The 58,900-nt window shown below is 49.7% G+C and overlaps 2 protein-coding genes and 1 non-coding gene across 7 annotated transcripts; 1 reads left to right on the top strand and 2 right to left on the bottom strand.

The window, feature by feature from the left end:
• Positions 1–1,387: 1,387 nt before the first annotated feature.
• Mpp2 (membrane palmitoylated protein 2) lies at positions 1,388–33,436 on the top strand. 3 transcript variants are annotated; one of them, XM_041636044.1, is made up of 13 exons: positions 1,388–1,523; positions 4,217–4,280; positions 8,554–8,672; positions 26,976–27,128; positions 27,262–27,411; positions 27,721–27,948; positions 28,705–28,836; positions 28,948–29,053; positions 29,136–29,204; positions 29,428–29,589; positions 30,288–30,490; positions 30,786–30,914; positions 31,845–33,436. In XM_041636044.1, the coding sequence occupies exons 2-13, from the start codon at positions 4,250–4,252 to the stop codon at positions 32,019–32,021; spliced, it is 1,659 nt and encodes a 552-aa protein (XP_041491978.1). In that variant the 5' UTR covers positions 1,388–1,523; positions 4,217–4,249; the 3' UTR covers positions 32,022–33,436. The 3 variants fall into 3 exon arrangements, with proteins under 3 accessions (XP_041491978.1, XP_041491980.1, XP_041491979.1); XM_041636046.1 differs by lacking the exon at positions 1,388–1,523 and adding an exon at positions 1,787–1,805; XM_041636045.1 differs by lacking the exon at positions 1,388–1,523 and adding an exon at positions 1,999–2,017.
• A 4,173-nt stretch (positions 33,437–37,609) lies between these two features.
• Positions 37,610–50,664, bottom strand: Cd300lg (CD300 molecule like family member g). Of its 3 annotated transcripts, none has more exons than XM_041635916.1 (7): positions 50,545–50,664; positions 48,469–48,801; positions 44,953–45,277; positions 43,436–43,548; positions 41,599–41,651; positions 38,662–38,781; positions 37,610–38,216 (listed from the first exon to the last, which is right to left on the bottom strand). In XM_041635916.1, exons 1-7 carry the CDS (start codon positions 50,585–50,587, stop codon positions 38,100–38,102), a joined length of 1,104 nt encoding a protein of 367 aa, XP_041491850.1. In that variant the 5' UTR covers positions 50,588–50,664; the 3' UTR covers positions 37,610–38,099. The 3 variants fall into 3 exon arrangements, with proteins under 3 accessions (XP_041491850.1, XP_041491851.1, XP_041491853.1); XM_041635917.1 differs by having other exon boundaries at positions 44,953–45,253; XM_041635919.1 differs by having other exon boundaries at positions 44,953–45,028.
• A 5,577-nt stretch (positions 50,665–56,241) lies between these two features.
• Positions 56,242–56,423, bottom strand: LOC121436350. Its single transcript, XR_005972687.1, has one exon. It is a non-coding gene; the product is annotated as a U2 spliceosomal RNA (small nuclear RNA).
• Between the last annotated feature and the right edge of the window lie 2,477 nt (positions 56,424–58,900).

Here is a 58,900-nt window from a genome sequence, read left to right as displayed (position 1 = left end):
CTTCTAGTCTAACTACAAAAGTTTGGAGTGCTCTGGGAAGCATTTTTCCTCAGACAGAAGCCTGTAGTTCCAATCACTACCATCTGGGGTCGCCACAAAGCTTTCTTCTCCTTCCTTAGTAATATGGTCAGCTTCTGAACATGGCTTTTTAGTATTTTGACCGTCTCTGACTTTTCCTTGTATCTCTTCCCAACTTTTACTCTTTGTGAACAGAGTCTGCTCGGATCACGTCTAGGGATGGATGCTCAAGCTAACTCATTTTCGAGATTTCCAAGCAAGTTTCCAGGACGCAATCCATTTCTGATCTTAGGAGTCCAGTTAGCAAGGGAGAGAAACGGTTTGGTTGCCAACTTTGCACATATTCCAGAGGGCAGCAAGGGGGAGCGGGGGACTCCCAGTTTAGGGAAATACCCGGGTTGCACAGACTGAATGAATGCTGTTTTCTATACCGCAGCCACCAATAGTTAGAGGCTGTGCAGTATCTTTTATTAGCAGGTCTGGGTGGAGCCAGAAACTGAGAAAGGCGGGCTAGTGGGCTTAACCCTTTGTTTTCTTTTTTCTTTTCTTTTCTTTTTCCTTTTGGTGCCAGAGATAAAACCTAGGGCCTCCTGCACGCTCTACCCACCAATGGCGCCCCCAACAGCAACTTACACTTACGTGTTGAAAATGGGACTCAGCCGGGCGGTGGTGGCGCACGCCTTTAATCCCAGCACTCGGGAGGCAGAGGCAGGCGGATCTCTGGGAGTTCGAGGCCAGCCTGGTCTACAAGAGCTAGTTCCGAGACGGGCACCAAAGCTACAGAGAAACCCTGTCTCGAAAAACCAAAAAAAAAAAAAAAAAAAAAAAAAATGGGACTCAGGAAGAAGAGAGTGTTACTTTTGTCCTTCCACAGACAGAAGCATGGACCAACTCCATGCGTCAAGGCCTAAATTAGGGTCTTGGTCCCCTTCATGAAGACACAGCCCTTTTTTATTTTTTGGTCCAAATTTTCTTGGAAGCCCGGTATGCAGGTATTTGTCATCTGAATGTTTAACGCCATCCCCTGGATGAGCCCCGCTGGGAGTTAGTGTCCTAATGTCCCATTCCTTTTCCAAACTGAATCAGGAAAGCGTGCGTGGGACCAGAATTCTGGACCAAGCGAGTGTGTGTGTGTGTGTGTGTGTGTGTGTGTGTGTATGTGATGATCCCACCAGGCTCAGGTTTCCACCATTGCCCTTTTAAAGAATTCCTGGGCGCCAAGTGACACTCATTGGTGCTTCTCCGCGTTGGGGGGGGGGGGTGTCGTGGGCTTTGAGGTCTGCTAACCACTACCACCCCGCCCACCCGCCTGCTGCTGTGAGATTACTTTACAGTGGTCGGGAGGTTGCTGTGTCCCTTCCGCGTCCCAGCCTTCTTCTGTCTCCGCCCCTTCGCGCCTAGGCGGCCTCGCCGCTTTAAGAGCGCGGCTAGCGATTGACAAGCAATAACCGTGGAGCGCCCGGCTGCACGGAGTCGCCAGGAGCTAGGGGCTCCCCAAGACGCAGGTAGGTATCCCCAGGCCTCTCGGCCAGCATCCACCTCAGAATCCCTGCCTTCTTTTCGTCCTGGCACTGCACTTGGGGACCCAATTCTCTAGGTCCAAACTCCCGGGCCCCTTTCCCAAGCCGACCCCCTCCCTCTCCAGCCGCAGCCCCCGGTGCTCTCTTTTCTCAGGGATGCGGGCGAGGAGAACTGAATCCCTCATTCCAGGGATGCTGGTTTCCATCCCAGAGTAAGGGCTCCAGAGGGACACCGGGCGCAGGGGTGCTGAGCTGAGGGGAGCCCAGGTATTGGCTCGGGGTCTGTGCAGGGTTTGGGGGAGACTTCGGATCCCGGCATTACGTAAGAGCCGTGCTGCCGGCGCTTCCGGCCGTGGGGAAGCTAGACTGAGACTGTGCTGGGTCCCTTGGCACTCTGCACCCCAAGAGGCCAACATCTCGACCTTCCTGGGAGGGGGTCCTGGGAAGAGCTGCCCTGCTAACGCTGCAAGGAACAGGAGGTTGCCGGGTCTCGGGGGGCCAGGGTTTAATGCCTGGGGACTTCAGAGGGAATTCGTGCCAGAAGCGAGGAGCCAGGGTCAGAAAGTTAGGTCAACTAAGAGGCTGGTGGGGAAATGAAGACTGGGGGTGGGGAGTGGGGGTTGAGGGGCGGGGGAAGCAGTCATTCAGTGACCTCATCCCCTGGTCTCTACGGGCGCGCAAGCAAAGAGCCTTCTTTGATGGCTCGCATCACGCCCCCTCCTTCCTGGGTCCTAGCGCTCAGCGGCTTAGGACTGAATTGGAGGGGCGGGGGCGGTCTGATTGTGAGTGCGGGCACGTCCTCCTGCTCCCTAGACCCCAGCCTCCGCTCCTAGTTACGACCAGCCCTCCCCACAACCCTACCAGGCTCCAAAGTGCCTTTGTCAGGCGTTCCTCTTTCTCACCTCTCTGTGTCAGCACTGATGGAGGGGTGGGTGGGAGGCTGGAGGAAACCTCCCCCTTTGAAGCTGGCGGGCTTCACCTACAGCCAGACACCCTGGGGGTGGGGAAAGATGGATAGCTTGGTGGCGGTGGAGGTGGGAGTGGGAGGGTACCTGGGCTTAGGCTTTTGGATGCTGAGGTGCTGGGTCCGTGATGACTGGGCCTGGGGACCTTGGCATGGAACTAGGCTAGCTTGCCTGGCACTGCCGTTCTCCTGTGGGCACAGCCGGCCCCTCCCTCTCAGAGACTTGGGTGGGGGTGGGGCAGAGCGAGCCGACACCGTGGGAACCAACTCCTCAGGGAGCAAACCCGGGCTCACTGGGCAGGACTCCCGAGCCTAGGGTTTCAGACAGGCTCCTCCCTTGCTTCTTCCCTGTCTCCTGGCTCCGGGAAGAGTTACCCCGCAGCCAGCACCTTTACTAGGAAACACGGCCTGAGCTATGAGAGGGTGCCCCCTGCTCTCTAGGAAAGAGCAGGGGAGTTGGCACAAGGGACACTGGCTGGCACAGTGGAGCCTGGACATTTCCCCCAGTCAGTGGTGCTAGTGTGAGAGGAGTCCCCCCCCGCCCCCCCGCAAGTTCAATGCTTCTGGAGAAGATCCAGGAGGAAAAGGAACTAGTCTACTCACCTTTGTGGTTTCTGCCTCCAGAGCTGAGGTCATTAGTTTAGGCTTGCGAGGAGGAGCAGAGAGGTGGTTAGTAAAGTTAGTAACTGCTCCTCATTTTGGATTCTTGGGTGGAGATGGAGTGGTCCCGTGTCTCCCCTCCCCCCCTTGTAGGGGTGCAAAAGGCTTTAGTCTTAAAGTGGGCACTGCCAGCTGCTTCCCCCTACTCCCCCACCCTTGCTGTGAGCCACTGCCTCCTGTTGTCATGGCAACTAGGGAATTAGGGTTTTAGCCAGTAGCACATGCCCAGGAAGGCAAGGGGAGGAAGAGTGGTGGGTCACCCCATTATCCTTTCCAGGGAGGATGAAGGACCCACTCTCGGCTTGGGGAGACCCTGGATGGGTAGTGGGGTTGTAGACTTTATGCCTATTTATGGCTGCAGAACCCCCTCCCCACCCTGTCCCAATTCTGGACCTGTAGATGAGAAGGGGGAGAGAGAGAAGCCAGGACAGTGGGAAAGGAAATAGAATTTCTGTCAGCTGGACACCAGTGTTCATGGGACACCCAAAGGTTCTGGGCGTGGGGCCTAGCGGTGGGTAATGGAGTCCGTTCTCGTTCTCACGGAGCTCCCCTTCCGGGGACACTTCCCGCTTTTGCCTTCTATTCAGGACTCACACTTAATCTCCTTCCAGAACCAGAAAGAAATATTATATTTTGTTTGTTTGTTTTTGAGATGTTTCCCAGGCTGGCTCAGATCCCTGGGCTGAGGGGCCCTTCTGCATTGACCCGAGTGGCCGGCACTGAGTGGTGGGCATCGGCATGCCCAGTGAGAAATACTTTTTCCTTACGCGTCATAAAGCCTAGGTTTTCACTGTGGCTCTTCTACCAGCTGTGGGGCTTGGGAAAAACCGATTAGCCTTTGATACTTCCTGTCTCTCCCACCTTTGAGAAGGGGCGTGCTATCTGCTCTTCTTGCCTTCCAGGGCACTTGGGGTCACTCTGCTAATCCAACCCCCCATTTCTGGGCAATGCTCTCCTCCTCCTATGTGGCTTTTCCTGAAGAGGATGCCCTTCCTAGTATCTCATGTCCCTGGCTTTGCCCTGTACCTTCTCATCCTTCTCTCTCCCGCTCTAGGAGACTGATTCCAGAGTCCTCGCTGACCTCACCATGCCAGTTGCCGCCACGAACTCCGAGTCTGGTAAGAAGAGGGTGAAGCTGTCAGTCTACCTTAGTGGTTGGAGGGGTGCAGCAGTAGGAGCTGGGCACTTTGTACTCCTCCCCAGTCATACCACACGCAGACACTCAGTCCTTCATTCAGCTGCCTCCTCACTGGGATCAGAGAGAGCAGAGTTAGACCCTCGCTGGCTCCAGGTAGCGCTGGGTTACATAGCACAACTCACCTGCTGGAGGGCCGGGGTGCTCGCTCCAGAGATGGTGCACACTGCAGCTGGACAGGAATGGCAGGGAAGCGCCCAGGATGTGGGGAGGAATCTGGGATTTGGAGGATAGTACAGGTTGGAGGAACTGAGAAGTCCATAGCACATTCTGCCTACCCGGAGGCTAGAGGGCAGGACAACTATGGTAGGTGTAAATAGAGAGACAAAAACCCCAGGTAGGAATGCTTGCACAAAGTACAGCCCTTAGACTACAGAGGCTGCAAAACCCAGGAGCCGGCTGGGGACTGCCTAGCCTTCTGAAAGAGTTGAAGGGCTATGAGAGGGGAGAACTCATTGCTGCAGAGGTGGCTGGTTGTTACCCTGTCGTCAGCCGGCCACCTCTCTCGGAGGACTTGTTTCCTCTGAAACAGAGTGGTAGGATTGGACTGGTGGTTTTAATTTTGCTCCTAGATCTCCCAGACTCTTGATGATCGCAGTGGGCCCCACCCACCTGCATTCATGCCCCAAAGTCTACACCGCACCCCAGTGGTTCCTAGAGTGTTTTCTGAGACCCACCAAAATTAGACTCCTTGTCTAGAAAGCTCTGGCTACAGCTGTGAGATTCCCTGAGAAGGCCTGAATTCTTCACAGTGGATCCTGCTGCTCCTTCGGCAAAGCATGCAGGTCCCCACTTTGGATGGAACAAATCCTTGTTCCTACCCTCTGAGAAAATGAAAAATGCTGTCTGCCGGCTAGAACCTAAACTGTGACCCCTTTGCCGCATTCCCCCTGCCCCCAGGAAAGGCTCATTCTCCATACTATGGAATGTCCCCAGCTTCTTGGAGGGCTCATGTTTTTTCCTGCCCCCCCCCACCCTGTCTCTCCCCCTGCTCTAGTCACCAGCTAGCCCGCTCTAAAGCTGCTTAGGAGTGAATGAGACCCATCCCTGAGCCTGTGATTAAAGGCTTCTCATCTGGGGCTGCCAAGTAAACCTATTAGCAGTGACCCGGGGGGTTGCATAGGGCATAGGCTCCAGCTGCAGGACACTTGATGGGGGTACACAGGACGGGGAGCCCGTGCCTATGAGTGTGGCCTGAGTTTTCAGACACCCCCTGGTGTCCTGTTCTCCTAGATGGAGTGCTGTGAACTGTTCATTGCTTCTATATCCAAAGGAAGAAGTACAGTGTGCTCCCTTTCCCTAGCCGGCCCTCTGTGGATTTCTCAGCCTCAAAATCTAAGGGTGCATCCTGCCCCTTATCATTTGGTGGCTATTGTACTTCCCATGGGTCTGACAGAGACCCAGCTGTGCCCCTCATCTGAGGTCAGGCTCCTCCCCACCCCCCACCTCCCACCACACCACCTGCTTCCAGGGGGGCATCCCTGTTTTGGGCTCTGCAAAGGTAAAACTAGCAAAGTTCCTTCTCCATCCCTTCCCCATGGATCAAAATGGCCCTTGTTATTATGGAAGGGCTCACCCTTACTTTAGATAAGGAGAGTTTGGAAGCTGCATTGGTGGTAACACAGCATGGGAGTTTAGACATCCTGAGCTCACTTCCGGTCCCACTGTTTTTTCTTTCTTCACCAGGCTCACTCCTCTCCTTGAATCAAGGTGAGGATGTGGGCCCGCATTCAGATGAGGCTGTCCCTTTAAATATCTCTGCCATCCCTGGGTTACCGTCCTTGTGTGTTATCCTGCCTGCTGCCATGACAACCAGGGGTGCAAGGCGACCTGGTGCCAGTCCTCTGGGAATGGCTAACTGGAGGTGGCAGCAACAGCAACAGCAGTGCCCTCGTGGTGGCCTCACGGTACGCATGCGTTCACATGGAGTACAGGGTCGTCACTAAGCCCCTTGCTCTTGCCCACTTTTATTCTTCCTTCCCCCAGTTCTAAGGTGCCTGGCTTGCTCCAGGGCATCATGCTTCACCTGATGGATAATGATGGCAAAAGGGAGAAGCAACCACTAAGCTAGAGTTAAGGGGCGGGTCCTTTACTGCTCCGTGGGTACCACCATTCTGTCTCTCCCTCCACCCGCCGCCCACACCATGCCCTAGTGTATGATGGCATGTGAGGTTAAGACACTTGCCTCTTGTCAAATGGTATTACTGCCTTCCTGCACCTAGAGCTGTTCTTGAAGGCTTCCTTCGGTTGAGGGGGTTATTGTAAAGAAGCTAGCCTGGCGTGGGGGAGAGGGTGAAGGTCAGGAGCAGGTAGGAGTCAGCATCAGAAGTAGAGGAGGGACATCCATATGAGAGAGGTACGAAAGCAGACGGGAGTCAAGCTCTGCCGGGAATTTCTACACTGGCTGAAAGGGCCCAATCCTGAGGGACTTACCCCAGTCTCATCGCTACCTCCCTACCTGCACTGGTGACGGGGATCAGGCCAGTTTAGCATGACTCTCTCCTGCCACCTCCCTTCTCCCACCCATTACCGCCCCCCTCCTCACCAGCAGGCTTTTGGCCAATCAACAAGGCGGTCCAGGAGGCGGAGCCTTGCTATTGGCTGATCCTGCAGCACTCTGCGAGTCCCGCCTTCTTTAGCTCAGCCCGCGTCTGGCTGGGAAGGCGCCGGCCTCGCGGGAGACTGTTCCAGGATTGCCAAGGGGTCGCCATGGCCTGCAGCCCAGGCAGTGGGGCTTCCTTGGAGGGGATTTCCCTGGGCTCCTCTGAAGAGGCAGAGCTTCGCAGGGAAGGTAGGAAGAGGAGTGGGGAGAGGTCAGGGGAGGGGTACTTACCCTTTAACTGACCCTCTCATAGTGGTCTCTGGGGCACCTGGGCAGCAGTGCCCGTAGGGGAGATCTAGACGCCCACTGGCCAGAAGAGCTGATCTGGCAGAGGACATTACTCCCCCCTGCTCAGTCCCCCACCCTCAATAGCTGATTGTCTGGGCAGACAGTGAGCAGGCCCAGGGACTGTGGACGTTTGGCAGACTGGGAAGGGCTCTGACTTGCCTTCTTTGAGAGCTCTGGAAGGACCTTGTAAGTCTCTGGTCCTTGCGAGTCCGGACCTGGAAAGGAAGGGTCTGGAGGCAGACTGGGCTGTGGTTTATGGAGAAGATGGGGAAGAGGAGCGGGAAAGGAATGGGGTTCAGGAGCCCTAAACCATCCTCCCCAAGCTCCAGTCTTAGGGCCCCCTCCTGCCCACCCTCACTCTTTGGAGGAGGGGAGCTCTGACAGGATTGGGGAGAGGTGACAGGGAGCCTATTTCCCCACTCCCCCTCCTCCAGGGCTTGGATGCTGTTATGTAGAAGTAGGCGTGGGTGGCAGAGTAATGATACCCCCTGCCCATCTTTGCTCCCAGCTGGGCACACTGATTTTTTTCCTTCCTTCCACCCCCTGGAGCTCCCGCCCACCTTCCCCCCCCTCCCCCGGGGAGTGAAGGCAGTTTCTACCCCATTCTCGGAGACCAGTTTTAGGTGTACTGATGTCCTTGGCTGCATCTCATCCCAGGCTGATAGTGCTCAACCCTTGGGCGATGTGGTTTTTGACATCTATCCTTGGTACCCACAGCTATCCCTGGGTGCTTGTTTCTCCAGCCCCTGCTGTTATTCCAGGCTTCTGTTTTGACTTTTTTTAAATCATGCATTAATTTCTAAATAATGATGTCTCTTAGAGAATCGTGCTGTATCACACTAAGCTAGTGGTATGTAGCTTAGAATGGTGCTGCGTTGACCCTGGCCTTTGGCAATGCTGCTTGCTTGGGTATGCTTGGACTCCGGGACCCCCCTCTAAGCACTGTCTTACCCCTGGGCTGCCAGCTACAGGTGGTTGTGTCCTCATGCTTTGACCCAGCTAGAAGTTGAGTGGGATGTCTGAGTCTTTGGTGCTGGGCAGAATCTGGAAAAGGGACACCTGCCCCTGCTCCTTGGTCTGGTTCCTGCTGCTGGTAGCCTCCTACTTTCTCAGGCTGGCCTTGCTTAGGGTGGAAAAAAAGGTTAAGAAAACTGTTGCCTGTCCCCAGGATCTCTGCCTGGGAGTCTGTGAAAGGAGAGTAAGTGCTGCTGGGTGTCTTCTATGGGGCTGGATATGGGAGGGTTTGTGCTGAACTTTCATTTTCTGTGTCCAGCTGATACTCAGCATCTCACTGCCCCTCCCCCAGCCATGCAGCAAGTCTTGGACAACCTGGGATCCCTCCCCAACGCCACCGGAGCTGCAGAACTGGACCTGATCTTCCTTCGAGGCATTATGGAAAGTCCCATAGTCAGATCCCTGGCCAAGGTATGGTGTATCAGGAAAGTGGGTCTCGGGAACCCTAGGAATGGGGCACATGACGGAAGGAGCCACCTGAAAGGGTGTGGAAGGATATCATGCCTGGGTGAGGAACCTGAGGGTCCAGGTAGATGAGCTTCCGTGGCACCTGGCTGCACCTGGCTCTATGTGGCTGCACCTGGCTGGTGAGAGGTGGCAAGGGGAACATCTGACTGAGAGAAGAGCATGCATGGGTATTGGAATCTCCAGATTGGTCCTGCCCACTTCTCTGCCTTTGGGTGTTGGTGCATGTGTGCCAGGTGGGAGGCAGACTCAGGAAAAGAGACAATTAGGAGAATTTCGTCATGTCACGTTAGGAGCGGATGCGCACATGCTTGGAGGAGCATCGAGGACAGAACCTACCTGAGCCTCTGGGGGTAGAGGGGGCCAAGAGGGGGAGGGGCTAGCTGAGTATGGAGGACGCAGAAAGGGGCAGGAAGAGAGCTTGGGCAGAAGCATCAAAGTGAGAGGTATTTGGATGTGTGAAGCTGGGGCCTCAGGTGCCAGACAAGGACGGTGAGCTGTGAAGATGGTGGCAGATTGTGGAGGGCACTGAGGGTCATGCCTGGGGCCTCAGATATTGTTCCTCAAGTATCAAGCAAGCTTTGTACATTTTAGGCAAGAAGGGACAGTGACATAGGAGTTTGGGAGCCCCCCCCCCCCCCCAGCTCTGGCAGCCAAATGGAGGGTTTCAGAGACCAGTTAAAGATCACGTGGTAGTTAGAGCTAGGAGGAGCGTAGTGCTGAGATGGTATGAGATAGGACATAATGAGGAACCCAAGGTTCTGTTGTAAGTGGGGGAGGCTGGTGTTGACTTTAGTAGAGAGGGTGCAACAGTAAGAGAGGGAATCTTCTCCTGTGGTGAAGGAGGTGCTCCTGGGAGGGAAGGGGGTGCTCCTGGGGAAAGGGAAGTGATCCTGGGGGGAAGGGAGTGCTCCTTGGGGGAAGGGGGTGCTCCTGGGGGAAAGGAGGTGCTCCTGGGGAAAGGGAAGTGATCCTGGGGGGGAAGGGGGTGCTCCTGGGGAAAGGGAAGTGATCCTGGGGGGAAGGGAGTGCTCCTGGGGGAAGGAGGGTGCTCCTGGGCTGGGTTGGAGGCAAGGCTGGGCATGCTGGAAGTCAGGCTGATCACTGGGAAATCTGAGGAAAGGCAGGCATTCCTCTCCTGGGATTCAAGGGTCAAGGTCCAAGCAGGGGATCAGAAGCAAAGTTTGACCAGTCACTGAAGGGGAGAGGATCTAGTGAACAGGGACCCAGACAGTCAGCTCGTGATAGGCACTGACTTCCCTGGGTGGGATGACTCAATCCCTCCCCCAAGGGGAAGAAGAAGGTGGGCTTTTGATCCTTGGCTCAGAGGTAGGTGGAGACGTGAAAGAAGCCTGAGATTGAAAACATGACCTTGGGGCCCTGGCTGGGAGGAAACCCACCAGGAGGTTGGGAGTGGGGTCTGCCTGAGATTGCACCATAGCTGGGGAGTGGTGAGGGTGTAGAGATGGAAGAGAAGGCCAAGGCCAGAGAGGGAGGTAGGAAGTGGAATATTTCCAAGGAGGACATTCTGGGGGGATGGCATGACCATACACGGTGTGGCTGCTACAGATAAGTCTGTTGTTCAGGGGCATTAAAGAGATCCTGGAGGGAAAAAGCTGTAGTGAGGCGGGTGTGGCTACATGCACCTGGGAATCAGAGCCAATGGCAGGTGATGTGGGAATGAGACTCAGGCAGTCAGCTGGGCCTTCAGAAATGAATGATGGGGAGGGATTATAGGACAGAGAGGCAGTATAGAGGGCGGTAGGGTTTCTTTTGTCTTTTCTTTGTGTGCACATGTGTGCATATGTGTATGTGTGTGTGCACATGTGTGCATATGTTTATGTGGTGTGTATTAGGTCCTGCTGGAGGAAGGGACACATCTGGCATACGTTAATGCCCATGTACACGGGAAGCGGAGGCAGGAGACCTATGTGTTTGGTAGCTTGGGCAACATAGTAAAGCCCTGTAAAAAAAACCCACAAGAACCCAGCATAATGATTTATTTGTTTAATCCCAGCACTTGGGATGTAGAGGCGCGAGAAGCAAGGGAGTTGAAGGTCAGCCTCAGAGAGTTTGAGGTCCCTCTGGGCTTCCAGGAAATGCTGAATCCAGAAACCACAAAAAGTAAACATTCAAAGCGAACAAAAACAATCAAAACACAGAAAAGAGCAGATGATTAAAAAGTCTGAGAAATTCTGAGGAAGAGAAAAGATGATTGGAGGCTACAAGAGAAAGGGAGGTTGCTTTTTGCATTCTGTGGTCATTGAAGATAACTTTTCTTAAAAAAAAATTTAAAGCAAAAACTCACACGTGCCTGTGGTGCTAGCTACTGTGGAGACTGAGGCAGGAGGATTGCTTGAGCCCCGTGCAGGGCAAGTCTGGGCAACACAGTGAGACCCTGTCTCTTAGACGATGAGGGGGAATTATTTGTGTTCAAATGTTGAGCACTTGTGCTCCAGGCAGGCAGGAAGGTTTGTCTGTCTGGATGACCGCCGTGTCTTCAGAGCCTGAAACAGTGTTTGGCACATAATTGGCTTTTACTGAATATTTTTTGAGTGGATAAATAGAAAAGACTGAGAAAAACCAATGTAACCACTCCCCCAATACCCATCTCTGTAATATTAATACTGAGACTGTTATTTTTGGCTTTCTTTTTAAAGCCCTTTAAAAATACATGCATTTCTTTATGTGTATGTATGTTTGTGCATGGGTATCTCCAGAAGCCAGAAGAGGGCATTAGCTTGCCTGGTGCTGAAGTTGCAGGGGTTGTGAATCATTTGATGTAGGTGCTGGGAACCGAACTTGGGTCCCTCAGCAGAAGCAAGAAGTGCTCTTAACTGCCGAGCCCTCTCTCCAACTTTTACTCGTTCTGCTGAAGAAATACAAATGTTGTTTGTTAAATCCACTCCCCCCCCTTCCTCATTTCTACTGCTGTCCCTTCCCAAGGGTAAACACTGGTGATGTCATTTCCCAGAATGCTTGCTATCCTTATCTATATATGGGTTTAACCACTAATAATATGCCCTTGTTATCCATGCCTTTAAATTGCCCATAAATGGAATGATAGTATAATCTGCTTCTGTCTTTGAGATTTCTAGTTTATGTAGGGAGCAAAGTTCTTGATCTAAGTATAGGTAAAGATGGTGAGATTCATTGAACTATTGTGTTCCAATTGTGACATGTGTCGAGCGCCGAGTCTGGTGTCTCCCTTCTGGGAGATGAGGGTGGTGGTGCAGATTTTTCCCTGAAAAGGACAGCACTGATGAAAATGTCCTTATATCCTTGTGTTTATGCACAATGTGAGGATTTCTCTGGGGTGGACCTGGCAATGGAAGTGCTGAATGCATGAATTTTTGAGCCTCAACATCTGTAACCTTCCAAAGCTGGATTCAGGGTTGTATGGGTTAGGCCACATCTGTGGGTCACAGGGTCAGGGCTGGGTGGTATCCAGCTTCCTTCAGAGTGACTTCCCTCAGTAACACTCACTCCCTGATGGCCTTGCCCAAGCACTTGACAGATTTTCAGAGAGGGATTGCTGGTTCTGTCACCCATTCATTCCCTCACTCATTCATTCCCTCATTCATCATTCATTCATTCATTCTTTCGATCATCTATTCAACAGCTGTCTCCTGGATTCCCAGCATGATTAAAGATCCAGCTGCAGCCAGGCGGTGGTGGTGTACACCTTTAATCCCAGCGCTCAGGAAGCAGAGGCAGGCAGATCTTTGTGAGTTCGAGGCCAGCCTGGTCTACAAGAGCTAGTTCCAGGACAGGCTCCAAAGCTACAGAGAAACTCTGTCTTGAAAAATGAAAAAAAAAAAAAAAAAAGATCCAGCTGCAAAATCTTGGTACCTCAGAGCCCTCAAGGGATTCGGGTTAAACTCTTTGTAGTCGTTAGTAACCTACCTCCTTCCTTTGGCCTTTGAGGAGTTGGGCTTGACTTTTGTCTCTGAGAATATGAAAGGCATGTGGGGGGGTGTCCTGGGATGGGTAGAGCTAGGGCCAAGAATGGGATGCCTGAGGAAGCAAACCCAGGGAATTAAAGATTCTGAGGGCGAGCATGGCAGGCAGCTCCCAAGTCCAAGGGTTAGCTGTAGATAGCAGGTGCCTGGCATCTGGGAGGGCTGACATGGATCCAGCAACAGGTGCTTCAGAGGCAGCTAATACCAAGGTGAACAGTCCAAGGCGAGTGGCATTTAGGAACCGGTTAAGTTGCTAACAGCAGGCTCGCCTGCCTGCAGGAAAGCATGGGAAGACCATATTTGAACTAGGCCACATGATGAAGGGCAAAGAGCCATGGCTGAAGTCAGAGACCCCCCTGACTGACACTTGGGGTGTCCCTTATTCTGACTCACGGTTTCAGGGCAGTCTGTCCTGGCAGGGTTCCTGGGAGTAAGAGCATGCGATGGAGACTCAGCACGTCACTGTGGACCAGGAACCAGGGAACAGCTAGAACTACGGGCGGGGCTGTCACTTTATTGGACTGTTCCTAGTGACTTCTTTCTGCCAGATAGGTAGATCTAAAGGAACCTCCTAATGGCTCCACAGCCCTCTTAAGCAGTGCTACCAGCTAGGGAATAAGCTTTCAAAAACATGAACCCATGGGGGCGCATTTCAGGTTCAGACCCTGTGGGGCCGTAGTCTGTTGATCTGTGGGTATCAGTTGTTTCTTCTGAGAAGTGAGGAGAGGCACACCTGTCTGGTAAGAGAGTCAAACGGATGTAGTGGTGGCCATGGATGTGGCCGTGTCCCTGTGGTATAGTCTTCCATCAGCCTGAATTCCTCAGAAGGCTTTGTCCTGTGGTTAGGCTGCCTGGGATGAGCTGGCCGAGCAAGCCAGGGCTCTAGAACAATGAGGGGACAGGGAAGCCAATGAGATTGGCGCCTTGACAAGGGTGTGTGTGGTAAGGGGAAGGTGTGGCAGCGGGGAATTCCCTAAACCAGTGAGCTTTCGCTACACCCCAGACTCCCCGACGTGCTGTGCTTTAGTTCTTGTGGTTTTGTAGGCAGATTGGGTGGCTTCTCTGGGCTGGGCTTGCTCACCTGGGTGAGCTGGGTGGTCTAAGATGACCTTGCCCACGACTGCTGTCTCAGCTCAGAAGGCTGCAATGCCTGAGGTGACGGGGTCTCTCTCCATATAGTTTCTTAGCCTGTAGGAAGGTGGCCCTGTCTTCCCCACATGGTGCTTTCTCTGTCCAGGGAGAACAAATTCCAGGTCACAGACCCTGCCAAGCCTCTGCTGATGTCCCAGTAGCCAAAGTAAATCACTGCTGCTCAACCCTGATGAGAGAGTTCTGGAACACTGCTCTCTGGCACCTGCTTCAGTTCTTGAGTTTAATTATGAGCCAGAGGTCAAGGGAGAGTTCTGTTCTCTGCCAGGATCGGAACTCTGGGAACCAGAGGGTGAAGGAGTTTTGCAGAGAGATGCCTGTGGAGGCTCTACGGTTGAAGCCTGCTGTTGGCTCTGGCTCAGGAGTTGGCAGAACCAGGCTACTAGTATTTCCTCTACTGTCAACTGACCATGTCCCTGGCCCCAGTTCCTGGCCCCTGCATTGGGGGGGAGGGGTATGTGAGTCATAAAGCTTCCTGTAGCCTCGACTGGCCTTGACCTCACTATGTAGCTGAGGCTGACTTTGAGTTCCTGCTTCAGCCTTCCCAGTGCTGGGATTAGGGGTATACACAGCTGTGCTTGGTTACCATATGCTGGGGATCCCCACAACTTCCTTCATGCCAGGTCAGCACTCTACCAGCCGAGCTACACCACAGGCCATGTTGAGGATGGTTTGAGATCAAAACGGATACACGTGGTCACCATGGACATTCAAATTACTCTCCTGGGCCCAGCGCCTCTAATAATTGTGTTTACGTCAATTACGTCTACAGAAAATAAGAAAAAAAAATCTCTTGGGGGCTGGAGAGAGGGCTCAGCAGTTAAGAGCACCTGCCACTCTTGCAGAGGTCCCTGGTTTGGTTCCTAGAATCCATACGACTCCAGTTCCAGGCTACCTAAAACTTTAATCTGCCGTCTCAGGCACAAGGCACAAACATGGTACACATACATACGTGAAGGCAAATGCTAATACACAGTAAGTTTAAAAATCACTCCTAGTAAAATTAACAAAAAGTAGTAGATAAAATAGATTTTCACTCAGTAAGTAAATTTTCATAATAAATTGTAAACAAAATAAAACAAAACCCCAAACTAGGCACCTAGGATTTTACATATTTAGGATTTTAGCTCGACTCTCTTTTTTTTTTAAAGATAAAAATAGCTACAAATTATATTCCCTTTAGGACTGTGTAAAATCCATACAGAGAGGTAAACAGCCAGGGAATCATGAATGCAGGCAATGGATATGTGGTGGGTGGGACCTGTGGTTAGATCAAGAATATCGTCCAATAACTCCCAAGTCACTGGACATAAACCCATCATGAAAGCACATCATGAACTTAGCATTGTGAGCCAACTCTTGAGTTCCTAAGGCCCCCAGAGGTTGGCAGTTGTCATGGAGGCTGAGAGAGTTCAGCCCTGGTGAGGCAGATGTTTTTCAACCCTCCGAAATGTTAGCTCTATATTTAATGGGTCCATATTCAGAGTTTTCTCTGGGTCAGAGGTCACTGTGGTAGTCAGAGTTCTCAGGAACAAAACTGCCAAACTGGTAGAATGAATATATAAATAACACACACACACACACGGGATTTATTAGAAGGTCTTACAATGGCTGTCTCCTGAGGGAAAGCTAAAGAATCCCATAGTTCAGTCCATGAGACTGGCTCTCCAGTCCTTGCAGTTTGGTGCTGGAGTCCTCGGGAACTCCTAGAGCGCTGCTGGCCGTGGGTCTGCGTGGGGGTCCTGGAGAAGCAGAGTCTAACACCAGCGAGGGAATGCCTCAGCAACAGAGTGCATGGACCTGCCAGCAAGAGTGAGGGCAAGGAGACAAAAAGGTGAAGGCTTCTTTCTCCCGCATCCTTTTCCATGGGCTGCCACCAGGAGGTGTGGTCCAGATTTAGAGTGGGCCTTCCCACCTCAAATGATATAATTAAGAAAATCCCTCACAGCCATGCCCCACTACTTAATTTTGATTTGTTCTTGATGTAGTCAAGTTGCCAGCCAAGATTAGCTATCATTGTCATTATGTCCAAGGGGAGTTGCTGGGAGGTGCCTGACTCCTTTGCTGGTCAGGTTAGTCTCTTTAGCCTGCTTGGCTTGTCCTGATCTATCCATGTAGCAGAAGATGCTAAAACCCAAAGGAGCAACTTCTTTTTTTTTTAAAATTTATTTATTTATTAAGGATTTCTGCCTCCTCCCCGCCACCGCCTCCCATTCCCCCCCCCCCTCATCTGCTCAACGAGCAATCAGGGTTCCCTGACCTGTGGGAAGCCCAAGGACCGCCCACCTCTATCCAGGTCTAGTAAGGTGAGCATCCAAACTGCCTAGGCTCCCCGAAAGCCAGTATGTGCAGTAGGATTAAAAACCCACTGCGATTGTTCTTGAGTTCTCAGTATTCCTCATTGTCCATTATGTTCAGCTAGTCTGGATTTATCCCATGCTTTTTCAGACCCAGGCCAGCTGGCCTTGGTGAGTTCCCGATAGAACATCCCCATTGTCTCAGTGTGTGGGTGCACCCCTCGCGGTCCTGAGTTCCTTGCTCGTGCTCCCTCTCCTTTTGCTCCTGATTTGGACCTTGAGATTTCTGTCCGGTGCTCCAATGTGGGTCTCTGTCTTTGTCTCCTTTCATCGCCTGATGAAGGTTAATATTCAGGAGGATGCCTATGTGTTTGTCTTTGGATTCACCTTCTTATTTAGCTTCTCTAGGAACATGAATTATAAGCTCAATGTCCTTTATTTATGGCTAGAAACCAAATATGAGTGAGTACATCCCATGTTCCTTTTTTTGGGTCTGGCTTACCTCACTCAGGATAGTGTTTTCTATTTCCATCCATTTGTATGCAAAATTCAAGAAGTCCTTGTTTTTTACTGCTGAGTAATACTCTAATATGTATATATTCCATACTTTCTTCATCCATTCTTCCGTTGAAGGGCATCTAGGTTGTTTCCAGGTTCTGGCTATTACAAACAATGCTGCTATGAACATAGTTGAGCATATACTTTTGTTGTATGATAGGGCCTCTCTTGGGTATATTCCCAAGAGTGGTATTGCTGGATCCAGGGGTAGGTTGATCCCGAATTTCCTGAGAAACCGCCACACTGCTTTCCAGAGTGGTTGCACAAGTTTGCATTCCCACCAGCAGTGGGTGAGTGTACCCCTTTCTCCACAACCTCTCCAGCAAAGGCTATCATTGGTGTTTTTTATTTTAGCCATTCTGACAGGTGTAAGATGGTATCTTAAAGTTGTCTTGACTTGCATTTCCCTGATCGCTAAGGAAGTTGAGCATGACCTTAAGTGTCTTTTGGCCATTTGAACTTCTTCTGTTGAGAATTCTCTGTTCAGCTCAGTGCCCCATTTTATAATTGGGTTGATTAGCCTTCTACGGTCTAGTTTCTTGAGTTCTTTATATATTTTGGAGATCAAACCTTTGTCAGTTGCGGGGTTGGTGAAGATCTTCTCCCAGTAAGTGGGTTGCCTTTTTGTCTTAGTGACAGTGTCCTTTGCTTTACAGAAGCTTCTCAGTCTCAGGAGGTCCCATTTATTCAATGATGCCCTTAGTGTCTGTGCTGCTGGGGTTATACGTAGGAAGTGGTCTCCTGTGCCCATGTGCTGTAGAGTACTTCCCACTTTCTCTTCTATCAGGTTCAGTGTGTTCGGACTGATATTGAGGTCTTTAATCCATTTGGACTTGAGTTTTGTGCATGGTGATAGATATGGATCTATTTTCATTCTTCTACAGATTGACATCCAGTTTTGCCAGCACAATTTGTTGAAGATGCTCTCTTTTTTCCATTGTATACTTTTAGCTCCTTTATCGAAAATCAGGTGTTCATAGGTTTGTGGGTTAAAGTCAGGGTCTTCTATTCGATTCCATTGGTCGACTTCTCTGTTTTTATGCCAATACCAAGCTGTTTTCAATACTGTAGCTCTGTAATAGAGTTTGAAGTCAGGGATGGTAATGCCTCCAGACAATCCTTTATTGTATAAGATTGTTTTGGCTATCCTGGGTTTTTTGTTTTTCCATATAAAGTTGATTATTGTCTTCTCCAGATCTGTGAAGAATTTTGATGGGATTTTGATGGGGATTGCATTGAATCTATAGATTGCTTTTGGTAGAAATTGCCATTTTTACTATGTTGATCCTCCCAATCCAAGAGCAAGGGAGGTCCTTCCATTTTCTGGTGTCCTCTTCACTTTCTTTCTTCAATGCCTTATAGTTCTTGTCAAATAGATCTTTCACTTCCTTGGTCAGAGTTACCCCAAGATATTTTATGCTATTTGTGGCTATCGTGAAAGGTGATGCTTCTCTGATTTCCCTATGAATATCGACGCAAAAATTCTCAATAAAATACTGGCAAACCGAATCCAAGAACACATTAGAAAAATTATCCATTATGATCAAGTAGGCTTCATCCCAGAGATGCAGGGCTGGTTCAACATACGCAACTCTATCAATGTAATCCACCATATAAATAAACTGAAAGAAAAAAACCATATGATCATTTCATTAGATGCTGAAAAAGCATTCGACAAAATTCAACACCCCTTTATGATAAAGGTCTTGGAGAGAATAGGGATACAAGGGTCCTACCTAAATATAATAAAAGCTATTTACAGCAAGCTGACAGCTAACATTAAATTAAACGGAGAAAAACTCAAAGCCATCCCACTAAAATCAGGAACACGACAAGGCTGTCCACTCTCTCCATACCTCTTCAATATAGTGCTTGAAGTTCTAGCAATAGCAATAAGACAACATAAGGAGATCAAGGGGATTCGTATTGGAAAGGAAGAAGTTAAGCTTTCGTTATTTGCAGATGATATGATAGTATACATAAGCGACCCCAAAAATTCTACCAAAGAACTCCTACAGCTGATAAACACCTTTAGTAATGTGGCAGGATACAAGATCAACTCCAAAAAAATCAGTTGCCTTCCTATACACTAAGGATAACAAAGGAGCAACTTCTCAGGAGCCCAAGTCAGATACTTCGGTCGGAGCTGGATCCTCTTAGCCACCACACTGGCCTGCGGTGTTCACTTTCCTGGGCCAGAGCTGCGCTGGCCTGCAGTGGTCACTTTCCTGGGCCAGAGTTGTGCTGGCCTGCGGTGGTCACTTTCCTGGTGCCCTGTGACTTTGTTCCTCTTGCGACTCAGAGTCCCAGCGTTAGCCTTGGGCACAGAAGTGACCCAGAGCTAGTGCAGTTTCTCTCTCTCTCAGGCTCCAGGCAAGCTCTCTCTCACTGTGCTCTGGGGTTTCCCAGGCTTGTTTCTGTCCCGGTATGGGACCCTTGTGTCCCATCAATGACCTGTTCCCCCTTAACAGGAACATTGGCAAGCCGAGAGGAAAATGGACAGTCTAGTGGTCACGTCGGGTGCTGTTCCCTGTCCTGTCTGGGAAAGACAAAGGGGGAAGGACCTGCTGTATGCAGACATCGGGTCTGTCTGTGAAATGTTATTAAGGACCTGCTGTATGTAGACATCAGGTCTGTCTATGAAATGTTAAGGACCTGCTGTATGCAGACATCGGGTCTGTCTATGAAATGTTATTAAGGACCTGCTGTATGCAGACATCGTGTCTGTCTGTGAAATGTTATTAAGGGCATGCTGTATGCAGACATCGTGTCTGTCTATGAAATGTTATTAAGGACCTGCTGTATGCAGACATCGTGTCTGTCTATGAAATGTTATTAAGGACCTGCTGTATGCAGACATCGTGTCTGTCTGTGAAATGTTATTAAGGACCTGCTGTATGCAGACATCGTGTCTGTCTATGAAATGTTATTAAGGTCTCTTTTCAGAGGACTGACTCCAGAAAATTGTCCCCTGGTCTCGGCATGCGCTCTGTGGCAGGCTTCCCTCAATAAGTAAAACATAATAAAATAAGCAAATGTAATAAGAAAATTAAACTCTCCCTGTATGAAGCTGGGTTTGGTGACTGCTTCATGCATGCCTGTAATCCCAGGATTTAGGGAGCCGAGGTGGGAGGGGCGTAGGAAGCTGAGAGTTTGAGACCAGCACAGCAACATATTGGGAACCTCACCCCCAAAACAACCAAACAAAACTTCCCCTGTCTTGTGGGCTTAGAAAACATTGTGGAATTAAAAAAAAAATGTGCCCAGAGCCGTCGTTCATCACCCTTCCCTCTTCAACCAATGGTAATTTACAATCTTGCTTCAGCCACGCCTCCTTCTGCTTCGCTCTCTGCTAAAGCAAATCTCAGATGTAATCAACTTTATCTATCTCTAGGCATTTTAGTGTGCTTATCAAAGATAAGGATTCTCTCCCTCCCTTCCCTCCCCTCCCCACCTCTCCCCTTCTTTTCCCCTTTATGTGTTATGTGTGTATTATTCTGTCTCTCTGTGTATATACTTTTGTTGTTGTTGTTTTTGAGACAGGGTTTCTTTGTGTAGACTTGGCTGTCCTAGGACTAGCTATATAGACCAGGCTGGCCTTGAACACGTAGAGATCGCCTGCCTCTGTCTTCCAAGCACTGGGACTAAAGGCGTGTGCCACCTGCATATATGTACATGCATCATGTTCACACTTGGTGCCCAAGGAGCTAGAAGAAGAAAGCACTGAACTTCGTGAAACTGGATCTAGAATCTGTCATGAACCACCATGTAGATGCTGGGAACCAAACCTGGGTCCTCTGCGAGAGCTGTCTCTCTGGCCCATGGTTATTTTAGACAGGGTCTTTCACATATAATAGCTCATCAGTTTGGCCAGGCTGCATAGTCAGTGAGCTGTAGGAAACTATGTATCCGCCTGTTACCTCCCCATCTCATCCCCACCCCACCTGCTGGTATCACAGGCACACACCCCACTTTCATTTTTTCTTTTTCATGTTTGTCTTGGGCATCTGACTTCAGGTCCTCATACTTGCAAAACAGAAGCGCTTTACTGACAGCTGCCTCCCAGCCTCCTATTGTGCAGTTTGAATAAGCAGCACTGGGGCATCGTGGCATTCATTTTTGAAGATATCAAGGTAGATCCACAGTTCATGCCATGTATCAGAATAAACTCCAAGCAGACCAGAGACCTAAATATGAAACTATGCATCTTAGAAGATCTGTATATGGGAGTCACCCCTCCCAATCTCAAAATTCAGATGCATGAAAGAGGAATACATTCAGCCATATTAAATAAATTTTTTTGCAAAGCAAAAACTACCATAAGCAGAATCCAAAGGTAAATGACAAGCTAGAGGAAATGATTTGCAAAAGATGTCATAAATAAAGGGCTAATCTTCTCAATATAGAGAGAACATTTAAAAATGGGGAAAGGGAAAAAAAAAACCAAATAGAAAAATTGGCAAAAGACATGAACAGACAGTTCACACAAGTAGATACCCAGATGGTCTTTAAACATACGAAGCGATGCTTGGCTGCACCCATGATAAGCAAAATGCAAATGAAGTTCCACTGACAGATCATTTCTCATCGGAGTGACTGGCAGGCATTCAGAAATTTGATTAGTACTGGGAGGAACTGCGGAGACATTTCACATGCGATGCTGGAGGTAAAGGAAGTTGGCCGCAGCCCCACAGTATCTGAGGCATCTGCTTGACCCAGCCAGACTTCTAGCAATGTCTGCAGGATCTCTGCAGATAGAGAGCATTGTGTCACGGTTATTTCCCTGTCTTCTTGCAATAGCAAAATGTTAGAAACAAGCTGAATATTCAGAGACTGGGTGAGTAAGTTATAGGACGCTCGGCGTGCAGTAGAGTCTTTCAGTCATTAAAAACGTAAGAGCAATAGCAGGGAATCTCCATGTGTGGTGTGGGGTGGTATCTGGAGAGAACTGTTAGGCTGGCAACTCAAGAGAACAGCTGGGTGTGGTGGTGCATGTCTTTAATCCTAGCACCTAGGCAGAGGCAGGAGGATCTCTGGGAGTTCATATAACAAGTTTGGGCCAGCCTTGGTTACATAGTAAGATCATGTCTCAAAAAAAAAAAAAAAAAAACAAACGAAAAAAAAAAAAACAAAACCCCCCGAACGAATAGGACTGGAGAGATGGCTCAGAAGTGAAGAGCACTGACTGTTCTTCTAGAGGACCCAGATTTGATTCAAGCACTGCACATACATGGCAGCTCACAACCATCTGTAACTGCAGTTCCAGGGGATCTGATGCCCTCTTCTGGTCTCTATGGGCACTGCATGTACGTGGTGCACAGACATACATATAGGCAAAACACCCATACACATAAGTTAAAAATGACTAAAATCTAAAAATAAAAATACCAAACAAAAAAAGAAAAGAGAAATATACCAGGTAGCGGTAGTGCAATGCCTTTAATCTCAGCACTTCAGAGGCAGAGGCAGGCAGATCTCTCTGAGTTTGAGGCCAGCCTGGTCTACAGAGTGAGTTCCAGAACAGTCAGGGCTACACAGAGAAACCCTGTCTCGAAAAACCAAAAACAAATAAAATAAAAAGGAGTGTATTAAATCTTTCTTGTCGTACTTTCTTTGGACCCCCAGCCCCCAAATAATGACATGGAGACTTATGAAATCTTGGCCTTTAGCTTAAGCTTGTTCTCAATTAACTCTTATAACTTAAATTGATGTGTTTCTATTAACTTATGTTCTGCCACATGACTTTTTTCCTCTCCTCCATTCTGTATGTCCAATCCCTCCCCGTCTCGCTGGTGTCTCCTGTGTCTGATTCTAACCCAGAGTTCTTTTCTGTGCCTGGAAGTTTCCTCTATTCTTTCTTGCCTGTCTATTGGCCATTCAGCTCTTTATTAAACCAATCAGGTGCCTTAGGCAGGTGAGGCAAAACACAGACATATCTTCATGCAGAGTACAAAAAAGATTATCCCACAACAAAGGAGAGATAAACAAACATTTTAGTCTCGTGGAAACGGCATAATCCCTAAACTGATGAAATAATTCCTTCTGGGTGTGTGTATGGATAGAGTATGGGAGTGAGGAAGGGATGAACTGAGACTTTCAGCTTACTTTTTAGTGTAGGTTTGAAATATGAGCTATATCAATGCACAAATTAAAAATTAAATGGAAGAAAACCTAGCCTAGAGTTAAGGGGGAATAGATGCATGCACCTGTAATTCTGCCCTTGGGAGGCCGAGGCAGGAATATTGGAATTTGAGAACAGCCTGGGATACATAGCAAGGCCCCTTCTAAAAAAACAATAAGCCAAAAACTAAAACCAAACCCAAAACAAACAGAAGAGACACTGATGGCCATAGATAAAAACACTGATTAAAAAGCGAGTGTGGTGTGGAAGAGGGTTTTATAGGCAGTGATGATTGGTAAGGGGGATTTTCTTCAGTGGTAGGCACGGGGAAGGTGCCCATGCTTCTGTAAATGACCTCTCACCTGTGAGCCTCTATCCGGTCCTGATGCAGCTCACTGACTCATTAAACAATCAGTGGAAGTAGAGGGGAAGTAGTCATGAAGAGGAAGAGATCCGTGGGAGGAGGGGACGGGGTAGCACGGGGTGAACGTAATCAAAATATATAATGTAGGATTGGAGAGCTGGCTCAAGAGGTCAGAGGACTGGCTGCTCTTCTCGAGGACCCAGGTTCAATTCCCAGCACCCACATGGCAGCTCACAACTGATCCAAGCTCTCTTCTGACCTACTGAGGCACCGTTTTCACGTGGTGCACAGCCTCACATGCTGGCAAAACATACCTATAAAATAGGAAAAAAAATGTATAGAATGCCATACTGCAGCCCATTACATATAATCTATATACACACATATAATAATAAAACACTTTAAAAAACCATTTAAATTTTCCGCTAAGGTATAGAGATAGTAAACATTTTACATCTTCAGGCTGTATACTCTTTGTCACAACTCTTTAACTCAGCCACAATAGAATAAAAACTGTTAGCCAGGCAGTGGTGGCACACACCTTTAATTCCAGCACTCAGGAGGCAGAGGCAGGTGAATCTCTGTGAGTTCGAGGCCTGCCTGGTCTACAAAGTGAGTTCCTGGATAGCTAGAACTGTTACACAGAGAAACCCTATCTCAAAACGCCAAAACAGAAAACAAACAAAACTGTTTAAGACACCATGTAGGCACGTGAGAAGGGAAGGGCTGTATTTAAACAAAAGTGTCAATAGACCAAAAAGAAAAAAAAATGTTCATAGCAATGCCCAGAGAAAGGAGGAGGAAGGATTGGAGGGAGGGAGACAGGAGAGGCGGAAAATGCCTGTTTTCTTCTGAGCGTGTGCATGCATGGTTAACATGTCTTTTGACACATGTGTGTGAGTAGGCATACATGCGCATGTGTGTGGAAGCCCGAGTTTGAGGTCGGGAATCATCCGCAGTTGCTCTTCCATCAGCGTCATTGAGGCAGGGTCTCTCAAGGAAACTTAGAACTCACTGACGTGTCTGGCCAGCTTGTTCTGAGGATTCTCCTGTCTTCTCTTTCATGGCTGGGATGACAGGCTATCTGCCGTCAGCTCGGCATTCACGTGGGTTCTGGGGATCTGGATCCAGTCCTTACACTTGCGTGAGGAGTGGTTTAGTCGGAGCCTGTGGGCCATGACAGGGTTTGACAACCCTCTATCTCCAAAAATATTTACACTACGATTCATAACGGTAGCAAAGTTACAGTTATGAAGTAGCAACAAAAGTAATTTTGTAGTAGGAGCAGAGGGCTGCGTTCCTGCCCATCTCCCGCATGGCTAGCTTTATACCCAAAATAACAACACACAAATTGTTTCCATTTAAACGCTGCTTGGCCCGTTATCTGTAGCCTCTTACTGGATAATTCTCACATCTTGATTAACCCATTTCTAATAATCTGTGTAGCACCACGAGGTGGTGGCTTACCAGGCAGGATCTTAACCTGTGTCCATCTTGGAGAGGAGAGCTATAGCATCTGCCTCACTCCCCTTCTTCCCAGCATTCCATTCTGTCTTTCCCACCTACCTATGTTCTGACCTATCAGGCCAAGCAGTTTTCTTTATTAATTAACCAATGAAAGAAACAGATAGATAGAAGACCCACCTACATCAAATTTTATAGTTGGGGGGTGGTCACCACGGCATGAAGAACTGTATTAAAGGGTCGCAGCGTTAGGAAGGCTGAGAACCACTGGTCTGAGCTATCTCCCCAGCCCCAGGAAAGGTGTCTCTATCAGTAGACTGCCAATCAAAATTTGGACGGGATGGCTGGTACTCACTGCTGAACAGCTTTAAGTAGGATAACAAATTCAGGCAAAGCTCGTGAGTGGATGGATGCCAGATCCACTGGAGAAGGATCACTGGGGAGCGGGACAGACACACAGCTTTAAACCTTGGGAAAGACACAGCTCCCTCAGGTAAAACTCCTCCCAAAATGATTAACCAAGTCTACCTGTGAAAGACAGTGTCTCCCTGTGTGGCCCTGGCTGTCCTAGAACTCACTCTGTAGACCAGGCTAGCTTCCAACTTAGAGAGATCCTCCTGCCTTTGCCTCCCGAGTGCTGGGATTAAAGGCGTGCACCACCACCTCCAGGCTTTGCCCAGACTCTTTAAAAGTCTGAAAAACATTGAGATTTTCTAGATTAAAGAAGAATAAACATACTTTATGACCAAAAGCAGTACATGATCCTTGGTAGGATGGTGAATCAGAAAAATAGAATTAAAAAGGATACTTTCGGGATAGTAGGGAACCTTGAGTTTGGATTATTAGATAATATTACCACACATAACTATATTACACTTTTCGTGTGTGCTAATGGCACAGTGATTTCTAGATTGGAGGAGGCTAATGTACTTTGGGATGTAGAGTCTGTGGCTGTCTTTCAGATGAGCAGCAGGAAAGACTCCGTTCGTATAGATCCCCAGATGGCATTGCTTCATTACCCAATATAGGCCTCCTGTCAGCTGGGAATGGGGGGAATGGGATCTTTCCCCGATTTCAGAGCCCCTAGCTATGGTCCCCAGGGTCAGTAAAGCAACGAATAGATGCAAGGCTCTCTGCTGGCACCATGCACCGATTCTGTCCTTCCTTCCTTCCTTCCTTCCTTCCTCCTTCCCTCCCTCCCCTCCCTCCCTCCCTCCCTCCCTCCCTCCCTTCCTCCCTCCCTTCCTTTCTTTTTTTTGGTGTGTGTGTGTGTGTGTGTGTGTGTGTGTGTGTGTGTGTGTTTTGAGACAGGGTTTCACTGTGCGGTCCTGGCTGTCCTGGAACTCAATATGTACATCGTGGAACTCACTCTGTAGACCAGGCTGGCCTCAGACTCTGATCTGCCTGCCTCTGCCTCCCGAGTGCTGGCATTAAAGGGGCGTGCCACTCCCACCCCTGATTTCTTTAAAGAGATTTACTTTTAAAAGTATTATGATGTTAACATGATGTGTGTGTGTGTTTGTGTGTGTGCATGTGTGTGGGTGTATGCATGTTATAGCATGTACATGAAGGTTGGAGGACAACTCTGTGAAGTCACTTCTCTCCTTCCTCCTCCATGTGGGTTCCAGGGAACAGACTCAGGTTATAAGCTTGAGTGACAAGCACCTTTATATGATAAATCATCTTGCTAGTCTCGTGAATTGATTTCTTGCCTCTTCCCCATAAGACACACTGAGCCTGGAGACCCAGGTTCAAGTCCCTGGGAAAGTTACTTTATCTCCATGGCTTTCTGCTCTTGGGCTAAAAGATGTCTAAGGTCTCATCTAAACATGATGTTGACTCCATATACTTACATTTCTTGGGAGTTGGGGACAGTTTGATGATTTTTGGTGACCGTGTGAGTCAAGAGAATGGAATCAGAAGTCTGTGTTTTAGATTTTCCTGTCCATAAACTGAATCTTTAAAAAATTTATTTTTATTTTATGTGCATTGGTGTTTTGCCTGCATGTGTGTCTGTACGAGGATGTCAGATCTTGGAGTTCCAGACAGTTGTGAGCCACAATGTGGGTGTTGGAAATTGAACCCGGATCCTCTGGAAGACCAACCAGTGCTCTTAATTGCTGAGTCATATAAACAAAGTTAATTATCATTTGCTGGATAAAGAAAAACAAAGTACACATGAACGTGTGTGTGTGTCTTGTGTAACTAAAGTTAGACCCAGAGTGATGTTGCCAGTGGGGTTTAAGGATTAGGGGTTTGGAGCCAGAGGAGTGTTCTTTGGCTGCTCAGGACTCCTGGGCCTGGCTGGCCTCACCTATTGCTTCCACACCCCAGGCCCACGAGCGGCTGGAGGAGACGAAGTTGGAGGCCGTTCGGGATAACAACCTGGAGCTGGTGCAGGAAATCCTTCGGGACCTGGCGCAGCTGGCGGAGCAGAGCAGCACCGCTGCAGAACTGGCACGCATCCTCCAGGAGCCCCACTTCCAGGTTCCCAGCTGCTGGCTGATGCGCGTGGTGATGGTGGTGGCGGTGGCGGCAATTTCCTGGTTGGAATTTGGTTGGGAAGCCATTGCGGGGCATTTCCCCATTGTCCCCCCCTTTTTTTCCCATCCCGTTTCAGTCCCTCTTGGAGACACATGACTCAGTGGCCTCAAAGACCTATGAGACCCCACCCCCCAGCCCAGGTCTAGATCCCACGTTCAGCAATCAGCCAGTACCCCCTGATGCGGTGCGCATGGTGGGCATCCGCAAGACAGCTGGAGAACATCTGGTGAGGATCAGAGGCTTGGGGGAAGGGACAGAGAGTCACCAATGAAGAAGGAGACAGGGCAGGTGGGACTAGGCCCAGGTTCATCCAAGGGCTGTATAGACTTAGCCACACATGATTGTGCGTACACACACGTGTGCATGTGCCCACGCATATACACATTCTCCCTCAGGATCCTCTCCAGGCTGTGGCTATAGGTGAAGGATTGAGCCTAGAATAGGAAGTTTTTGAGTGGGGATGAGCGTGGGGACTGGAGTGGGAGGGCCACCCTGGACAGAGACAGCCTTGCTACCCGCTCCTTCCGTCCTCCAGGGTGTGACGTTCCGAGTGGAGGGCGGTGAGCTGGTGATTGCTCGCATTCTGCACGGGGGCATGGTGGCTCAGCAAGGCCTGCTGCACGTTGGTGACATCATCAAGGAAGTGAACGGGCAGCCAGTGGGCAGCGATCCCCGGGCGCTGCAGGAGCTCCTGCGTAATGCCAGTGGCAGTGTCATCCTCAAGATCCTGCCCAGCTACCAGGAGCCCCACCTGCCCCGACAGGTGGGCCTGCCTCCCTGAGCCCCCCCCCCCCCGCACCCCCAGTTCAAAGCCCAAGAGTTGGCTGAGCTGTAGCTCCTAGGTCTCTTGGTCTGTTCCACCCTAAACTGTATGTCTAAGGAAGAAGAGCCAGCAAGCCCTCCAGGCTGATGGTACTCATTGCAGCTACACAGCCTCCAAGTGTGGCGCATAAACACACATTGACATGTCTTATATGTAGGCATTCGTGCACATATGCAAGAGCTATGTGAGCTTCTATGACTAGGAAGGCTATCTGAGTGTGCAAGAGATTGTGTGGAGTGTCCTGAGTGTGTCTTTGTGGCCTTTGCACCTATGTGTGTGTGCAAAGACCTCACCCTGCAGGCTGTGTAAGGTGGGATTGTCGCCTGCCCTGGGAGCTGCTTCCTTGGTGGATTGTCAAAGCTGTCACCCCACCTCCTCTTTGGGTTTTGTTCTCTCTGAATTCTGCCCTCCTGAAGGGAGGAGGGAAGACTATAGGGTTAGGTGCCAGTGACCCCGACCTGGGTATCTGCTTCCTTTTTCCTGACCCATCCGTGGGCAGTTTCTCAATTGCTAAATCTAAATCTCTTCATTCCCATTGCCAAGGGGAGTACCAGGAAGGCAGGGTAAGCAGGGCTGGGGACATCACTCCTTTAGACAGGGAGAGTGGCAGGGAGGGGTGGACTGTCTGCCAAACCCCCTTCCAGTGGACACGCTCTCGCTTCGGTCCCTTGACTCCTCCAAAATCCCTGTGCTCAGGTATTTGTTAAATGCCACTTCGATTATGACCCTGCCCGCGACAGTCTCATCCCCTGCAAGGAAGCAGGCCTGCGCTTCAACGCTGGGGACTTGCTTCAGATTGTGAACCAGGATGATGCCAATTGGTGGCAGGTGAGCCCTGGGCACTCCTCCAGTGCCTCCAAGTACAGTAACAGGGCAGAAGGAGGGGGCACGGTGAAGGGTCCTCTTACCCAGGTAGGTCTTTGGCATGTGCCATTTCAGGCGTGCCATGTAGAAGGGGGCAGTGCTGGGCTCATCCCCAGCCAGTTGTTGGAGGAGAAGCGGAAAGCGTTTGTCAAGCGGGACCTGGAACTGACCCCGACTTCAGGTAGGCGCCCCGCCCCCGTCTCAAGTCCCAATATAAGACTTGGAATCACCCGGTTTTTACTCATTTGTTTCCTTGTGGCCAGGGACCCTGTGTGGCAGCCTTTCGGGAAAGAAGAAGAAGCGAATGATGTATTTGACAACCAAGAATGCAGGTGGGTGCTAATTCCTGTCCCAGTTGTCCAATATGCCATATCTCTCTTCCTCACAAGTAACCTTGGGGGTCAACTCTGCTCAGATGCTGCCAGCCTCCTTCCTAGGCCTGCCCGAGTCCTCCGTTTCCCAGGCCTCAAGCACTTTTACTCTCGACGCATCCTGAGAGCCCCTTCCCTCCCCCATGGGGCAGCCTGCTGAGCAGTACCATCTCTCTGTGCCCAGAGTTTGACCGCCACGAGCTGCTCATTTACGAGGAGGTGGCCCGCATGCCCCCATTCCGCCGGAAAACCCTGGTGCTGATTGGCGCTCAGGGTGTGGGCCGACGCAGCCTGAAAAACAAACTCATTCTGTGGGATCCAGACCGCTATGGCACCACAGTGCCCTGTGAGTGGGGGCCATGAAGCGGGAGGTGCGGGGGGTGGTGGGGAAAGGAGAAAGGAGGAATGGTGGTAGAGGGGTGCAGAACAGCACTGAGTGAGCACCTTCAGGGGCATCAGGTCAGGTGGTTCCTTTGGGTGAGCGCTGTGTGGTGTGCGCCCTCTGTGGGTGGATGATGGGAACTGCAGGCTCGGGATTGGGCGAAGGGTCTGGCTTTATTTCAGGATTTCTTTCCTCAAGTTTTGCTTGCAAAAAGGGTCAGGAAAAAAGGTGTCTACCTTGGGATCTGGCGAAAGAGGGTTGAACTGCGTGTGGCCATATGGTAGACAGGGCTTCTAATCTAAGGGATGGGTCAGCAGGAGGTGAAGGTGGGTGGTGGCGGTTCCTGGAGGCAGGAACAAGAATATTAAGCACAGACTTCTTGACCCTTGCCATATATATATATACACGTTCGTCGCCTTCCTGAGCCTATGCTACCATCAGTGTGCATGAGATGGGGCAAGTTGTTTTCTGAAAGTCCTCCCGGACAAGTGTCTTGCGTGTGTCTGTGTATCTGTGTGTGCACATGCATGTCAGTGCTGAGGGTGAGGGTCGGTGTGTGTGAAGACATGAGTTCAGAGATCATGCAACCCACATGGAAACCACATGTGCATTTTTTGAGGTGGGGTGACTTGACTCACCCATCGGCCATGCTTCCTCTCCAGACACATCCCGGAGGCCCAAGGACTCGGAAAGGGAAGGGCAAGGCTACAGCTTTGTGTCTCGCGGGGAGATGGAGGCCGACATCCGTGCTGGACGCTACCTGGAACATGGCGAGTATGAGGGCAACCTGTACGGCACGCGTATCGACTCCATCCGTGGCGTGGTTGCCTCCGGCAAGGTGTGCGTGCTGGACGTCAACCCCCAGGTACTGTCTAGCTCTTCCCGTTCATGTCCGTCAGTGTCCTCTGCCCACACCCTGCTCCCCTCAGCAACCCCTGTATGGCTCATAGTGCTCATGTTCCCCTCGACTATGGCTAGGCATCTGGTCTTTGCCGACTTCCTGGATTCTTCCCCCAGCCTCCTTCAGTTCGTCTCCAGCTACTTGTCTTTCTCAGGACCCAGGTCCCAGAACCCCAGGCACCCCAAACATCCACTCTCAGGTGCCCACCCTGTCACTCACACATGTGAAGATGTGGCTCCCACCTCTTCTTTGCCTGCAGGCGGTGAAGGTCCTGAGGACAGCTGAGTTTGTCCCTTATGTGGTATTCATTGAGGCCCCTGACTTTGAGACCCTTCGAGCCATGAACCGGGCTGCGCTGGAGAGCGGCGTGTCCACGAAACAGCTGACGGTGAGGGGCTCTGACCGCCTGGGGTGGTGGAAGCCAGAGCAGTCGGACTTTGTACCTTTGTAATTTGTGCCTCTGAAGAGAGGAAAGGATGAGAGAGAAACACAGTGCCCAATGTCTCAGACCGAGCCAGGGACACAGAACTTTGACTCCAGGCCTACTACGTGCTCCAGAGAGCCAGTGGGAGACTTGTGGGACAGAGATGGCCAGGGGAGGCTTCTGGACCTTGATACAGCATTGCCCCAATGGATAGGGTTTGCCAAGTTCTGAGCTGAAGGCTTCCCACTCCCCACGCCCCCATCTCCTGTCCCATGCCTGCTACAACAGCTCCTCTGCTCCACTGAGGCTCTCTGGGTTGGGCTTGCATCCTCTGATGACCTGATGCCAGCTCTGTACACCATGGCCCTGACCAAAAATGTAGCCGGAGCCTCTGGAACACTGCTTCCCTCTGTTTTGTTAAGCCAGTTGTCCAGTTCCTTCACTGCTTCCCAGCTTAGCTTCCTTAGGTATAGGGTAGGTGGGAATTAACTTGGCTGGAGTCAGGCGGATCTCTGAGCCATCGGCTCACTGTGACCTCTCTGTATCTGAGCTTTGTCTTCTTAATAGGAGAAAATTAATCCTCCCTTGTGGAGCTGTGGTGAAGGGCCTGTGGGTGGCCAAACCATTACCTGCTTATCACAACAGCTCCTCCCTCCCTTCTTCCTTCCCTCCCTCTCTCTTTCCCTCCCTCCCTCCTCCCCTCCCTCCCTCCCTCCCTCCCTCCCTCCCTCCCTCCCTCCTTCACATCTATCTGGGCTTGCTGGGGCACAGCCTTGTGGGCACAGGGCATCTGTACCACTGCGGCTGGACTTTGTGGTGAGGTAGGCAGGTTGTAGATTCCTCTGAATATGGGGGCAAGGAGGAGGCACTGACGAAGCCTCTTGTGTGGGACAGGAGGCAGATCTGAGGCGGACAGTGGAGGAGAGCAGCCGCATCCAGAGGGGATACGGGCACTACTTCGACCTCAGCCTGGTCAACAGCAATCTGGAGAGGACCTTTCGTGAGCTCCAGGCTGCCATGGAGAAGCTTCGGACAGAGCCCCAGTGGGTGCCCGTCAGCTGGGTGTACTGAGCTCTGCTCTGGACCTTGCTCCCTGCCTGGTTGGGAATCCATCCATCCTTCAGCCCACTTGTGACACCCCCTGCCCCGATAACGATCTCCTCACCCCCCCATCCCATCCCTGGTTTTCCCTGGATCACAGTTCCCAACAGGCTTCAGTCCAGAGGTGTGCACTGCCAGGGAGGTGGGTGTTCATAGGGTACCTCTGTACCCAGGTGCTGCCCACTCCCGATGCCCACTGGCCACCAGACATCCCTCTCTAAGGATCATGCTGTGTCCAGGAGCATCTCAGAGTCCCTCCTGGGATGCTCAGACCAGGGAAGAGCAGAACTGCTTGGACCTTGTGGTCAGTAGGTCTAGGACCCTACCAGCCTGTTCTCCTTGGGGCTGGCCACACCCACCCTGTTCCCTGGCCCCTCCCACTCCTTCCTATAGTCCTTGCAACAGCCTTGGGCTGTTCTCCTGTGGCCAGGTACTCAGACCACTGGGCAGTGGTGTCAGTCTGGGCTGTTTTAGAGACTGGGGAAGTCCCATCCTGAGCCAGCCGTTGTAGCTGGTGGCACGGGCCTCAGCTCCTCCAGGAGCAAACGTAGCCTGGTCCCTCCTTTATTCCTAGCTTCTCACTGCCAAAGTCTCTCCACGAACTTTCTTCATGTGTCCGTCCCTCTTTTATAAGCCCTGCTCCCCAAACATTGCGACTGGCAGGTGGCAGGAGGCTTAGCCCAGGTTGGGAATAGGGCCTAGAAAGCTGAACCCTCCGTTGCTGGGACCTAAAGGACTCCCGGCTCCACAGCCCACACCAGGCTCTGTTCGCTTTGAGCTTTTCTCTGAATGGATCTCGGTGGCCCCTGGCATTAGGGCTGGTAAGCTTGGACTTGAAGATGGGGTGGAGAGACTGTGAGTCTGGGCTTGGAAACAGACAGGCTAGCTTTAGTAGCACTTGCCACACAACTCCAAGGGAGAGCCATTGGCACTCCAGGCTGGGCAGTCTGTGGCTCTGCCTGCTGAGGTGCTGGTCAGCGTTCCTGGCCTTGGTGTGTGTGTGTTGTACGTGTGTGTGCATATGCACAGATGTGGTTTGGTTTGAGGGGAGGCAGAGGACTGCTTTTTCTTGGAGCTGGTCCATTGAGGCCCCCAGAGCTCGGGCCTTCCTCTACTCTCCTCTTGTCCCCTATCCTAAGTACCAGCCTTTAGTCCTCGAGGAGGGTGATTTTGTAAATTAGGAGAATCCTTTTAAAAACTCTTGTCCTTGACATCCGGAGACATCTCATCCCTCATCCTTCTTGAGGGGGCTCCTGTCCTCTCAGGGACCCCCCCCCGGCACCCCCACCCTGTGCCTCCCAGTTCTCCTGAGTGTCAGTCTTTGCTGCAGTGCCAGCCCAAGCTGACCCCTGAACCACTGTGTGCCCATTTCCTAGGGGAGGGGAGGAGAGGGGAGGGGAGGGAGGGAGAATAAACAGAATATTTATTACAAATGCTAGAAATATATTTATTATATTAGAAGCCTCATTTGCATTGCCATTGGACGTGCAAACCAGACTAGAGGTGGACGGCCTGCTGCTCATTTGCACAGCTCTGCCCATACCCATGCAGTCACCTCCCCACCTTGTCCCCAATCCGTCAATGTCCTGTCCTTCTGTTCAGCATCTTGCTGCGACCCTGACCCTCACTTAGCCTAAGGGGACTGGTAGCGCGAGAGAAACGGCACATTTCCCTGTTTGCCAGTTTCCTCCTCCCCTGGAGGACTAGTGTAGGGGTCAGAGCAGCCCCTGATCCCCCCCCCCCGCCCCGATTAACCCACAAAGCCCTCTGACCAAAAGACCAGGGTCTCTAAGGGGTCTGGTGGGCACCATGCTGGAGAGTTGGTACCAGTCCTTCCCTCTGGATACCCAGTGGAGTAGTGATCCTCACAGCATCCCCGGTAATGTGCAAGGGCCAGGGTTGGGTCCCTCCTCTCTGAACAGCCTCCTACCTCTCCCGCTGAGCCCGACAAACACCCCTTTCAAGTGCTGGCCCCGTGGGAATAGAGGCTGGGAGCCTCCTCAGCTCACCTGGCACAGCCCTTTAGTTAGAACATGTTGGTGCCCACCGAGCTAGCTCTGTGAGTCTGTCCTCCCTCCCTTCCTACCGTGGACCTCGGGAGAAGGAGGACCCTGCCCCCCATGGTCCACGCTCAGCCTCAACCCATTACCCTTCCTTTGTTACCTCCGCCAGCCATCTAATTCTTAAGTTTTCTTTCTTTTCCTTTGATTAAATGTGAAAGCATATGTTTCTGGACTCCGTTGGTCTTTGATTGGGGGGTTGGGTAGATGGTTTGGTGAGAAGGTGCAGGTTAGGGAATACAGCACAGATAGCAGAATAAAAAAAAAGAAAGGAAAAGAAAAGCACATGACTCCTCCTAGGTGTGGTGGAGGAGGTTTATTGCAGACATGTGGGAGAGTCTAGCCAGAGGCAGGGACAGGGACATCTGGGGGAGAACAGTGGACATGATCAGATTGAGCTCTGCCATATGAGGAGGAGGGGAGGGGAAGAGAGAGGAGAGAGAGGGGAAGCCAGGTACAGCGGCTAGAAGGCCCATCATACAAAGAGAGCTAGTAACCAAGATGGCTGGATTATATAGGGAAGAGCAGCTCAGCACCCCCACTCCCGGGAGTTCAGGGTAGGGAGCTGGGTGTGCCAGCCAAAAGGGCCCTCAACAGTAGGTAGGGACCAAGGGATGCAGGGAGAACCTGGTGGCCAGTATTTGCTCTATGCTACATAGTCCTTAGCCATTTGCCCTGGGTTTAAAAACCTAACAATGTTTCTAGAATGGAAGATGGACTGACTATGGTGTCTTCCTCCCCTGTCTTGCCCCTCTGAGCTGTATATTAAGAGCTTATGCCTGGGAGCTGTGAGCATCAGGGAACAAAGGACTCAGGGTCTCCATGGCCAATCCACACAACTCCATGTGGAACTCCTGTGTCCTTCAGCAATCGCCCCTGCCTCCCTAGGGCTTGGCTTCACCCTCTGTGAAAGTTCCACAGTCTCTCAGTGATAATGCGCAGGGGTTCTGGGTGCTCACCTGACGGCAGGAGACGACACTGGAGTGTCACTCTTTAGATCCCTCTATCAGCAGCAACACATCACACCTCCCAGGGGTTCCACCACAGCAGTATGTGTGGTCCAGGGCATCAGCATCCTTTCCACCCAAAGTTCTGCAGGAGGGAGTCGTGGTACACCATCCCGCCATTATGACTGCAGGTCTCTGAGGCAGTCCCTGTGTGCAGTGGCCACTTGTCCATTAGAACCTGGTCCCCAGTCCCAGGATACTGAAAGGAAGGCTGGGAAATGTAGTCTGTGGAGGAGTGAAGGCAGTCAGCAGATCCCCGGTACTGAGTGAGCTTTGAGAGGTGCTTTGTTTTAGAAGCTCCCGGAGTGAGGCCGGGTTAGCTGACCATCGTCATTCCTTGTTTGCCACACTTTTGGGATTGAGAAAACGTCTTTTTAGCTTCCAGTTGACATTAAGACGTTTTCCTAAATTAAAGACAGATAGTCTGAAAGAAATTATTAGGTTTTTTTTTTTTTTTTTTTTTTGACACAGGGTCTTTCCATAACCCTGGCTGTCCTGGAACTCACTCTGTAGAACAGGCTGGCCTCGAACTCACAGAGATCCACTTGCTTCTGCCTCCTAGGATTAAAGGCATGCAACACCATGCTTCCTGACTTTTTTGTTAATAGTTTTTAAAAATATAGTTTTAAAAATTGACACATAATAATTGTGTTTATAACATACACAGAGAGAGAGAGAGAGAAAGAGAGAGAGAGAGAGGTGTTTCTTTTCCATCAGTCACTCTTAAGCACCAGCATGCTTTAATTTATGTTGTGTCTTGAAGCAGGGTTTCATCATACAGCACAGACTAGTCTTGAGCTTGGAATTCTTCTCTCTCACCTCCTAAAATCTGGATTACTGGTGTGTGCTACTTTGTCAGGTTGGAAAGTCCATTTTGGATGAACTTCTTTTTTGGGTGTTCTCTGCTAACTGCCTGGGGGCACTGCTTATCCCAATTTTTAATGTATTAATGGATTTGCATGGCCTGCATTCTTGTAGGTACATATTCTCTCTCTCCCCCTCTCTCCCCCTCTCTCCCTCTCTCTCCCTCCCTTCCCCTTCTCTGTCTCTCTCTGTCTCTCTATCTCTCTGTATTTCTGTCTCTCTCCCTCCCCCTTCTCTCTCTCTCCCTCCCTTCCCCCTTCTCTTTCTCTGTCTCTCTATCTCTCTCTGTCTCTTTCTGTCTGTCTGTCTGTCTGTCTGTCTGTCTCTTCCTCCCTCCCCCTCCCCCGTGAGGGGGGTTTCACTTGCCCGTGCCCCGTACAGGCCAGAGGTCTGCACCGGCTGTCTTCCTCTAGGTTTGAGATCGTTTCTTAGGGAATCTAGAGGTTGATGTCCTGGCTACCATGCTCTTGGGCTTTGCCATCTTCCCTCCAGCACTGGGGTACAGACTCACAGTGAGGCTGTTACAAGGAACTGGAACTCTCTGGGGTCCTCTTGCTTGCACAACAAATGCTTTACCTACTGAGTCATCCCTCCAGGAGAGGTTAGGAGAGGAGGGACACACGTCTTTCATACCAGCACTCGGGAGGCAGAGGCAGGTGGATCTCTGTGAGTTTGAGGCCAACCTGGTCTACAGAACGAGTTCCAGGACAGACTCCAAAGCTACAGAGAAACCCTGTTTCAAACAACAAAAACAAAACGAACAACCCCCCCCCAAAAAAAAACAAACAGAGAGAGAGAGAGAGAGAGAGAGAGAAAAGAAAATATTCTTTTTCTCAGGACCACATGTTCTCTCAACTCCTTCTAGAGATTTCCAATGGCAGTTATTGCTCCTGCATAAAGATTCACAGCTAGTGACAGAGAACTGGTTCGGTAAACTGAGGCACACCTATATGCTAATGCAGCTGAGAAACAGTTTATTGTACAAGGTTTGTAGGAATGCTTATGATGGGATAATGTGGGATGGGGTGACCCCTCTGTGAAAGGAGCAACTTCAAAATGCATGGAGGAGAAAGGAGGAGGATCCAGCCAAGTGCAGTCAGGGTGCCAACAGGGCTTGGTGAGGTTATAGATGACCTTAAAAACACTGCCCCCCCTTTTTGTCTTTTCCCCTGTGTTTCTATGTTTTACGTGCTGAACACCTCCCTCTCAGTGTTTTCAAAACGAAATAGTAAAAGGGAAGCAAAGAGTTGAGCCAGACCGTCTTTCCCTCATCCAGCTGGCCTGGCTTTAGCATTATCCTCTGCTAACTGGAGTCTTGTTTCTTCCTGCCCCCTCCCCTTCCCACCCCACTCTGCTTTCCTCTTCCTCCCCAAACCTCCAGAGCCCATGGAGTAGTAGCCCCGTTTGGACAGAGAACTTTTCTCCAATGTCCTTCCAAAGCCTGGAATACAGGGTTGTGAGGAAGGAGGAGGAGAGACAGCTGACCTCACAGTGAAAGAGAGAAGGAAGAAAGACTCAGGCTAGAGGAAGCAGAGGATCCCTCAGGCTCAAGTGTGGGAATCTTGGTCACTTGTCAGAACCACTGGTGAAGACCCAGCCTTGCCCTCCAGATGGTTTGGGGCGGGGCTCGGTAATTCTGTTTTAATGATTGTTCTGAAGGGCCAGAATGCAGGTGGTTTATAAACACATATGTTTTATACACACGTATGTTGTCTCCTCCACAGCAGCTGCGGCAAGAGAATGGAGGGAAGCGAAGGTGGGATTTGCAGGGGATGGGAGGAGGGACGGTTGCTGGGCACCGACGCCCAGGAAATTTCCTGGAACCCATACAAACTCAGCCCTCATCTACTGAGCCTTGCCAGGCCCAGGTGAAGGTCCGCAGCTGCGCACTCTTCCTAGAGATTAGAATATGCTGGGGAGGTCTCAGCCATTGGCTGGAATTGTTACGTCCACACTGGGCTTCGGGGTCCACAGATTCACTTCGTTACCATTCTGGGGCACACAAGCAGGGAGCCTGGAGGAAGGTGGATGGAGCCCTGGAGTGTGAGCAGAGCCGGCGAATTCGTGCAAACTCAGCGGTTCAGCTTTATGGAGCCTGACCACGGGCCATTCTGCGGTTATACAGAGATGAACTCGGAAGCCAGTTCCTGTGCGGACACCTGCAGGGGAGGGGCTGCCATTGCGTCCTCATCCTCCTTGGTGTCCAGGGAAGGGGCTGCCTCTTCCTCTGTAGCCTGGAGGTATGATGGTGAGGTTGAAAAGCAGAGCCTGGCGGTGGTGAGGTCTCCACTCCAGCAGAGCCCCCGCCCCCTCATCTCTTGTCTGTAGCGCATGGGTCTGAGACAGGGTCTCACCATGTAAACTGGCTTCTAATCCCCCAGCTCCTCCCTCTGACCACAGACTCCCTACTGTTAGGATTACAGACAAGTACCACAATGCCCCGCTCAGCTGAGAACTCTTTAAACAGACACCCAACATGCTATTAAAGAATTCTCTGAGCCTGGAAGAGGAGATCGTGAAGTTTGGAGCCTGGGGGAAATGACCTAGTCTTATTACGGTTTTGACAGGCTAGATGGACAGATGTGGGGGTGGGGCTTCTAGGGAAGAGCCCTCCCCGCCTTGTCCCCATTATCTCAGTGGTGTCAGCTAGCGTGGCTTCCAGAGCCCTTCTGTCCACACCTGGCCGAGGTGCTGGGTCTCCGTGAAGGGCACAGCGGAGGCGTTGGCATTGCTGAGACACTCGGGAGGCACTGCAAGGTTGATCATGGCATCTTCAGGCACCCAGTTGTTCCCTGGTGGCTGTAAGAGGAACTCGGTCAGAACTCAGGACAGCCTGTTCTTAGCAGCATAGACAGTCTGGAACTAAGCCCAGAGGAGCTAGAGAGGAAGGACATAGTTCTGGTTGTCATATGACTTCTGGCACCTGGGTGTTACCTTGGCAAGCTAAAAGCTTGAATACATGTTACTTCTCAGGGTCACACAATCCAAATAGCACTAATTTTAAAGACATGACTTCGCCAAGTAATCCTGGATGACTTAGAACTTGCTACGTAGACTAGGCTGGCCTTGAACACACAGAGATTCCTGTGCCTCCCGGATACTGGGAATAAAGGCCAGTGGGTCTCACACTTCCTAGGCTGGCTTTGAATTCCTTCTATAGCTAAGGATGACCTTGTTGAGGGCTGGCGTCTCAGATGTGCACCGCCACCCTCAGCTGAGGCTGGCTTGCTTTGTGCACACCAGGCAAGCACTCCACCAAGTGAGCTGCGCCCGCAGTCTCCGGACAGCATCTTACCACCCAGTGATCAGAAACTTCTGGAATGGTTTGTTTTGTTTTAATCGTGTTATTCCTTTGTAACCAGAGGGAACAAGCAGGCTGTCTGCTGGTTTTCGTGGGCCTCAAAGATTCACCAGATACAAACAGCACAGGAGGCATTTGGTCTGTGACTATCCCATGCTTAGGGAAGAAAAATGGTTCTTTTTCTGGAGTCTGCGGGACCAGCCTTGGGCAGTACATATGACTGAATTCTTCCAACCCTTGCACTTCAGTGTGGAAGGATGGACAGCACAGCAGCCAGCCTCATAGACCTTGGGTGGTTTTGTCTAGTTCTGTTTTTCTCAAGCTGTGTTACTGTGCGCATAGAATTACCCTCTCTGAGTCTCTGTTGCTATGTCTATAAAATGGAGGAAATAACACTGCCTGCCCCCATAGAAACGACAAGGGGTCAAGCCCCCACTGCCTGCTCTCACCTCTGTTTCTGCCATGTGTACCCCAGGCTTGCCTTGGACAGCAACCCTCCTTCCTCGGCCTCCTGCGTCCTGGATGCCAGGTCTGTGCCACTATCCTCGTCAGTTCCTTTGGCCTCTTACAGGACAAGTGTCCTCTTCCTTCTTTGTTGTGAGTGTGTGCAAAGAAAATCCCCAACCACTCCTGTGTCTTCCCCCGACCTCTGCTGAAGACTGCAGAAATGGGGACTCCACCAAACAAAGCCCGTGTCTTTGACTGACTACGTTTTGGTGACAATGGCCTCTGACCTTCAAGGTCCCCTCTCTCCTATCTTTCTACCTAAAGGGGCTGCTACTCAGTTTCCTTCTGCTCAAACTGCCCTGAGCTCTTTCTTGCTCCTTCCTATGGCTGCAGGGGGAGCTCAGGTGCCCCAGGCTGGAATCAGCCCTGCCCACAGTGGCAGGACAGGAGACACCCCCACACCCAACCGTGGCTGGTTTTCTGAACCCCAGCACTCTCCTGATGAGCCATCTCCACCCCAGAAGGCTGAGCTCTGAAGGTGGCCCAGGGTGGCCTCTGTTCCCATGACTTTTGCCTCACTCCCCTTAGCCACTTTTGGCCTTGTTCCACTTCCTGAGACAACAACAGCTGCTTCCTAAGTCAAGGAAGAGCCCATCCCCACTCAGCCCTCCCCTGGGTATCTGCCTGGAGTCTTTTGTCTTTACTGACGCCAGGAAAGAAGGGGATGATATTCCCCTTTCCCTGGCCCCATGTTGGGAAGAATAAAGTTGAAATGCCTCAGTAAGTGGGTGGATTTTGGGGCAGGGCATCAGGCAAGGCAAGGTAGGATTTTGTTTCTCAAATACAATTCTGCAGCATATTGGGGGCAGGGGGTAGGGGGCAAGCACTGGCCTGGGAAGTTGGACGGCTTGGTTCTTCAGGAAGATATGTACAGGAACCTCTGTACATCCCCCCCTCCCGAGTCCCCACTCCCACTGGTTCCCAGGGTGTTCTGCTCACAACTGGGTCCTTGAGCAGCCAAACCTGAGTAGCATGGCCTCAGAATCAGTGGAGGACCAGAAAAAATGTTTTGAGAAATTAAAGAAGAATTGATAAATCTGGGGCTAGAGAGATGGCTTCATGATTAAGAGGACTGACTGGCTTTTCTTATAGGGAATCTGGGTTTGGTTCCCAGTACCCACTCGGTGGCTCACAATTGTCTGCAACTTGACCCTCTTCTGGGTCCCGTGGGCGCCAGGCACACATGTGGCACACAAACATACATGCAGGCAAAATACTCATACACGTAAAATAAAATAAATGAATCTTTTAAAAGAATTGAGAAATCCGAGTGCGGCTGTGTGGGTTTGGGCCAGACCTTCGTACTCTCTGGGCCTCGGTTTCATTTGTAGAAGTACAATGGAGTCATGTTTGAAAGGCCCTTGTGCTCTGATGGGCTGTGGGTTCCCAGCCCTAGCCCTACAAGATTGGGTTGGAAGCGGAGTCTGGGAGATCCCATCTCCAACCCCACTAGCAGGTGAGATGGGATCAGAGTTGAGATACACACTGACCCGAGATCCACAGGGATCCTTCTCACTCCAGTGCTGAAGAACCATGATTCTAAAAAGTGTGGGAAGAGGGTACCCGCTTGGTGGAACGATGCCTACCTGGTTCTTGGTGACCCTGCCTGATTCCAGGTGGGCATCAGGGTCAATCATGGGCATGCCAAGGAGCTCACACCCTAAAGGGCCGGTCTGGAGACTCCCACAGATCCTTTCAAGGCTGGGAGTGAGCTCTGCCTCTGGGTGGGCACAGAGATGGGTCTGGAAGTCTGACCTAGGTAGGCCCCAGAGGGGTTGATCTCAGACTTTGGCTCCCTGGGTCCTTACCGAAGCTGGGAGGTAGACCTTCTCGTTCCTCTGTGTCTCCATGGCCAGCCAAGCTGAAAGAGACCCAGGAGAACCTTGAGACCAGGAAGACCTTGAGTCATTCCCAGAATGCAGAAGGTCATGTCACCCGTGTATGGGGGGCTTCCCAGAGGGAGCTAGGAGGCCCTGAAGCAGGACACCCTGTCTAGCTTGGCCTTTTAGGAAGGAGTCGGCATTTGAGATCTATGAGAACTAGTGGATGAGGAAACCGTGTTCACTTCTTGAACCTTAATAAGCATGGGGGACATCTTCAGCTTGATGCAACTTGTCTCATGGGAGGCCTGGTCTTCAACTTGAGAGTGGTAAAACTTACAAGAGGTGGGACCTAGGGGGCATCTTTTTGAAGGTGTCTGTGGGCCTGTCTTCTTTTCACTTCCTAGCCATGAGTGAGAAGTTCTTCCCTCACATCACGTGAGGTATCTCTTCAGAAGCCACGTAACATGAATTTTGTTTGATCCAGACGATCACCACAGGTACCCGGATGATCACACACAGGTTCTGAATTGAGCTCTGAGACTCTGCATTTCTACCAGGCTACCAAAGGGGGCGCTGCTGCTTGCTGGGGAACCATAATTCCAGAAGTAAGATGCGAAGTGGCTTCAGAGTTGAGGCGATTCCCACCCTGTGTGCTCCCTTCTGGTCTCCTATGAGGGGACCTGGGGACACGAATAAGCTGAGATTTCTTACAAGGTCGGAAGCAGGCCTGGGAAAGCCCCAGGCCCACCTTCTCTGGGATGCCACTGTAGGACTCTTTCTGGCTCTACTATTTCCTAGGCCTTCAAACACAAGGCAAGCTGCCTAAGCGTCCACTTTCCTCCACTATAAGACGGGGTACCCCACAGCACAATAAGTTAATGGAGATGAGATGCAGGACCTCGCCTGGTTCCTGGCACTCTTAATACCATGGCATTATGTAATCTGCTTGACCTCTAACATCCAGCACAGGAGCCAGAAGCCACGCTTGTCACCCAGCACGGGAATGTGGTCATGTGAAATCATACCTAAACTTCCAAAGGCTCAACATGAAAAAAAAAAAAACAAAAACAAAAACAACAACAACCACAGTGTAGGGTATGAACATCAAATTTTGTTGAGGTTTTGAGATGGGGTCTGGCTGTACTGTTCAGGCTGTTTTCAAATTCCTGGACTCAACTGATCCTCCTGCCTCAGTGTGAATAGCTGAGACAACAGGCATACACTACAATGTCCAGATTTCCTTAATATCTTAGCATTGGTTCCGTGCTGAATTGGTCATGTTTCAGGTATACTGAATTGAATGAAACTTAATTGTTATTGTTAAAATCAGCTTTGCTAGCTCTTTTGCTCTGTTTGCTCATTTGTTTGTTTGTTTAGACCGGCAGACCAGGCTAGTATTGAACTCATGATGTGTCCGAGACTGTCCTTAAGCTTCTGCCCCTTCTTTCTCCACCTTCCAAGCGCTGGGGTTATAGGTATATGCTTCCATCTTGGCTCCCTGAACTTTCCTATTAAAGAGCTCCCATATCCCCAGTTAAATTGTTCTTCCCAGTGCTGGCTGCTTCATGGCTTCTCAGAAGGAAACAGCTAGGTTGTTTTGTTTTGTTTTGGTTTTTTTGAGACAGGGTTTCTCTGTGTATCCCTGACTGTCCTGGAACTCACTCTGTAGACCAGTCTGATCTTGAACTCAGACTAAAGGGGTGCGCCAGGACACACAGCAAACAGAAGGTTGTCAGACCCACCCACTGAGGCCCACAGATCTTTCCAAGGTTGATGTATCACAGTTGTGCATGAGCCTCCTCCCGCCATGTTGATCACTTACCTTTCTTTCTCCACTGGAGCATGTGGCTGCCAAAGGCAATCAGACCTGTCGCCAGCAGAAGGGACAAGAGCACCCAGACTGGGGCCATCATGCGGACAATCGGGATGGACACACTAGAGGAGAGATGAAAGGAGCCTGGAGGAACCTGGTGGCAGTTACCAGATCAGCCATCTATGTCCTTGAGTCCCATGCATAAGCTGAGAAAGCCAGCTTCTAGCCTGATGGCCAACGCAGCCCCAAATTGAGGCTCGCTGGGTTCGAACCCTGGTCTTGACATTTCAGGGACATGTCACTCTGAGTAAATGACTAAACAACCTTCCAGACCACCGATTTTACTTCCTATGAAGCAAGGCTGTGAGGATCAAACAAGTTGGAATGTTTAAGATACTGAGTTCAGGGGCCGGAGAGATGGCTCAGAGGTTAAGAGCACTGATTGTTTTTCCAGAGGTCCTGGGTTCAACTCCCACCTCCTACATGGCGGCTCACAGCTGTCTTCGTAACTATAGTTCCTGATATCCTTACACAGGCATTCGCACACAGACAAAACATCAATGCACATAAAAAATAAATGAATAAATTAAAAAAAGATACTGAGTTCAAAGACAGGTGAGGTGATTTAAGATTGCGATCCTTGCACTTGGGACATAGACGATCGGGAAGATCAGGAGGTTTAGGTCATCCTTGGCTACTAAGGGAGCTGGAGGCCAGCCTGAGCTACATGAGAGAACTTACCTCAAATTAAATACTCCTCCCACTAGGAACAAATCTTAATACGGTACCTAGCTATATTTGCTGCTAAACTACACAATTCAACAAGCAGGACTTTTTATTTTTAAACAAGGTCTCACAAACTGAACTCAGCCTGGCCTTGAACTTGTGGCCTCCCTAACTCTGAGTAATTGGAATTACAGGTGTGCTCCTCCACATCCGGCAAGAAATGGGGAGGCTCACTGGCCTGAAGGCGGTGTCACCAGCACCGGTTTACGGCAACACAGTGCTCTAATTCAGTGTCCAGTCAGGTTTCTGTCACCCGAGGAGATCAAAAGGCATGAGGGGCCAGTGTTTTCGAGATCATCCCTGTGTGCTCGGCCCGGGGTACCCCAGCCCTACAGGACATATTCAGCCTGGTCTGAACCTGCTAGTGATGACCTGAAAGGCAAGAACTGGGAGTAGGGAGAGCCCCCAGAATCCTTTGCTGCAGACTGGGACCCAGCTGTGTCAAGAAAAAGTTGGTGAAGGGCTTTCATGTTTTCATGCAGCCCAGGGCTCAGAGCAAAGTATACAGGGAAACCCCTGAGCTGGGGTGACCTGAGTGGAAGAGAGATGCTTTCTGGGTCCAAGGGAGACCCTTCACCTCAGATGGCTCTGTGTGTCCAGATGAGCCCTGCGAAGGGACTGAGGCCTGAAATCTGCCTTCTGAACCACAGGCTGTGGCCACCACCAGAGGAGCTATCTGCCGGGAGGAAAGAAAGGAGAGTCGAAAGGTTGAAGCGTCACCTTGGGTCCCCTGGACTCACCTGGACGTGAGGACACGACTGGCCGTGGAGTCCTTTGGTGTGATGCTGAGCGGCCAGATGACTGGGCGGGAGCTCCCTGCATGAGGAGAGGTCGCTGTGTGAGGAGAGCTCCCAGCATATGGAGAGGTTCCTGGGGAAGGGGAGGTTCCTGCAGACCAGGCTGGGGTTGTTGTGTGAGGAGCACTCCCAGCATATGGAGAGGTTCCTGGGAGAACCTGGGAGGTTCCTGAAGACCAGGCTGGGGCCTCCTCCGTGAACACAGGGGCCTTAACCTCTGTCTTCCCCTGCTTGACTGTGACGACTGTCGGGTGGAGACCAGGAGAAGCTATAAGTCCAAAAACAATACCTCAGCACCTTCCCTGGCCCTCGAGCTCCACCCAGACATTTGAACATAAACCTTTCCAATCTCAAACTAATCTCAGGATGTCCTCAACTAAAACGCTTCCCAGAAGGCGAGCAGAGGCCTAAGTGAGGCCCTTAGAGCAAGAAGACCCTGGACCAGGCGCATCTATGCGTAATCTGTTCTGTAGACATAGACCCTACCCCCAAGGCCCTGTCCTACATCCTGGTTCTCCCCTTAATCCAGGCCAGGGTCACCCCCTCTGACCAAAAAGCAACTTCTCCATCTGCCCAGCGCTGAACCTCCTGACCCAGATGTCCCGGTAAGGCCTAACCTCCTTCAGCTCCCAAAAGCTGGGCAGAGAGCAAGGTGGCAAAGACTGGTCTGAGGTCATGGCCAATGTCTGGCTCATCCCCAGATCCCGAGGAAGAGCTTTGGGGTCAGCTGTAGCCTTTTCCCACGTGGCCCTGAGTCAGTGGCCCAGTTCCTTCGAGCCACTGTGGCTTCTGAGGTTGTTGGGAACAGCTGGGAGGCCCTCACGCTATGTTTCCTGAACTGGAGAAGGGTCAGGAAAGCCATTGACTCACTCAGTTCTGGGAGCTGAGTCTGCCAGGCTATTGCCTTGGGCTGCAGGATCCTTGTAGCTGTGAGAGGCTGGAAGGAGGGGTTAGGGGAAGTAGGGCAGCGGGTGCCAGTGGGGGTGGGACTGTCCCTTCTTCCTAATGGAAATGGAGAGGCTGCTCTCAGGGAGACAGACATTGCCACAGTGGGCCCCTCATTCTCAGTAGAGATGCCACTGTTGTCTCCTCCGAGCCAATCGGAGGCCATAACTGGCAGATCCCAGTGGATCCCGGGTCTTCCCCACCTGCTGCCCATATTAGTCTCTCATTGGATCAGGTCTTCCCCACCTGCTGCCCATATTAGTCTCTCATTGGATCAGGTCTTCCGTGTTCCTTGCCCCAGCCTGCTTCTCTCATACCACCCTTTGCATGGACACCTGCGTTTCTAAAACACACATCAGATCCCATTGCCTCCTGCTCTGGAAGCCATCGGTGGCTACCCATTTTAGCTGTAAGCTGAAACACCGTCTGCTTACTTAGTGTGTTTCTCATGGCCTTTGAAACTCAGACTTCAGATCGCCCTACCAAAGTCACCTCTTTCCCCATGGGGAACTCACGGGGCCACGCAGAGATGCCCTGTGTTCAGGGTCACCCTTTCTACTGCTGTGCCTTTGCCAGGTTGTCCCTCTGTGAAACCATTCTCTTACACCTCTGCCTAAAGCTCCCCCTCACCTCTGCTGCCCCCCCCCCCCCCCGCCCTGTCTTCCATCATCAGCTCGGAAGTTAAGTCCCAGTAATGTGGAGGAATTCTCCCTTTCCTTTGTGTGCCCCAATATCCCGTGTTTGTCTTCTGGGGAGCTAGTGACAACTCTGACTACAACTATGGATTTGCAGGGTCTCCCACGGGGCTAGGATTCCTCAAGGGCCAGCATCCCAGGGTCTTTTCTGACGACACCCAACCTGGACATTCTGGGATTGCTCTCCACTCTCAAGTCTAACGCTCGGTCATTTACTTGTATTTTTTCTAAGTAGCCGACTAAATCTTCTGTAAGTCAAGAGCAGCTTCCTATTTTGTGTGTTTCTACGCCTCTGTGCCTTGCCTAGGGCCTCCAGAAGATGAGAAATAGAGGATATGATAATGGATATTTCCAGCCTAGATTGGTCCTGGAGGCTGCTAGTTCCCTCTGGCTAGTTAACTTTGCAGGGATTCTGGGAGCTGGTTGTTAAATGTTTGGCAGATAGACACTGGCTTTGCAGGAGGGAGTGTTGCTACCAGAGAAACCTATAAACATTACAGGCCAGTGTCCCCAGTGGCTGTGGGGACACCCACTGACACAGCCCTCATCATTGGCAGGATGAGCTGTCATCAGAAGCCAACCAGCTCTGGCCTGAAAGGACGAAAAGGCATGGATCACATACCTCGGAGAGGTGACAAGAGCTCAGGGCAAGAACCAGACACAAGAGAGTCTCAAAACTAGAGAACACTAGGCTGGGCGGGGTGGCACAGGACCTTAGTCCCAGTGCTCAGGAGGCAGAGACAGGTAGATCTCTGTGAGTTCTAGGCCAGTCAGAGGAGTCAGAGCTGCATAGTGAGACATCATCTAAAAAGCCAAATAAATAAACAAAATAAAGATAGAGCTATTCACAATTAGGGAAAAAAAAAGATGTCTGTGCACTGTTAAGAGATGAAAGAGACTGGGACCTTCTGAATAACAGAAGCCACTCAAGGAGTATTGTTCTACAGCATTAGGGATGCAGCCCAGGGTCTTACCCTTAGCTGGCCCTCTGAGCCACACCCTCCAGTCTCATCAGTGAGGCTTTGTTGCTGCTGTTAGTATCTGGCTTGTTTACTTTTATTTCCCTTAACTGTCATAGAGACTCAGGAGTGAAAGAGAATAGGCTTTGGGGACAGACCAGGGCTTAGGATGGGTCCTAGCTTCTGGGCCCATCTTTCAAACAGAGACAGGTTGCAGTGATCTGGGTTTGAATCCTGCCTGCTCCGCTTCCTGCCTCAACCTTAGGCCAGTCACTGAGTGACTTGGAGTGTCTCTGTATCCCATGTGGGAAGTGGTGGTTCAGAGATCTACCCAGGTCTCACTGGCTGAGATAGGACTGTCTGTACTCTGGCCACCCTCTAGTTTTCCTCCCCTGGGTTCTCCATACAGAAGGTGGAAAAAACGTGGAGACCATCAGCATAGTGAAGCCAGCTCATGGCTTAGGGAACACTGCGGGCTGGGCCTGGGAGGTGACCATGGTTAGCCTGGGCTCAGAAGGTTGTGGGAGCATTTGTGATACAGGAAATCTGCAGGTCCTTCCTTGTTGCCTGAGATGGTCATCTTGTCCTCATCCTGTCTCCCCCAAGACATCCAGGCCAAGAGCGACAGGTGTGACCACATTTTGCTCTATGAAACCCTAACAGGGAGACTTGCAAAGGGACAACCGAGGCTTATCTGAGTTGTTTCCGGTGCTCAGCAGGTGTCCCTACTAACTCCTCAAGTCCTAGAGAAGGCCTGATGAGGTTGGCACCAAGTCTGCCCCCTTCTGTAATAGGGAACTTTCCATGGTTCAGATCCTCTTGCCCATCCCACCCAGGCCACGGGGAGAGCCGTTCGTTACCTGGAAAGACGATGAGAGACACTTCAAAAGATTCATCGAAGCCCAGTCTGTCAATCCCGCACCAGTACTTCCCCGAGTCCTTCATGGTTAGGTCCCTCATGGTCACGGTCATCGAGAGCTCTCGGGGCCTGTCTCGGATGGACATCCGGCCCCGTACCACCTCCTGGTTCTGTTCTGAGTAGACAATGTCGGAGCAGCGGGACAGGATGAGGCCACCCTCTCGGCACCAGTACTTCCTGCGTCCCCTCACCTTCTTCTCGTAGGTGCACTTCAGGGACACGCTGTCACCTTCAAATCCACTGACCTCCTTTGGGCCCTTCAGGGCTTCATAACCTGAAAACACAGCATGAATGGAGATGGGATGTCTATGGATCCAAATACTCGGCCCAGACTCGAAGCTCCCATTTCACAGGGAGGAAGGGAGGCTTTCTCGTCAGATCTTCTGAGGCAGCCTGAAAAAGCCCCAGGATTCTCTTCTTCTAGGGAACCTTAAGACAATCCTGCCACTCTTTCCTTAAACACCATTAATTGAAAGGGATAGACAAAAAAGGGATAGAAAAGTTCTAGACTCAGAATCCTGGGGGGTTGAATCCCAGCCTTGGCATTCCGTAGCTTCGTGATGTGGGGCAAGTTGCTTAACACGTCTAAGTTTTCTCGTCTACAGAGGATATTAACATTCTCCTTCATTGCATTTGAGAGACATGAGCCAGGCTGGCCAGATGGCTCAAGGGGTAAAGGCACTTGCTGCTAAGCCCAACAAACTGAGTCTAAGACTCAAGAAGAAGAGAACAGACTACAAAGGTTGTACGCTGACCTCTCCACGTGTGCTGTGCCTTTTTGTGTACTAATGCGTGCTTGTATGTGCATACACACACATGAGGGTTACATGTAATAAAGACTTCAGAAAACAGCCCGAGTTAATGTATATATTCTTTTTTTTTTTTAAATTTATTTATTATGTATACAATATTCTGTCTGTGTGTATGCCTGCAGGCCAGAAGAGGGCACCAGACCCCATTACAGATGGTTGTGAGCCACCATGTGGTTGCTGGGAATTGAACTCAGGACCTTTGGAAGAGCAGGCAATGCTCTTAACCTCTGAGCCATCTCTCCAGCCCCTAATGTATATATTCTTAAGGGAAAACTAAACAAACACGCCCAACTGAGCAGTTATAAGATGCATCCTGATTTTTAGGTCTTAATGGAAGAAGCCCAGCTACTTGGGATCAGGGCAAGTTCAAGTCTGAAACAATGGAAAGGGAGCTGGGGGATGCAGCTTAGCATGGAACACTCACTCAGCGTGCTCCAGTGCCTAGGTTCCACCCTCCTCTGAGCATTACAGAAAAGAAATAAAAGATAAAAGTGGTAAGAGCAAAGAAAGCTCCCCTGCAGGTACGTTCTAGCTACCCTTCAGACCTTTGCCCTCTTGCAATGAACTAACTAAACTAAATATACCGTGTGTAGTATATGTAAATGTATACACACACACACACACACACACACACGTTCAGCAGTAAGAGCACTTGTGGTGAAAACCTGATGACCTGAGTTTGATCCCCTGATCCCATAGTGGAAGGAGAGAACCTAAAAGTTCTACTCTGACCTCGTGAGTGCTGTGCAACACACATGCTCCCTCCCTCCCTCCTTCTCTTACACACACACACACACACACACACACACACACACGATAACAATAATAAATTAAAAATTCAAAATAAGTAAAGCAAGAAAAAAATGAAAGCAAAGAAAGAGAAGTAAGTTTAGTAGAAATCCAACTAAGTCAGCTGAGTTAACGAGCTAAGTAGATGCATCTCTGTGATCCGAGGCTCAGCTCCTTTTACACCTGCACATCCGCGCAGAGGCCACAAATACGCGTGAGGAAGACGCTTGGGTCTGAGCTCAAAAACACCAGGTGCTGCATGCGCCCAGGGTTGCCGGGCTGAGGATGGCTTAGCTGGGATGAAATGGGGAAGTTTCTTCCTCCACCCCACCAAGAGCGGCTCTGCAGACCAGAAGAGTGAGCTCAGGCCCGCACCTGCCTGCCCCTCCATCCCTGTCACCGCCATTCCCCCTCACCTGGGAGCACCAGGCAGCTCCACAGCAAGACTAGAGGCCGCATGGTGGGTGATGGACACGGCGGGAGCAGATGCCTGCAGTTGCCCGCTCCTTCGGGCCACTCGGGGCTTTAGCTTCCAGCAGAAACGCCGGGCTGGAACCAGGAAGGGAGGGGAGGGGCGTGTATCGCCTTGTCCAGCCCAGTCTCAAAGGCGCCTCTGCTTTTCCTCCTGCAACCTTGTGTACGTTACTGCAGCCTGCAGACCCGCACCAACGCTTCTCCAAAACCCCAGTTCCTGCTTAACCTTAATCTGAGATCTGAGCACCACAGCTCTGCCGGTGACATTCAGGAGTCTGCGAGATCTGATGGGGAAAACTTTCCTCGTGGCCTTTAGGAACCTCTGATAGACTGCTTTCCCTTCTATTAAGAATCCCCAAGCCGGGCGATGGTGGCGGTGGTGGCATATGCCTTTAATCCCAGCACTTGGGGGGCCGAGGTAGACAGATTTCTGTGAGTTCGAGGCCAGCCTGGTCTACAGAGCGAGTTTCAGGACAAGCTCCAAAGATACAGAGAAACCCTGTCTCGAGAAAACCAAAACCAAACAAATTCTGAAGCAATCAGTTGTTGCTGACATCCCCAATTTTTTTTAATATTTATTTATTTATTATGTATACAATATTCTGTCTGTATGCCTGAAGGCCAGTTGAGGGCGCCAGACGTCTTTACAGATGGTTGTGAGCCACCATGTGGTTGCTGGGAATTGAACTCAGGACCTTTGGAAGAGCAGGCAATGCTCTCAACCACTGAGCCATCTCTCCAGCCCCTGACATCCCAAATTTTATGTATACTTCTCACTGTTTGGAAAGTTATTAATTGTTAGACTTGCCTCTAGATCTGAGTATCCAAGTGCTAAATATGGAAGCATATTTATTGACTAGTGTATCACTAATGACATGCTTAAAACTATTTCCCTATTTTTAGTATTTTAATATGAGTTATTATTTTCATTTATTATTAGTAGTAGTAAGTAGTATTAGTATTTTGATTTTTTTGAGACAGGGTTTCTCTGTGTAACAGCCCTGGCTGTCCTGGAACTTGCTCTGTAGACCATTCTAGCCCTGAACTCACAGAGATCTGTCTGCCTTTGCCTCCTGAGTGCTGGGAGTAAAGGCGTGCAAACCTTTTATTTTCATTTTATTTTTTATGTGTATGAATGTTTTGCCTGCATTTATGTCTGTGGACCATGTGTGTGCAGAGCCCTCAGAGAGAGGGCGCTGGAGCTCCCGGGACTGAAGTTACAGGCCGCTGTGAGGACCCCATGAATGGTGAGAATTAAGTCTGGGTCCTGGAAGAAAAACAGGAGCTCTTAATGGCCGAGCCATCCCTCCAGCCCTCAGTTGTTAGTTTACTAAAAATGTTAAATTATATTTTCAGAGGACAGCTTTGTGGAGTCCACCTTCCAGTTTTTCATGGCTTCCAGGAATCAAACTGAGGTCATCAGGCTTGTGTGGAAAGCACTTTTTACCCCGAGACGTCTTGTGACCCTTATTTTAAACAAGTGTCCATGTTTCATAAGTGTGTGTGTATGGACAATTGTTTTGAGAGGGAGATCTATAAGCTTCTCCACACAGCTAAGGAGTTCAGTGGTACTGGTACAACCTTTTTTCTTTCTTTCTTTCTTTCTTTCTTTCTTTCTAATTCTTTATTCTTCTTTCATACAATACATCCCAACCGCAGCTTCCCCTCCCTCCACTCCTCCCAGTTTCCCCTCTGCCCTCAGCTCTTCTCCAGACCCACTGCTTCTGTTTTCCTTCAGAAAAGAATAGGCCTCCCAGGGATTATCAACTAAAGACTGCAAAATAAGTTTTAAGACTGGGCCCAAACCCTTATATCATGCTGAGAGAGGTAACCCAGTAGGAGAAAAAGGGTCCCAAAGGTAAGCAAAATAGTCAGAGACATGGCCACTTCCACTGTTAGGAGTCCCACAAAACCACCAAGCTAAACCAGGCGGTGATGGCACACGCGCTTTTAATCCCAGTACTCCGGAGGCAAAAGAAGGTCAATTTCTGAGTTCGAGGTTGCCTAGTCTATAGAGTGAATTCCAGAACAGGCAGGGCTATGCAGGGAAATCCTGTCTTGAAAACCCAAACCAACCAAACCAAACCAAACCAAACAAACAAAAAAAAAAAAACCCAAAAAAACCCCAAAAACCACAAAGCATGGCCGGGCGATGCTGGCGCACTCTTTTAATCCCAGCACTCAGGAGGCAGAGGCAGGCGGATCTCTGTGAGTTCGAGACCAGCCTGCTCTACAAGAGCTAGTTCCAGGACAGGCTCCAACACCACAGAGAAACCCTGTCTCAAAAAAAAACAAAAAAAAAGGGCCGGGCGGTGGTGGCGCACGCCTTTAATCCCAGCACTCGGGAGGCAGAGGCAGGCGGATCTCTGTGAGTTCGAGACCAGCCTGCTCTACAAGAGCTAGTTCCAGGACAGGCTCCAACACCACAGAGAAACCCTGTCTCAAAAAAACAAAAAAAAAAAGGGCCGGGCGGTGGTGGCGCACGCCTTTAATCCCAGCACTCGGGAGGCAGAGGCAGGCGGATCTCTGTGAGTTCGAGACCAGCCTGCTCTACAAGAGCTAGTTCCAGGACAGGCTCCAACACCACAGAGAAACCCTGTCTCAAAAAAACAAAAAAAAAGGGCCGGGCGGTGGTGGCGCACGCCTTTAATCCCAGCACTCGGGAGGCAGAGGCAGGCGGATCTCTGTGAGTTCGAGACCAGCCTGGTCTACAGCGCTAGTTCCAGGACAGGCTCCAAAGCCACAGAGAAACCCTGACTCGAAAAATCAAAAAACAAAACAAAACAAAAAAAAACCAAAACCCACAAAACACAAAACAAGTCAAAAAACTCACCAAGCTAACAACCACAGCATAGAGGACCTAGCACAGCCCCATGCAGGCTTCTCTCCGTGATTTTTGCTCCAGTCTCTGTGAGCTCCTAAAACTCGGTTTATTTGATTCTGTGGGCCATGTTCTCTGACCTCTCTGGCTCCTACAAGTCTTCCTCCTCCTCTTCCATGGGGCTTGCCTGAGCTCAGAGGGAGGGGACCTGATGGAGATCTCTAATTTGGGCTTCCTCTGCACCTAATGTTTGGCTATGGGTCTCTGCATCTGCTCCCATCAGCTCCTGGAAGACGCCCTGTGATGGTGATAGCGCTAGGCACCGATCTATGAGTTTAGCAATATATCATTAGGAATAATTTTTATTGATTTTTTTCTACCCTGGGTCCTCAGTTTCCGGTTCCTGGTCATCCAGGCAGTGTGGTGCATGGGCTCCCTTTCGGGACTTAGGTCTCAAATTTGCACAGTTATTGGTTAGTTGACCTTTCCTATAAGAACTGCTCTTCCATTGTCCTTCACCCCCCCTGCCCCGTGTCCACCTCCTCCCCGCTCTCTAGCAGGCAGGATGGATCGAAGGTTTTGTGGTTGGGTTGGTGACCCAGTTCCACCGGCAGTGGTACAACTTTTAATGACCAATTGGACAGCTCTTGGGACCAGCATCCCCGCCCCACATTTCCTATCCGGGGCGCAGTACATCTATTGTCCACCGGGAGGCGGTGCAGGCAGGGCTGAGCTGAGCTGAGCTGAGCTAAATTGGATGGAGCCTTGGGCCGGCCGCCTTGGAAAGGTGCTTCCCCAGAAAGGCAGCTTTGTCTTGCTGGGCGCTTACAAAAGTGAATCAGTGACTTATTTCCTCTTCGCAGACTTCATAATCCTTCACGGGACCAGAACAAACACTCACGCTAGAGGGAGCTCTGAACCATTTTCCCAAATAACTGTCTTGCAAAGTTCATATGGAGTCTAAGCAAATGTTTATTTTTTAAAATATTTATTTATTTATTCATTTATTATTTATACAATAGTCTGTTTGTATGTCTGCAGCCCAGAAGAGGGCACCAGACCTCATTACAGATGGTTGTAAGTCACCATGTGGTTGCCAGGAATTGAACTCAGGACCTTTGGAAGAGCAGGCAATGCTCTTAACCACTGAGCCATCTCTTTAGCCCCGCAAATGTTTATATAATACAGATATGTAAGAAAGAAGGGAAGGCGAGCAGGGTAGTAGCAGTTAAAGCATTAACTGGATGGTTATGGGAGGGGAGTTTGTTCTTGCGGCTCTGGTTACAGAGGGCATCAAGATTATGCTTATTTATTTACTTATTTATTGCTTTTTTTTTTTTTTTTTTTTTTTTGCTCCCCGAGACGGGATTTTTCTTTGTGTAGCTTTGGAGCCTATTTTGAAACTCACTCTGTAGACCAGGCTGGCCTCAAACTCACAGAAATCCACCTGCCTCTGCCTCCCGAGTGCAGGGATTAAAGGCGCGCGCCACCAGCGCCCGGCTAGCGTATTTATTTTTGGTGCACACGCAGGTTATGGCATGCTGTAGAAGGCAGAGGACAGCTTGCAGGATTCACTTCTCTCCTTCCACCATGGGGGCTCCTGGGATGTACCACAAATTGTCTTATTTGACTGTAAGAACCTTTATGCATTGAGCCATCTCCTCAGCACGAGGGCACACGTCTTGATCCCACAGCGATTGGCCGGCTGAATACCGCTGTTTACCAGCATGGACCGTGTCACCTTGAAACCCTACAGACCTCAGCCAGGAATATGAGTGTGTACAGATTATCCAATCAAGTAGTTATTGCAGTTTGAAAAACAATCAAACACCGCCCACAAGGTAATATCTAGCTTTTCATAATGCATTTCTGCATGTTTTTTCCTGTTCTCACTTCCTATGCCTAACTTATCGTGATAAGTGGGGCAGGCACTTGGCCCTACACTTTATTTTCTAGGGCCGCAGGGCCTGGCCCCTGACATATTGAAATATGAGCTGCTTGGTAATAAATTGCTTTCTTTTTTATTTCTTCTCCCTAAAACAGCTGGAATATTATATTATAATTTAAAGAAATGAATCATATGAGCCAGCATGTTATTTATGATTGTCCTTTCCGGGGAGTACAGGAGATGTTCCCAGATGCTTATTTATAGCCAAGGAGCATTGGGTCTGCGGCTTGTCCTCCGTACTCTTTCTGCATGTTTGAACATCCTTTACCCCTGCTCTCCCAGCTCCATATCTAGCCCAGGAGCCGACCTCGATGTGGTTCATGGACTAAGAGCATTGAGCAATTGATTCGAAGCACCCAAATGGCGGCTCATAAGCATCTGTAATTCCAGTGCCAGAGGAGCTGATGCCCCTTCTGGCCTCTGTGAGTACCAGGCATACACACAGTGTACATACATACACAATGGCAAAACCCTCATATACATAAAATAATTTTAAAAAACTGTTGGAAACAAAACATCCTCCAAGTCAGAGGACACTGTGGGAGAGAAAGTGTGGGGGTGGGGGCATCTGGGTTGTTTCCAGGTTCTGGCTATTACAAATAGTGCTGCGATGAACATAGTTGAGCAAATGTCCTTGTGGTATAAGTGTGTCTCCTTTGGGTATATGCTCAAAAGCCGTATTGCTGGGTCTTGAGGTAGCTTGATTCCTAATTTTCCAAGAAATCGCCATACTGATTTCCACAGTTGCTGCACAAGTTTGCACTCCCACTAGCGATGGAGGAGTGTTCCCCTTATTTTACATCTTCTCCAGCATAAGCTGTCCTCAGTGTTTCTGATACTAGCCATTCTGATCGGTGTAAGATGGTATTTTAGAGTTGGTTTTGTTTTGTTTTGTTTTGTTTCCCCTTGGAGTGGACGGAGCAAGCTCCAATTCCAACTCCTAGTTCCAAAAATCCATTTAATATATTGTCCTCGGATAGAGGACGTATCAGATATTAAACTGATAAGAACAGATACTACACTTGACCTTAGCCAAAAGGCCGAGAAGCGATTCAGAGTTGTTTTTATTTGCATTTCTCTGATGGCTAAGAGTGTTGAGCGTTTCCTTACGTGTCTTTAGGCCATTTGAGATTCCTCTGTTGAGAGTTCTTTGTTTAGATCTGCACCCCCTTTTTAAATTGGATTATTTGGTAGTTTGATGTCTAGTTTCTTAAGCTCTTTATATATTTTGGCGATCAGCCCTCTGTCAGATGTGGGGTTGGTGAAGATCTTTACCCATTCCGTAAGCAACCATTTTTTTTTCTTGTTGATAGTGTCCTTTGCTTTACAGCTTCTCAATTTCAGAAGGTTCCATTTCTTAATTGTTGCTCTCAGTTTTTAATATTACTGATGTTATATTTAGGAAGTAATTTCCTGTGTCAGTGTGTTCAAGGGTACTTTCCATTTTCTCTTCTGTGAGGTTCAGTGTGGTTGGATTTATGGTCAGGTCTTTGGTCCATTTGGACTTGAGTTTTGTGCATGGCAATAGATATGCATCTATTTTCATTCTTCTACATGTTGACATCCAGTTGTACCAGTACCAGTTGTTGAAGATGCTTTCTTTTTCCTATTTTATATTTTTAGCTTCTTTGTCAAAAATCAGGTGTTCATAGGTGTGTGGGTTAATGTCAGGGTCTTTGAATAGATTCCTTTGGTCCACCTGTCTGTTTTTATGCCAATACCAATCTGTTTTCATCACTGAAGTTCTATAATAGAGTTTGAAGTCAGGGATGGTGATGTCTCTGCTGTTCCTTTGTTGTACAGGATTATTTTGGCTATCCTGGGTTTTTGTTTTTCTATATGAAATTTAGTATTGTTCTTTCAATATCTGTGAAAAATTGCGTTGGGATTTTGATGGGAATTGCATTGAATCTGTAGACTGCTAAGAGCAAGGGAGATCTTTCCATTTCTGATGTCTTCTTCAATTTCTTTCTTCAAAGACTTAAAGTTCTTGTTATACAAGAACTTGCTTGGTTAGAGTTACCTAAAGATGCTTTATGTTGTTTGTGGCTATTGTCCACCTGCCTCTGCTCCCAAGTGCTGGGATTAATGGTGTGCGCCACTACCACCCAGCTGAGTGTCATGTTCTTAAAATTACTTCTTCTTGCTGGAGCCAACAGCATCTTTAGGGGACCCTGAGAAAATAAGGTCATGTCTTGGGAGAGCTAGCTGTCATTTGTTGTCCAGCCTCTGTGTGATGGAAAGTGCAGGGTTTATCTGAAGTCCTTACTGGAGTAGTCTAAGAGACTGGGCCATTTTAGCTAACTGCTTTGAAGTTGTCCAAAGCTGATATTTGGGTGGTGTTTGTCAGCTTAATGGCATTTCACAGTCCAGGAGGATTTGTCGGTGCAGGGCCCCATCATCTTTTCGGAGACTTCTAAGGTCACTGTTAGGAATGGTCATGGCTGACTGCAGAAATCATAAACATTTTAAAAGTCATATACAACAGATCTCAGGTTAGAGGACCATAATCTACTAAGTACATTCGGGGTATGCAAACTTAGTTCTTAGTTACCTGCCTCAGACTCAAACCCAAAAACACATACAGGAAGCTAGATGAAGTTTTTTTCTTTTTCTAGAATTAGTGCTCTATGTGACCACTACTAACATCATGACAGAAAGTTTATATATATATATATACATATATATGTATATATGTATATATATAATCTTATATATTTTGAGATAATATTTATACCTTAAGAAAAGTTTTAAAAAGCCAAAATAAAACTAAAGGATTATGAGGTTAATGATGATAGAACTGTCCCTTAATTTTGGTTTTCTTCTGTTCCATACCAGGTGGATCTTCTGACATGAGACAGAGGTTTGGGATTTTCCTTTAACAAGCGTGCTTGGGTTTAGAGAAGGAGAGAGCCATGCTCCAATTCCAAAACTAGCTTTAATTTCCATTGAATCGGGACTACAAAAAGATCATTTGCCTTTTATGTTTGTACAGATCAGCAAAAACAAGCATTTGGGAAGATTTATGAAGTTCTACCCTGTTGGAGGTGTCCTATATCATCAGACTAATTACTCCTTTTTTTGGGACATTTTCTCTTGATGATTTGTCCTTCTTCTTCAGGTGTCTCATTTGTCCAGCAGTCTTTAGATTCCTTAGTTAGAAATTTTCATTCTCCTGGAAAGAAAAAAATAAAACCCTGCCCCAACCCTAACTTTGGGGAGTTCCTATTTTTGGCAGGTCATATCTTTGTTAAGGTAAATTGGGTTTTGGAAGTAAAAAAAAAGTATTATCTCTTAATAATATTTGCCGGGCGGTGGTGGCACACTCTTTTAATCCCAGCACTCAGGAGGCAGAGGCAGGCGGATCTCTGTGAGTTCGAGACCAGCCTGCTCTACAAGAGCTAGTTCCAGGACAGGCTCCAACACCACAGAGAAACCCTGTCTCAAAAAAACAAAAAAAAGGGCCGGGCGGTGGTGGCGCACTCGGGAGGCAGAGGCAGGCGGATCTCTGTGAGTTCGAGATCAGCCT

Source organism: Microtus oregoni, unplaced genomic scaffold, assembly GCF_018167655.1.
Source record: "Microtus oregoni isolate MIOR12 unplaced genomic scaffold, Mior012 000048F_ref0000485, whole genome shotgun sequence".
Lineage (NCBI taxonomy): Eukaryota > Metazoa > Chordata > Mammalia > Rodentia > Cricetidae > Microtus > Microtus oregoni.
This window is presented reverse-complemented; position numbering and strand designations above follow the sequence as displayed.

Excerpts from the sequence above, each read along its gene's own strand:
- Cd300lg (XM_041635916.1), bottom strand. The coding sequence starts at position 50,587 with ATGCGGCCTCTAGTCTTGCTGTGGAGCTGCCTGGTGCTCCCAG. Across the intron at positions 48,802-50,544 it reads GAGCTGCCTGGTGCTCCCAG|GTTATGAAGCCCTGAAGGGC; the intron begins GTGAGGGGGAAT and ends CTGTGTTTTCAG. Across the intron at positions 43,549-44,952 it reads AGTCGTGTCCTCACGTCCAG|TGTGTCCATCCCGATTGTCC; the intron begins GTGAGTCCAGGG and ends TCTCTCCTCTAG.
- Mpp2 (XM_041636044.1), top strand. The coding sequence starts at position 4,250 with ATGCCAGTTGCCGCCACGAACTCCGAGTCTG. Across the intron at positions 30,491-30,785 it reads TGCTGGACGTCAACCCCCAG|GCGGTGAAGGTCCTGAGGAC; the intron begins GTACTGTCTAGC and ends CTTTGCCTGCAG. Across the intron at positions 30,915-31,844 it reads TGTCCACGAAACAGCTGACG|GAGGCAGATCTGAGGCGGAC; the intron begins GTGAGGGGCTCT and ends TGTGTGGGACAG.